The sequence below is a fragment of a genome, unplaced genomic scaffold (assembly GCF_019419815.1).
Source record: "Pyrus x bretschneideri cultivar Hongxiangsu unplaced genomic scaffold, Pyrus_bretschneideri_v1 Contig5, whole genome shotgun sequence".
Classification (NCBI taxonomy): Eukaryota; Viridiplantae; Streptophyta; class Magnoliopsida; order Rosales; family Rosaceae; genus Pyrus; species Pyrus x bretschneideri.
The window spans coordinates 46,224-118,312 of NW_025999787.1; the positions used below are offsets into that span (position 1 = coordinate 46,224).

At 38.0% G+C, this 72,089-nt stretch overlaps 2 protein-coding genes across 3 annotated transcripts; both read right to left on the bottom strand.

Annotated features, from left to right (window-relative positions):
- Positions 1-2,512: 2,512 nt before the first annotated feature.
- LOC103959307 (probable CCR4-associated factor 1 homolog 11) lies at positions 2,513-3,590 on the bottom strand. The gene has a single exon (XM_018650386.2). The coding sequence runs from the start codon at positions 3,497-3,499 to the stop codon at positions 2,648-2,650; it is 852 nt and encodes a 283-aa protein (XP_018505902.2). The 5' UTR covers positions 3,500-3,590; the 3' UTR covers positions 2,513-2,647.
- Positions 3,591-30,997: 27,407 nt separating this feature from the next.
- LOC125470476 (ubiquitin-conjugating enzyme E2 variant 1D-like) lies at positions 30,998-36,237 on the bottom strand. 2 transcript variants are annotated; one of them, XM_048569594.1, is made up of 4 exons: positions 35,952-36,237; positions 34,821-34,960; positions 32,086-32,211; positions 30,998-31,411 (listed from the first exon to the last, which is right to left on the bottom strand). In XM_048569594.1, exons 1-4 carry the CDS (start codon positions 36,220-36,222, stop codon positions 31,271-31,273), a joined length of 678 nt encoding a protein of 225 aa, XP_048425551.1. In that variant the 5' UTR covers positions 36,223-36,237; the 3' UTR covers positions 30,998-31,270. The 2 variants fall into 2 exon arrangements, with proteins under 2 accessions (XP_048425551.1, XP_048425552.1); XM_048569595.1 differs by lacking the exon at positions 32,086-32,211.
- Between the last annotated feature and the right edge of the window lie 35,852 nt (positions 36,238-72,089).

A 72,089-nucleotide genomic window follows, 5' to 3' on the forward strand; every position in this document is an offset into this window, starting at 1 on the left:
AAACTGATACTACACAAATAGACATATGCATACATTTTTTAATATAAAACTAATTATGTTTAAACCTATTTTGCATAAATGTTAGTAATGTTGAAATTCTTAACTGTTTCTTGAGGGGAGGTTCCCCACCAACCCCTACACAACAATATCACATACTAATTATGTATAAAAATTGATTCTTTACAAACTCATTTTACACAAATGTTAATAATGTTGAAATTCTTAATGTTTCTTAGGGATTGACCCCTCCCCCCCCCCCCCCCCCCCTCTCTCAAAAAAAAAAACACTATCACCCACCCTACAATATCACAAACTGATTATGCCTAAAATTTGATTATGAAAAAAGTAATAAACTGATTCTACATAAAGTATAGATCGATTCTAATTAAACTAATAATGTACATAAATAAAATTTTGTGGAAAAAACTAATTCCTTATCTATTATCCTTTTAATAAACTAATATGATTCTGCATGATATACATGTTCTCTATACTTCAATATCAAAACTGAATGCAAACAAATATGAAGAAAGAAAAATCACCTTTGCCAAAAACTCAATTAAAAAACTGAACCGCAAAAACAAAAATCATCAAAACAAAGTGCCTGCAAAAATAAAGTCGCAAAACAAAAACTCAGATCAGAAAAAAAACTAAATGCAAACAATCAAAACGTGAAGATCACAAACTCGTTCAAAATCTAAATCAAAACAAATTCAAAATCGCACAACACATATGAAATCAGAACAAAACGCTTATCTTCAAATAATAAAACTCAAGCTGAAATCTAAACATAAACCATCAATAGAGGGAACACAAAAGGAAATTGAACGATTTTGAATAAGAACGATTGAATCTGAAGCTAGTACTCTCTGTCAGCCATGCTTTTAGACGGAAGGATAATTTCGTAACTTTCATTCTAACAAAAAAAAAGGCCCATGATGTCATCCTCTGTGTTTAAAATTTTATCTCTCCTTGAAATGTTTAAAAACTGTTGTGTCAATACATAATTAAGTATTAAAAGTATATTCTAGAAATAGTTTTCCCAATATTTACTACATTATGCATCTTCCATTGAAAATAAGGAAAACTAATAAAAAGGGTTTCAAAACTTTGAGTTTTAATCAAAAATCACCCACTAACTTTATTTAATGATAAGGATAAGAGAAAGAGAAAAATTAAAAAAATACCTAACAAAAGTGCGTGCAAGCCCTGCACCTCTGTCAATACGTGATCCACCACTTATAGAGAAGAACAATATGAGGAAGGAATTTTTCAAACCATTAGTCTATAGTCTTTTTTCCAATCAAAGGTCAATCCCTCTTCAAATCTCTTAGAATTCAACTCTGTTTCAATCTCTAATTTCCGAACATCCAAATAGACCTCAAAGTCCTATTGATTCAAGCAAATGAAGTTGAAGATCAACAAAGCCTGCGATTTCCATACACTTGTGTCAATATGTAGTCCACCACCGTACAACAATGATGATGATCTTCCTGCTCATCAGACTGATTTGGGATGGACCCCATCATTCGCATCCCCATGTTGTAGTTAGACATTATCTCCACCATTCGCATCCTTTTATTGTCGTTAGACATTATCATATGGTGTTGGTGGGGGTACTGGGGTAGTGCTAGTAAACTCTTGTGATGTCCTCTTTCTCCTCCATGATTTAATAAGAATTTCCTTCTCCCAACTCCAACCGCCCTGTTGATGGTATGATGGAAATTATGATCCCAAGAGGAAAGCTACTGTTGTTGCTCACCTTATGTGGAAGTTTTTGTGGCAGTTGCAGGCAGAGCAGTTGAGGCCCTTGAGGGCTTCTATGGTGCCCTTTTCTCCATTAGGCATGAATTAGCCACAGTCATCTGTAGCAGTCTTTCCTATGGCTGCTGCATGGTTCTTGAGACACTCCTTATACCTCACACCATAGTGCCCAACTTTTTCATTATTAATAGTGTTGTGTTTGCAGGGCACAACATTTGCATTTGGTGGAGGAGAAGAGGAAGCCGTAGATGGGTGAACAATAGAAGAAAATTAAGTAATTGGTTTAGAAGAAGAAAATGTGTTTGCAAGGTGAGAATGTGACAAGAAAATTCAAGAAGAGGAGAGAGAAGAATGTAGTACCGTTAAGTTTCATAAACGGTGTAATACTGTTAAGTTTCATAAACAATGTAGTAAGTTTCATAAACAGTGTCGTAAGTGTGATAAATAATGTAGTAAGTTTCATAAATAGTGTAGTACCGTTAAGTTTCATAAACAGTGTAGAAAATTTCATAAACAGTTTGTGAGATGACGCATAGGTCTGCATGTGAAAGTTTTTTTAAAAAAAAATTTAATATTAAAATTATGTATTTTTCATTAAAATTTAAATTCTTTTGTCATTTTTATTAAAATTTAAATCTTTTTAATTAAATAAAGTTATAGCATGATTATTTATTAAAATAAACTTAAGTCAAGACCCTATCATAAAAGTTGCCTTAAAAATACTAGGATCATTAGCAAGTTTCCTGAATTAAAAAGAATTTTTCATCTTATTAAACAAATTGCCCCAATTAGGACCGCAATAGATAGAATTTACAGACACAACTATGTTTTCTTTCCCCTTTCACATTAATTAAAATACTTGTATTTTTTGTCAAAATTTTAATTAACATACTTCCAGTCCATATAATACACCAGCGTGTTGCTCAGGTCCGCTATGCAAAAAGTACACGTCCCTCATCTTTTGAAACGCATGCCATGTAAGCAAGCTATCTGAACCGGCCTGGTGGCACTTCCCGACCGCCCGGTCCACCTCTAAGGTTCTAGCAACCCGGTCCAACCCGCCGTACAAGCTCTTACAGAACCGCATCATGTGCTTGACATCATAAACCCTATTTCCGAAAAAGACCCTCAGAATTCTCAGAAATTCGTTCAAGCCACTGGGCAAGTCCCGGCGCGTGAGAATCTTCACCAGGTACCCGAAGTCGTAGGCGCTGTGGAAGGTGACCCAACTCACCGAGTCGTTGCAGACGAGTCCCGACGACATCATCAGCTCCGCGAAGCGCGAGGAGTCGACGCCGTGGGAGCGGTTGCGGTCGAAGTCGATGCCCTGGCGGCGGAGGAGTTCGATGGAGTCGGCAGCGTGGGGGTCACGCGCGACGTCGAAGTCGTTGAAGTTGAACTCCCAGATAAAGCGCGTGGGGGAGCCGAGGTCGGGGAGGTTACCGCGGGAGTCGGAGAGGGTGAGTCCGACCTGGATGAGGCTGAGGGCGTCGACGTTGGATTTGAGAATCCTGTAGTGATCGGAGGGCCGGAGGGTCTGGCGGGAGTAGGGAGTGGTAGGGTCGACGGGGGGCCGGAAGACGACGCCGGGAAACTCGGTGTCCATGGAGATGAAGGGGTAGGCGTCGATGACGTTTTGGATGAGCTCGAATTCGGATTCCAGATTGTGGGCCCAGACTTCACGGATCACGATGGGCTTTTGGATCGGAGTCGTCGGATCTTGGTCGCCGTACATGTCGGAGAAAAATAACTGAAGAGAAAATGGTTTTTATTTTTATAATTTTATTTTGTTGGTGGGAGCGGAGAGTGTAGAGGTGGGTTTTATAAAGGGGAGGGCGGGAGAGAGAGAGAGAGGGTGAGAGGGCGGGGGGATGGTTCTGGGAAATTGGATAAAAGAGGGGAGAGGGCGTGTAAGTACGGACTAATAAATAATAATATTAAATAACTGGGTGAATGAGGTCAAGTGTTGAATGAATCGTTTTCTTTTGTGTTGACTGAAAAGGTGGCGATGAGAAATGGTCCAGGTTGGCTTCTACCTTCCAATTCTGTACCTCTCATTGCGTGTGTTACGGATAGGACTGGAAAAATAAAATTATAATTTGAAAAATTAATTATGTCCCTCAAAATTCATTTTGTCCTTTTTATGTAGCCCTGTGATATCATTTTAATGTACAAAAATATTATAATTTGAAAAATTAATTATGTTTATCATTATCTAAATAATATTTATAGAATATTCATTTAATTTGGAGGCCTTTAGCCTCCAAATTTTTTATGATACAATCAATATGTTAGGCGAATGAGAGAATATCTCGATCGGGAATGAAAAAGGGGATTCTTAGATATGATATTTTAATGATGATAAAGAGAATAAATGGTTTGATTATAACGTTTATACAATAAAATATTATCACGTCGTCATGAACGAGGAACAAAGATAATAACTGTATAATAAGCTTTTAACTATTTTGATTTTTTATTATAATTTTCAACATTTTAACAAAAATATAGTTTAAATTAGTGACCACAATATAATGAACTTTAGCAACAAAATCGTTTAAATTCATAAAGTTCGATATAAACCCAAATGTTTTAGGAACTCAAAAATGCGATGATATTGCTAACAAAGATTTTGGGCACTAAATAATTTGGCAGATGCCACATCATCGTTTTTGGTTAGTGCTAACACATTTTTTTTTGTTTGAAAACTTCTTTGATCAAGTGGAGGAAGTCTGTAGTCTTATTTCTCTCGTCCAGATTCCTGGTTGACTCCTTATTTACTTGTGAACAAGTCTGTTGTGTTTTGCACTAACAATTTCTGCTCTTCAAAACAAAAACAAAAATTAATTAAGTAGTAAGGACATGGACTGCGCCTCTTCAGTAAATTAAAAGCGTGACTGTAGCCACAAGCAGGATGAAATTTCTTATAGTCTTTTTGAGCCCAGAATAAATGAATAATCGTTGTTTGCTACCACTTATTATTTTTTTCTTTTAAAAAAAATATAGAAAAAATTAATTCATAAGACGAAAAGAAGTCTCAACTAACACCTTTGGTTGGTCAACAATATCAACTAACTTGACTTTGAGTCTTTGTTGGGGAGTGCATTATTATTCACTTATGCCGGACATATATTGTACACAAATTTATTTGAAAATTAAAATAAAAGTTTATATTTCATGCTGTTCATATTTGAGATGATTTTTCAAATGAGTCATTGTTGTAAAATCGACGATGTGTGTATAATGGAATAAATAAAACAAGACACAAAATTTACGAGGTTCCTCTATAGTCAGTGTGACTGGAGTATGTCCTCGGGCAGCAGTGATGCTTTGATTATAATTTGAATAAGAGTACAAAGATAACTCTGTTTATTCCCTCCTCTCCTCTTTCTCTCTTTCTCTTCCTTCATCTCTTTCTCTCTGTGCTCTATCTTTTTTTATAGTAGTCGGAGTGCTCTATTTATAGAGCAACTCCGTATTATTACATTTTGAATAATTACACCACACCTTTGACAAATGATCTCCACATATCAATATTCTGCCAAGGTTTTCAATAATGTGGCAATGTTTTCAATGCTATGGCCAGGTCTTCAATACTGTGGGCATTCATTACCCACTAGACTTTTCAACACTCCCCCTTGGATGCCCACATGTCAACATGAGTTGCCTCGTTAAAATCTTGATCTATTTTTGGATGCTCCCCCTTGATGAGTATCTCCCCCTGATTTCAAATTCTTTAGGCTGATCATTGATCCTGCTGCTTTAGTCTCTTAGCGGAGATAGTTGCTGAATGAGGTGTTTTACTTGTTGTTAACTTTCCACAGGCTTGTTCTTGAACTGGGTTGGAGGGTCTTCTGCTAGACTTCCTCTAAAGGTCTGAATTTACCTATTTTATCTGGAGCTGAATTTGATTCAAGGGTGGTGGACTCTTGATCTTGAATCAGACTTGTGATTTCTTCAAAGGCCATCTAGACTTGATCTTGAATGAAATTGGATCATGAGGAGCTTCATGTGACAAGTGATCTTAGGCTTTGTCGGGGATGAACTGACATGTATTTGTTGTGGTTGTCTCCACATGCTTCAATGTATCATTTTCACTTGCCTTACTTGCTCCCCTTGCAGAAGTGGTATTTTCCTTAGTTTTTCCCCATGCATATGTGGCATCTTCTCTTGTAGTAGTTGCTCACTGATGCACGAGTTAAATGCAAACCTTGCATTTGAATGGACCATCACTTCTTGGTGGCAGCGAAAGTTTGAGTGGAGGTTCCGACATATTGATTTCTCTATCCTTGTCTTGGCAGGTAAAAACAAGGACAAAGGAAAGGACAGGGAGATTGCATGATATGAGATACTCTTGCTCTCGTCCCTGATGATATGAAATACTCTTACTCTGGTGTGACTTGTTTGTAGAGGTATTCTCAGAGAGGAAGAACACTAAGTATTTCGAGATACTTTGTGAAAGATGCATTCTCGGAGATGAGGAAGAGTTAGATATTTTTCAGTTCTGCCTTGCCATGGAGGACAGAGGTTGACATATATATATATGGATTTCCCAATAGCAGGTAGTAGTGCTGTGCCTTTACTCTTGTCAGTAACTGTGGTGTAATTAGAACAGTAAGATTCACGCGTTTTCAACTTTATCAGAGATCTTTGACAAAGTTGCACGTGATATCCAAGAATTGAGATTGCGTCTGAGAAATGTTGACAGATGTCATGCAGGGAAATCCAGCTTTTGAAATTCGAAAATCGGTGTCTCTTCGATTTTTGAATAAGTGGTCATGTTGCCCCTCCTTTTATAGAGATATCAATTTTGTTCAGAAACACTCAGAAATTATTGCCTCCAGAAATTTCCCTTTCTTGCACTTCTGAGATTTTATCTGACTTCCTTCATCATTTCTGAAAATGGCTTGCCCATCTAACATTTGCTTAGATTTGAGTCTCAGGATTGATACAGACGAGCAGCGTCAGGATAACATATGGCGCCCGTCCTTCTCATCTTCTAATGGTCCTCTTACGGTTGGGGATTCTGTGATGAAGAATAACATAACCGCTACAGTGGTAACCAGGAATCTTCTCACTCCAAAGGACAACAGAATCCTTTCAAACCGGTCTGATGAGGCGGCCGTTCAAGACTCATTGGCTCTCAGTGTTCAATGTGCGGGCTCTATATCCAATATGGGCCAGTGCCTACTTGCTCGAACTCACCAAGTTGAATCATTAATGGCTGAGGTTGCAAGTCTTAAACAAGAGATTAGAGGGCTCAAGCATGAAAATAGAGTGTTACACATGCTTGCAAATAATTACTCTACGAGCATGAAAAGAAAGCTCGACCAGCTACTAGAATCCGAAGGTCGGACTCAAAATGACAATCGGGGCTTCGAGTCTTTATTCCAAAGACATCCATTGTCTTAGCTGTCTGGAGTTCCACCAAGTATTGAGACTCCAAATAATCAACTTCTGGTGTCTTCCCCTTCTGGAGTACTTCCGAGTACTAAGGCTTCACATGAGTAACCCTTGTGAAGGTTCCCTTCTGTTTGTTTGTTTTAACTCATGTGTATGTAATTTCTCGGAGATATTAATATATAAGCTTTATTTCATTCAGTGTAAAGCATATATTTCACTAAGATGTGGTACTTCTGGACCAAATATCAATTTATCTTTACCCTCGTGAAGATAAATGATCATTCTTAGTGTCTAAATCATTTGAGTATTCAACTCATAATCTTCAATCCATATGATTCTTTAATGTCATAAACATCATGGATAAGATTCGTGTTGGCATATTGTTCGATTCTGCAGTTCGAGACAATATTTCTCTCAACACTTTATAATCTTTCTTGACTCTTCAGGAGTCCCAATTTAATATCATCAACTCTTGTAAGAGATTTTAGTATGTTGCAACAATACCATAATGAAAGTACTCACTAAGGCAATTTATATCATCCATTGGTATTGAGTACATATTTTATGCTTTACCCTTCCGGGGCTTTCTTCAAGCAATTTGAATCCTTCAGGGATTTTCTACATTTCATGACACATTTTCCTTTAGAATTTATACAGAGCAATTCGCTTCCATGTATATTTAAGGGATTTACTTATGGAGATATGATGTGGGCGACTCATAACCCTTCGTATATAATTCTCCATTCATATGAACTCCTTTACAACCTTGTGTTATATCATGTGAGTGTATTTCACAATATTACAAATGCCCATATGTAACCTTCTAGGTTCAACATCTTTTGGCTATTTGTATTGTATCCAAGTATATAGGTCTATTTTTCCACGTTCTTACAAAATTGTAATGGAATTGCCTTTCTCCATTTTGGCCCATAATTTTGTTGATGGAAAAAGAACGAGACTCAATATTACCACAGCTCATTGATGAATTTAGTAGCTACTTGTAAAAACCAAAATTACCATTGGTTATCATCAATCTGTGATCCCACATTCTCATGTGCATGCGCATGCATAAAAACTTTTCATTTCTTTTGGATATCCATTGCCTCTTCAAGGGCATTACACTATCTCTTCCAGGATAGTTATAATTTAGAGAATGCGGATCATAACCTCCTTTTGAGCGTTATAGAGCTTGGATTTTAATCTCCACTTCGGGAGTTGAGTCATTGGAACCTATACGTCTATCATGCTTCATGCATGAGACATCAATATTCCCGTGTCCGTGGATTGACCTTTTCGGGACAAGTATCCTTGCGGCAACTGTCATGCGTCTGGCATGCGACAATTATGCTTCGAGAATGCAATAGTTCAGTAGTGCCATATTCTTCTTTTTTCGAAGGACTGAACCTTTTGAGTTTAAGGGTCTGCCACGCTTCAGGCATGCAACAGATAAATCATTTGCTGCCATATTATTTTGTCCAACAGGGACATTAATTCTTGTAGGCACATTTGCAGCAAGGATATATGATTTTATCACTTTCGTTGCATCATTAAATGCATCTGGCATTTGATTTGCATATCTTTGCATCATTCAATTATTCTCACTTCGTTTGTATATTGATTGTTTCATGAATCAAAATAAAACAAATTCTATTCGTTCTTCTGGAACGGTCTTTTCTCAACATTCTTCTGGAATGATATTTGCTCATCGTTCTTCTGAAACAAAGTTATTTTCTCCCCCTAACGGCGGGAAAATTGTCTTATCAAAATGACAGTCCGCAAACCATGCAGTAAATATATCCCCAGTCAAGGGTTTTAAATATTGAATGATAGATGATGTTCAATATCAATGCCTAATCCGCAATGATGCTTCATTTCAGTATGTTGTGGCAGTGCAATAGGCACATAGATAACACAACCAAAAACTCGTAAATGTATAATGTTTGGCTAGTTCCCAAACATGAGTTGTACTGAGAAGTATTGATGGTTGTCAACAGGTCTCAACCAAATCAATAATGCATCATGTAAAATGACATGTCCTTATGTAGAAAATTGGCAATTTCATTTTCATCAGCAGAACGCGGGTAATCAATTTCATCCGCTTAATAAATGCTTCTGCTAAACCATTTTTGAGTATGGACATAAGGAACTTCTGGTCCTTATTTAATAGTCTGCAGACTGAGACTCTTATAGCTTTTATTGCAATTAAGTTGAGGCATTGCGACACTTCAAACTTAAGGTACTTATCAAGGAACTTCATGTCCTGATCTTGAGGATAAAGGGACTTCATGCCCGATCTTTTTGTTTGATGGAACTTCAGGTCCAATCATTTTTATTTGATGAGGATCAAGAAACTGCAGGTTCTGATCTGATCAAGGAACTTCGGGTCCAGTATGTACTCATCGTAACAAAAAAAGTACAATAAATAAATTAAAGCAATAGGCGGTAATTCCAGCCATAATGAATAAATTGCATTTAAGTAAATAAAGCTTGTGACAAGGGCTTTAATTCAGCACCATTCACATAAATCAAAACTTAAAGCAGTAGGCGGTAAAACCGTCCATGATAAATAAATTGCTTTAAAGTAAATAGAACTTGTGAAAGGGTTTTAAACCAACACCAATTCACATAAATAACAAGAAGTATCATACCTCCTTTTATTTATTATTTTTCTTTCTTTTGTCAGCACTTATTCAAACCTTATTATTGTTACTTTTCTTATTTCTGTAGCATGGTGCCATGCACCAACAGAAACCATTTATATTATTTTGACCAAATGGTGTCATGCACAAATCCTTTTTATATATATATTTTTCTTAGGTTGCAGTCAACATCCCTTTTTTTTTCTTCACATGTGCCCTGTCATTCCATCAATCCCCATTTTCTATTATTTTTCTTCCTTCTCTGTCTCTGCCAGTCTCAAAACGCAGGGCCAACTGGGTAGTTATGGAGGTTGCCCAAATTCAATTCAATCCAAAAGGCTACTAGAGACTGGCGTTGTTCTTGCATGGCCCAGGGAACATGTCATCGTTAAGCAAGAACCTCTCTACAGAGACATAGATGACAGTGGGGTTGACGAAGGCACAAGAGAGGGAGGCCTGTGTGGATTCATTCTTGCCATCACCATCTCAAACAACCAAGTATTGATGGGAGTTCTCAAGATCCGTCAAAAACAAAGTGATTTGGGTTTCCAAGTCTGATGAGATTCTTCTGGATATCTGGAAACCAATTGTTAGGTACGAGTTTTCTCATCTCGTGACGACTTTAGGTCGTGAATTTCAATTCTCACCGGAATTCGGTGGGGCGCTTTTGGCGCAGTGGGAGAGACGAAAAATGGACATACCTTTTATTCTGTGAGATTTTAGATGACGGAGGTGAAAGGTGGATAGTGCTTCACCGGATTTATGGCGTTGTGCTTTCCACTGACATGAGAGCTTCTCGTGCTGATAGCGTGTTGTAAAATCGACGATGTGTGTATAGTGGAATAAATAAAACAAGACACAAAATTTACGAGGTTCCTCTACAGTCAGTGTGACTGGAGTACGTCCTCGGGCAGCAATGATGCTTTGATTAGAATTTGAATAAGAGTACAAAGATAACTCTGTTTATTCCCTCCTCTCCTCTTTCTCTCTTTCTCTTCCCTCATCTCTTTCTCTCTGTGCTCTATCTTTTTTGATAGTAGTCGGAGTGCTCTATTTATAGAGCAACTCCGTATTATTACATTTTGAATAATTACACCACACCTTTGACAAATGATCTCCACATATCAATATTCTGCCAAGGTTTTCAATAATGTGGCAATGTTTTCAATGCTATGGCAAGGTCTTCAATACTGTGGGCATTCATTACCCACTAGACTTTTCAACAGTCATAAAATTTTAATTTTTTTCATATTACACATTAAGATATTAAAATTATATCTTTTTGTATCTAACTCATTGTTTCATTATATCTTTTTGTGTCTTGGGACTCTTACTTGAGCTAATAATGTGTAATCCACATAAAAAATAAAAAAAATTAAAAAAAAATTATCAATTTAAAAATCACTTTAAACCTGAAAAGTAAAAGACCATCTTCAATGGAAATATTAAATTATTAGAATCAAATTTCAATTGATGATTGATGTGACAATTTGAAGTCTTATTTCAAATTTTGTGTTTCTCCAATTGAGTTGTCAAATATTTTTTTTTTATTAATGTAAAGCTTTAAATGGTTATATTTATTAAAAAAAAATTGTTGAAACAATATTTTATTGGTTGAAATGCTAATAGAATAAGAGACCTACCATTAAAATAAATTACAAATAAATTTGACACAAATTAGACTCCAAATCACCAACCCTTCAAATCCAGTCAGCAAATAATACTTTGGTTAGAGAGACTTTTGGTATCAAATGTCCATAGTGGCATTCCATCTAGGATTTTGACATCTCCTTTAGAGATGCTCTAAACACAAGCTTCAAATCCAGTTAACAAATAACACTTCGGTTAGAAGGATTTTTGATGTCAAATATGCACAGTCATATCTCCACCTAGGATTTAGCATCTCATTTTGTTATAAATGTTAATTTGATGGCTGACATGGCAATATCAGATTTTCTCTTTTTTCAACCGATATGTTTTTTCTATTATAAGTGATATTTTTAGAACCCATTTTAAAAAGAAATCGATTATAATAAATTTTCAAGATCTATAATTAGTGCATTAATGGGACCTACATAATAAAATAATTAAAAATGATTTGACATCACATTTTCTCATATGTCAATCTATAGGATGGATATATCGGTTGAAGTTTGCTTTTGCCTTCAAAATTAATTACATGACATTCCACATAGGATTTGACATCTCATTTGGAGATGGTCTAAAATGTAGGTTAACAATTTTGTAATATTATTAATATTTTAAATTAGGCACAGAACCGAACGTAATGACATTCTAAGATTCATACAGCCGACCCCACTTAACGTGAGTTAAAAACTAAATAAATAAAAGAAAATTAAAACGGGTTAGAAAACAAATTTCTTTTATAAAAATAACTAATGATTCTTGAACAAATCAAGAATTCTTTACATGAATAAACTTTATATTCTCACATTTAATCCGATCTCATCATGTCTACTCTTTTGAATGTCTAGTTCGTATACCTGCATAACAATAAAGGAATGAGCTTCAACAACTCAGTAGGGACATAATGTGACATCCCACATCGCCCAAGGGAGTAATCCTTATATGTATATTCCCATTCCTACCTAGCACGAGGCCTTTTGGGAGCTCACTGGCTTCGGGTTCATTTGGAACTCCGAAGTTAAGCGAGTAGCGCGTGAAAGCACTCCCAAGATGGGTGACCCATCGGGAAGTTCTCGTGTGAGTTCCCAAAAACAAAACCGTGAGGGCGTGGTTGGGGTCCAAAGCGGACAATATTGTGCTACGGTGGAGTCGGGCCCGGGAAGTGGTCCCGCCCCGCGTCGGGATGTGACAATTTGGTATCAGAGCCTAACCCTGGCCGCGTGTGTGCCGACGAGGACGTCAGGCCCTTAAGGGGGATTGATTGTGACATCCCACATCGCTCAGGGGAGTGATCCTTATTTGTACATTCTCATCCCTACCTAGCACGAGGCCTTTGTGGGAGCTCACTGGCTTCGGGTTCCGTTGGAACTCTGAAGTTAAGCGAGTAGCACTCCCAAGATGGGTGACCCATCGGGAAGTTCTCGTGTGAGTTTCCAAAAATAAAACCGTGAGGGCGTGGTTGGGGTCCAAAACGAACAATATCATGCTACAGTGAAGTCGGGCCCGGGAAGTGGTCCCGCTCGGGGCGGGATGTGACACATAACCTTACCACAGTAAATTTACAATATTAAATTAAATGTCATGGAATCACATAGCCAAATATCAAATCATTTTTTTAGGGGTGTGCTATCCACACACCTCATTTCACTTCTCACACACCTTTTGTTAATTTCTGTCCGTTGATCTTTTTCAATTCATTTGATCCGACGACCGAAAATTAGAAGGGTGTGTGAGAAGTAAAAAAGGGTGTGTGAATATCATATCCCTTTTTTTATATACAATGCATGAATGCAATGCAACCTCTTCAGCTACCCCCGTTAATTTATATAATAAAACACGTGGACCTGCACGTCTCATACCGTGCATTTGACCACTGCAGTGGTGGTTCGAATATTCTATTATACAAACTAACCCCCATACGATATCCCAAGTTCATAAACCCCATTTGCTAGTCATCTTATCTAATTCATTGATCTCCAGCCTAAATCACCCACATTGACAATTTATCCCGTCGATATCCTATGCTAATGTGCGCATTGGGCTCCCCTGGAATTGGTTTCACAATGAATAGACTCAACTACACAAATGATACCTTTGACCTACCCTCATTTTCCAAGTTCCAATCTCAACATTGAAGTTCCAACCATATCTCACAACATGAGTGATGCACAAATAACAAGTATTTTTGCAATAATTCCATAACCAATAACAAGTAAACAACTGAAGCAATTAGCCAATTAATATCCAACCACATGAATCAACGAAAAAGATAAAGAATATTATAATACTTCACAAAATTTAATAAAATCAATTTCCGTAAAGGTCTGCCATATTTCTCCTACCTAGATTCCAAATCTAAAACAAAGATCCACGTAACAACCAAAATAGCTAAGCTCCATGTACTTATTCACGTCACTATCGAAATAGTTAAGTTCCATGTACTTATTCACGTCACTACCAAAATAGCTAAGTTCCACGTACTTGAACAAGCTCCTTCGTCACTCCTAATGCCATGTATTTCTTCCACTCTATTTTCTTTTTTAATCTCTTTCTCTAGCACACACACACACACACATATACACACACACACATGCACACACACACATATATATACACACACACATACACACACACACACACACACATAGGTATACACGAACCATGCATGCATGCCAACCAACATATGTTTCCTAAAGTGGTGAATGAAAGAATGCAATGCAACCCTCTATTTATAGTAGAAATAGGCGGTGTCAAACTTGCTTCCAACTGGATGGTTTTGCGGTCAAAGATGACTAAAGCATTGTATGTATAAGGTGTCAAATGCATAGCTAATATGCATGACACGTCCAACTAATAGCTTCAATTAGTATGCATAATAAAGTGCTTTGTCAGCATTTCTCATACAAACTAGGCACGTTGCAATCTAGTCATCAATTCTAGAGCCAAGAAGAAGGTAACTGAGAATAGTAGAAATGTATGTATTTGAATGGGCTGAGAACAATGGTATATCAGATTTGTACATAAAATTGGGTTTCAATTGAACTCTTTAAAATAAAATAGAATTATATGCACATAATAATAATAATAATAATAATAATAATAATAATAATAATAATAAACATATATTTCTAAAATACAAGGTCTCACAACTTTGTTGTATTAATATTTTAAATTAGCTAGTTGGTTGGATTAACTGCATTGCAAGCTTTGTGTTAAATAGTTAAGGGGTGTTTGAATTTTAATCCTTCAACAAGATTAAAATTTAAAAAATTCTGGTGTTAGATTGATTATTGATTTTAGACCCTTAATGTGTACTTAATTCAAATTCATATTATATTTTTGTTTTTATATTTAATAGAATTTTTTTTTGTCAAAGTTTTTCTATTTAATAGATGACTTATTTAATGTTATTACATTAAATTTTAAATTTATTATTATACAATTTTATATAACTTTCTCCAATTAGTGTACCTAAACATCCATATCATAATATATTTTACTAAATTAGTGTACCGAAATTGTGACATCTCACATCGCCCAGGGGAGTGATCCTTAAATGTATATTCCCATCCCTACCTAGCACGAGGCATTTTGGGAGCTCACTGGCTTCGGGTTCCATTGAAACTCCGAAGTTAAGCGAGTAGCGCGCGAGAGCATTCCCATAAAGGGTGATCCATCGGGAAGTTCTCGTGTGAGTTCCCAGAAACAAAACCATAAGGGCGTGGTCGGGGCCCAAAGCGGACAATATCGTGCTACGGTGGTGGAGCAGGCTCGGGAAGTGGTCCCCCTGGGCTGGGATGTGACAGAAATGCTTGTACCTAAATATATTATAGTGAATTAGTGACAGATAAGAAAATATGTAAAAACATAAGTGTACCAAAATTCCGTACCTAACTATATGATACTAAACTAGTGTACCAAAATGTCGGTACCTAAATATATTATACTAAACTAGTGTACCGAAATGTCTGTACCTAAACATATTATATTAACCCATTGTACCGAAATGTTCGTACCTAAATATATTTTTATGAATTAGTGGCAGATAAGAAAATATCCAAAAACATAAATGTACCGAAAAATCTCTACGAAAATATTTTCTTATATAAGATGCCTACCATGATGAGAATTAAAATTTATAATATTTTCATAAAATTTAAATTCATAAAATTATAAATAAAAAAAGAAACATTGAATACATATGTTGGCATTAAATAAAGTCTAGGAACTAAAATTAATTTTTAATCTTGTATAAGATATTTTTCTAAATTTTATCTTATTTAGGAATTAAAATTTAATTTTCTAAATAGTTAATTAAGAAGAGGTCGACTGCAAGCAAGTTGCGTGAAAACCAATGATTGACCACGTTTAAAAGCGTGTCAACTTCAAAAGGAAAGACTTTGGAAGCTCTGCATCAACTTCCCGCCGGCTTCTTGCTTCACGGTCAAATAAACGTGCGCGCGTTTTGAATATATAAGTACAGTATTTGTCCATGTGCTAAAGCTAAATCATATTTTTGGGTAAACGAATTTTGTTGCGGATGACGTCTTCCTTCTTTGTGAAAGAAACTTCCATGCATATGTATCCAAAACTCATTTGTGATCGTTGAACAATGCCGGAACTAGAATTTCATGTAACAAGAGGCATTTCACAAAGGGAAAAAAGGTGGCGGATATCAATTATAAAACTACTTACCAAAACATCATAATAACATATTAATTGATAATGGTGTGTTTAAAAATGCTTTGAAAATGACTGCAAGTGCTTTTAATAAAAGTATTTTTAGAACCAATCATTAATTAAAATAGAAGTGAATCATGAAAAAAAAGAATTTGAAGTGCTTCTTGAAAAGAGTACATAATTAGTGATTCTTCCAAAATTCACTTACAATGTTTTTGGAACCCAAAAACACTTTCACTAAAAGTTCTTTCATTCATTGTAAAAGTACTTTCTAAGCATGTATAATATTAATCGTTGCATGACAACCTTGTCATCTATACTATTAAATTTAATAGGAAGAATCAATAAAAAATTCTAAACACTAACACTTAAGTAAGAGGTAAGATAGAGAATAAACAATAAAAAGTTATAGAGAATAAGATAGATTTTACAATTGAATAGAATAATAGCTTTGGAGACATGGAGTCCTACTTGTGGTTGCACTGTGAAAGAGAAAGATCAAAGTGTTATAAACTTCTTATTTAAGTGTGATTGTGTAAATCCTATATTAGATTTTATTCTAGTTATTCTTCTCTATTAGGAATTGTATTCTTTGGAGGCTCCCTTATTACTATAAATAAAAGCACTGCGTAGAGAGAATAACACATCCTATATACAACCCTACAAACACATCTCTCTTTCTCTCTATATATATAGTTTCTCTGTGCCACCGGCCCCCTTCTCCATGTCAGTTAAATATAGGCCAAAACACGTTATCAGCACGCTCATGCTACTGCACTTAGGAATCTGATGTGGAAGTTTTCTGCATCAAACCAGTTCATCAATATCATCACGCAATCAGGTTCTTTCAAAACAACAGTTTTTAGCTCGATATTTTTGCAGCTTTGATAGCATGAACATTCACCATAATGCATAACTCAACTTTACGTTTTTCGAATTTTAGATTCTGCATAAATTGTATATGCATTATATCCATAATTGTTGAATTATGTGAATTAATATTGCCATGAATTGCATCATATATTTGTCCATGCATTAAATTATATGTTGAATATGCATCAAATTTCATTAATTTTATAATCTAGAATTGAATTAAAAAAAAAATTTGGGTTTTGCCATGTCACACGGGCCATCCCCTTCTCGAGCAAAGAAACCCAATTCTAGAGCCACGGCTTCAGGCGCGAACCCTAAACTCGATGCCCAGACGGTGTCGCCTCTCTTGCACCATTGAGTAGCATGGCCTACAGCCATGCCTAGCCACCACAGCTGCCCTCATAGACAACCTGAAGTTGTCATCGACGATTCTTGAATGAGATTCGTTTGAATCTCATCGGTTTTTCTTTCGAAATCCTGATTTAATTTTTAGGGTTCCAAAAAACAACGTTGAGAGTTTTTACTTTCTGTACAAATTTTTGGATTGCTGTTAAACCCACAACATTCACCATGATTTTTTGCACCACGACATGACCGTCTGAAACGGTGGCCCTGGTTTTCTTTTCCGGCGAGCTCACCCAGCTCACTTGGGTTTGGCCTGTCTCTCGGCAAGTAGTGCGGTGTCTAGATCAAAAACCCAAGCCTACTTGGGATTGGCCTATATTTCCGCAAACATCAGCCCTTGGGATTTGGCACACTCAATCGCGCCTCTGGGGAACACATACGTTGTGAAGCAGCGGATCCGTGCCTATTTGTATTACTAAGGCGACTGATGTGCCTGAAGCACATTGTTGCATAAACCAATGCCCAAAACACTAACATAAGCGTGGTAGGGGCGGCCAGAAGCCACCCCGTTAAGGTCAACAGAGCCAAGGCCCACTAAGGGAAGAAACCGAGCCCATAAGCACCCTAACATTGCTCCCAAGGCTACAAACTTCAAGAATAAGGGCAAAGCACCTGAAACCATATATGCGGACATGTGTTATCGCTATGGTTCAAAGGACTATTGGTCCCATGTTTGCCGAGCTCCCCATAAGGTTGTAGCTGAATAACATTCTTGTAGTAAGAAGTTTGAATCAAACTTTGTGCAAGTGGAAAAACCAGAGAGTACCAAGATGAAGGTTTCTGACTTTTAGGAGGATACCAACCCTATGGAAGATTAGAGTCTTAGACTTGAACTATGTTTTAGTTGAATTTAGAACTCTAGGGACTGAATTCCACCTAGTTTCTGAACCCTCCCTTGTTTTTTGTTTAATTTTGAACAATCTCCTTTATGTTTGGATTATTTGTTGGTGATTTGTTTTTTTTTTTTAATATTAAGTTTTTATTAATTGCCATCCTTGAATACTTAAATTATTTTGAATGGATATTTGTTTTTAGAATTTTTATGCATGTGACCGATTCAAATTAATTTTTATTTCTAGGTATGACTAGTGCGAAAGTTAGTGGTCTGGCAGATAGTGCAATCACACACACCGTTTTGCATGAACGCATCTATATCACTAACTTCATACCTAAGAATGCACCTTTCACAACCCTCTCAGGCCTATCGAACCTGATCGAAAGATACAATAAGACACATATAATGTTGTCCAATGGTACAATCTTGACCATTGATGAGGCACTTTATTCTCCGCGTTCCGAAAGAACGTTGTTGAGTTTCAAGGATATTAGAGATAATAATTACCACGCTGAAACCTATGTAGAAAACAGAGTTGAATCTTCCTATGAATACGGCCAGAAGCGTATTCTAGAGAAGATAGAGTGTACCTCTGGGACTGTGCACGAAATTACACTTTGGCATGATCGTTTGGGACACCCTGGACGAACAGCGATGCACCATATCCTCAAATCATCACACGGACATCCAAGCAATCACATGTCAAACCTGCTCCATGGAAAAGCTTATTATTAAGCCTTCTTATAACAAGATTCATTCAAATCCTCCTATTTTTTTACAAATGATTCGGGGGACATTTGTGGACCGATTCACCCTCCATGCGGAACATTTAGATATTTTATGGTTTTGTTTGATGTTTCCACACATTGGTCACAGTGTGCTTGTTGTCCATAAGGAACACTACATTCTCTAAACTGTTGGCTTAAGTTATCAAGCTTAGGGCTCACCACCTTGATTATTCAATCAAATCTATTCAATTGGAAAATGCTGGAGAATTCACATCTAAAACATTTGATGACTATTGCATGTCGGTTAGGGTTGAAGTTAAACATCCAGTACCCCATGTTAACACCCAGAACAGCCTAGCAGAGGCATTCATTAAGCACTTACAAATGATTGCTCGATCGTTGGTCATAAGTACCAAGTTTTCGATCGCTGCTTGAGGCCATGTAATATTGCACGTAACCATGTTGGTCTACCTGAGGCCTGTTGCGACCTAACCATATAGTGCCCTTCAGTTAATTACCAAATATGAACCCGACATATCGCATCTGTGCATTTTTGGTTGTGCAGTCTATGTGCCGATTACGTACAAAAATGGAGCCTTAACGAAAAATAGGAATCTATGTCGGATATGATTCTCATTCAATCATTCGTTACTTAGAACCTTTGATAGGTGATATGTTTACCGCTCATTTCGTGGATTGTCACTTCTATGATACAGTCTTCCCGTCATTAAGGGGAGATAAGAACGTCAACGTTCCTAAAAAGCGACGTGAATTATCATGGACGACTCTCACTTTGTCTCATTTGGATGCCCGCATCGCTCAGTCTAAGACTAAAATGCAGCATTTATTAGACCTTCAAAGTGTAGCTCAGAGCATGCCAAATGTTTTCATCGATCTAGCGTGAGTGACAGGACTTCCTTCCTGGAGGACTAGGACGCCACTTTGGCCAATCAACATACATTAGTGGCTAGCCAATTATTTGCCCCTACACGCAAACGTGGCATACCACTTGGTTCAAAGGATTCACATCCCCGAAAGAGGAAACCCACGGCACAGGCCCCTGAAGAGTCTACCATGAATCCATTGTCGCCTACTCATTCTATCCAACTCATGAGGAAATTCTAAATTACGAAAGCGTCCTTGAAGAGACAAATCCACCTCTCGAGAATCGTGAGATTTCAGTCTATTATGCTATCTTGGATGATGTTTGGTGTAGAAATGAGATGATCGTCAACGATGCATTAGCATATGCAGTAGCTACTGAGATCATGTTGAGCGATGACATTAAACCCCGTTTTGTTGATGAATGTCGACGTAGAACTAATTGGTTAAACTAGAAACAAGCAATCCAAGTCGAACTCGATTTGCTTGCGAAACTTAAGGTGTTTGAACCTGTAGCTCCTACTCCTCCACGTGTGGAGCCCGTTGGCTAAAAGTGGGTTTTCGTTTAGAAGCGTAATGAGAATAATGAAATTGTGTGTTACAAAGCTTGTCTTGTTACGCAAGGCTTCTCACAACGCCTTGGGATTAACTATGACAAAACTTATTCACCCGTTATGGATGTAATTGCTTTTCGCTACCTTATTAGTTTGGTAGTTTCTGAAAAACTGAGTATGCAGCTGATGGACATAGTAACTGCATATCTCTATGGGGATCTTAATATAAAAATTTATATGAAAGTTCCCGAAAGACTTACATTAACTGGATCAAATATTTCCAAACCTTGGAACACACTCTCAATTCGGCTAAGGCATTCACTTTACGGTTTGAAGCAATCCGAAAGAATGTGGTATAACTGTCTGAGTGCGTATTTGACTAGTCAGGGATATGTGAACAACGAACTATGCCCTTGTGTGTTCATTAAGAAGTCACATTCCAGTTTTGTGATTATTGCAGTATATGTTGATGGCATGAATCCCATCGGAACTCCTGAAGAACTTGCGATAACTACCGTGCATCTGAAGTCGGAATTTGAGATGAAAGATTTATGAAAGACTTGATATTGTCTCGATCTCGAGATAGAGCACCGTTTGGATGGAATCTTAGTACATCAATTAAACTACACCCAGAAGGTGTTGCACCACTTTAACAAGGATAAAGCAAAGCCTTCGAGTACTCATATGGTCGTTCGATCGCTCGATGCGAAATGAGATCCCTTCCTTCCGAAAGAGGATGATGAACAGATTTTGGAGCTTGAAGTTCCTTATCTAAGTGCGATGGCGTTTTATTGTACGTAGCTCAATGCACTAGACCCGACATCTCCTTCGATGTTAGTCTTTTGGAAAGATACAGTAATGCACCAACATGCAGACACTGGACTGGTGTTAAAAGACATGTTCCGCTACCTTAAGGGTACCACGAATTTGGGCTTATTTTATCCCTATGAATCCTCGAGTGATGCCGCACCCCCTTATCTCGAGTCAATTCTCGCCTTGTTGGTTATGCCAATGCAGGATACTTATATATTCCGCACAAGGCACGTTCTCAAATAGGTTATGTCTTTACCAATTGAGGCATCGCAATCTCTTGGAGGTTAACTAAACAGACCTTAGTTGCCATTTCTTCTAACCATGCTGAAATTCTCGCCCTACACGAAGCAACTTAGGAATGCTTCTGGCTAAGAGCAGTTGTGAGCCATATTCGAAGCTCCTGTGATCTTTACCCCATCATTGATGTCCCGACGATGATCTATGAAGACAACACAACATGCATCGAACAACTTGAGAAAGGTTACATCAAAGGAGACAACACCAAGCACATTGTGCTGAAGTTCTTCTTCTCATATCAACAACAAGAGCATCAGAAGATTGAAGTCACGTAAATCCGTTCACAAGAAAATTTAGCCGACCTCTTCACTAAATCACTACTGAAGGCGACATTTCAGAAGCTTGTTCAAGGAATTGGTATGGGTAAACTTTCTAAGTTGTAACATTGTTAGTTCTCTTTGGAATTGTGTCAAATTCAGGGAGAGTATCCGGAAGTATACTTGCTTGATCTTAATATAGTCTTTTTCCCTACCATTAGAAGCATTTTTCCCACTGGGTTTTTGCTACCTAACGAGGTTTTGACGAGGCACCCACCTTGGGTTAATCATATCCCTGATGACGTCCCATAGACATTTCATTTGACTTTGAATTACTCACGCATTTTTCCTTAGACTATGGATTTTGTCCCTACTTAGGTTTTTACCATAGCCTTACAGTTCTTTGTGAGACTTAGTTCCTTATGCAAGTTCCTACCTTATTGAGACTAGTGTGTTCCCAGAATCAGTGTCGACGAATTGACTTCCTCAACTACTACATGATGCCAAATCTACTTGAGTATTTACACACTCAATGGGGAATGTTATAAACTTCTTATTTAAGTGTGATTGTGTAAATCTTATATTAGATTTTATTCTAGTTATTCTTCCTTATTAGGACTTGTATTCCTTGGAGGAGAATGATTTCTTCTCTCCCTTATTACTATAAATAAAGGCATTGCGTAAGGGGAATAACACATCTTCTACACAACCCTACAAATACATCTCTCTCTATATATTTTCTATATGCCGCCAACCCCCTCTCCCTGTTAGTTAAATATAGGCCACAACACAAAGTAGTTTTTTTCTTTATTTTAAAAGTGAAGGTTTAATGCCACTTAGTACCACGGTCTAATGATATTGTTCTTCACTTGTAAGTGAGAGATGTTTGGTTTGATTCTCACTAAAAGCGTATTTGAATCACATTATTGCTAGCCTATTGTGAGGCTTACCCCACTTCTCTACTCTCTTAGTGTAAATGAAATCGTTTGTTCTAAAAAAAAAAGTGAAGGTTTAATGTTAAGGTTTTGTTTTAATCAAATGTTAAAGGTCATTGATTTTATGTCATATAAATATAATAAAATATTAGAGTTAGTGGTGTTTTGTAATGAGACTTGGAAGTTAGAAGTTGGAATAGAAAAGAATGTTTGAGTTCGTTGTACTCTTGACCAATGCTTGTTGGCAATTTAATATTATTATTATTATAATATTAAATTTATTGAATGAAAATTAAAAGTGGTGTCTTTTGATCGAAATATGTATTTCTCTAAACAATGAAGAGTTGCAACTTTTCATAATTCATGAATAGTTACATGCTTTCGAAAAAAAGGCATCTTTATTTCTTTATCTCATCCACCTGGCCTTTAGGAGTGGCGTTATATCCGGATCTACCTCCAAATTCACAGCATTGCTATCGCTCCCTCAGTTACGGTGTTCAGTACTCAAAGTTGCACTCCATAATAGACAAGTAAGCTAAGCATAAAGCTACACGTTCACTAGGTTGCCAATCGCCATTTCTTGTGTGACCTTTCTTTGCCATTTGAGCCATTTGATGCAAGGTTTTTCCAATAATGTGAGTTGTAACAAAACCTTGTCATTTATATATTGAGAAAACTTGATGGACTTATAATATTAATGGACTTACAATATGTGTTTTAGTCATGATAAAACACCTAACGCACAAAATCAAGAGGATGAGTTGGTTGCAAACTCTTCTCATCGTGACATAACTGCTACCACGATGGGTGGAGCAGTTATGACTTTATGCGATTAAAACTGCTGCATGGTCTCTCTTCTGGGACACCAGTTCAATATATACATCCCCCATCGTTTGTCATTCGTATTCGAGTCCCACAGAAGAGAACAACACAACCTTCATTCCCCATAAGTTTCTGCAGTAAACTCTCCACTGCAAACCCTAGTTTTATCAACATTATCGTTGCTTACTTTCTTATCATTATGGCAAACTCTGCACGTAAGTGTTGTGTGCTCTTATTAGTTTATACTAGTGTGATTATACTAATTCATCGTATTAGCATGTAGTCCAAATATTCAGTTGATTAAATTTCAGTTCCACATATAAAGGTTTACATGTGGTATTAGTGCCAGTCAACTTAATTTTTGGACTCATTTATGATCAAATGTATACTTCTGCAATTCTTTTCCGCTGCATAATTTGATGATATCATCTGGCTTAAGTTATGTTTGTGATATAAACACATTTCCATCATGTTGCGTTCAATTTTTTTTTTTTTTTTAAAATTTATTTTGGGACTTTCATGACTATCAAATATATAATCATACTTGCTGCGCGTTTTTATTCCAACAAATTGTCATATTATTAAGAGATACAATGGTATTGTTCAATGATTTCATGAAATATTTAGTAGAGATCACCAAAGTGGTTAGACTACTATTTTGATTTCATGAGTTCCAATAAAGACGAACAGTAAGCAATTTGTACGCACTAACAAGTAAAGTATTTTCGAAAGAAACTATTTACTGGGATTAGCAATAAGTTGATGTATAGTGAGTTATGAAACCAGAGACATAATATGCTTATTCTTGTCCAATGACGTTACTTTACATGTACTTTGGTGGTTATACTTGGCTTGCAAATATGTAAGATTCATACTTTTGATTATATGGACAATCTCTTGCTCAAAAGTGTGGTTGGATCCATAGTTTTTGAGTGACATTGAACTTATTTTTTCATTCATTAGTCACAACTTAATGAATCTTTACATACCTTAATGGCAGGTTTTAACATGCTCAATCTTATGAACATTGAGAAGTTAAATGGCAACAACTTTAAGACTTGGAAGCAACAGACCGCAACTTTTGAATTATGGACATGTAGAAGACCAAGTCTTGCACACTTGCACAGCTGGGGATGCAAATATGAAGCACGATTGTATAATCCAATGGAGAAAAAGTTATATCTCAGAACTACAAGTTGTTATTTTGTAGGCTATCCTGAGAAATCCAAGGGTTTTAGGTTTTATTGCCCACACTCTCACACAAGATTGGTTAAAACCAATAATGCCAAGGTTTTGGAAGATTCTGGTTTATAAAATTCTCGCTAGGCTCTTCTAATCTTACAGAAATTATACCTTCCACCACTTAATTGAGAAAATCACAGAGAATAAGAAAACCTGCATTATCTAGTGATTATGTGACTTATCTCAATGAAGTGGAGTATGATATAGGTGATGATGATGACCCTACAACTTTTATTGAAGCTATGCACAGTTCACAGGCTACATTATGGTATGCTGTAATGGAAGAAGAATTGAACTCGATGGCACAAAATGGTGTTTGGAGTTTGATTGAGGGAACTAGTGACATGAAACCAGTTAGGAATAAGTGGGTGTTCAAGACTAAGAAAGACTCCAAGGCAACAATGAACGTCACAAGGCTCGATTAGTAGCTAAGGGGTTTACATAGAAAGAAGGGTTGGATTGCACAAAGACTTTTTCTCCGGTTTCAACCAAGGATTCCTTTAGGATCATCATTACCCTCACAGCTTATTTCAATCTTGAGCTGCATCAAATGGATGTGAAGACTGCTTTCTTAAATGGCAGTCTTGATGAAATAATTTACATGAAACAGCCTCAAGGATTCATTGAAAGGGGGAATGAAGGTTTTGTATTTAAGCTTAATAAGTCTATATATGGACTTAAACAAACGTCTAGGTAATGGTACAAGAAGTTTGATCAGGTGGTAACTTCATTTGGTTTCAGTGAGAACAAAATTGATAGCCGCATATATTTGAAGACAACAAGATCAGGGTTCATCTTCATGGTATTGTATGTTGATGACATACTCTTAACAAGTTCCAGTGTTCAACTCCTTACTGAAATGAAGAGCATGCTTTCAACCAGCTTTGACATGAAGGATTTAGGTGAGGCACACTTTGTTTTAGGGATTGAAATTGTGAGAAATCGATCCAAAGGCACCATAGGTCTTTCACAGAAAAACTACATTGACAAAGTACTTAAGAGGTTCAACATGTCCAATTGTAGTAGTGGAGATGTCCCTATAGCTAAAGGTGATAAACTTTCTTTGGCTCAGTGTTTAGTGACATACTTGAAGTGGAAGACATGAAGAATAAACCTTATGCCTCACTTGTAAGCAGTGTAATGTATGCAAAGGTATGCACTAGGCCAGATTTGGCTTTTGCATTAAGTGTACTTGGAAGGATTCAATCAAATCCTGGTGTGGCTCATTGGAATGCAGGTAAGAAAGTTCTGAGATATTTGAAGAAAACTCGAGAGTATGTGCTAGGGTTTCATCATGTAGAGAATTTGGAAAAGGTGTGTTAAACTGAAGCTGATTTGGGAGGTTGTGTGGATGACAGAATGTCAACCAGTGGTTATGTATTTATCATGTGTGAAGGTGCAATCTCATGGAGAAGTAAGAAGCAAACTACACGAGCTGTCTCAACAATGGAATCATAATACAATGGTTGTTTTGAAGCAATGAAACAAAGTAACTAGTTGAGAAACTTAATTCATGAGCTGTCTCAACAATGGAATCATAATACAATGGCTGTGACAATGCAGTAGCAGCCTTTTTGGCCAAGAATAACAGGAGATCAAAGGCTTCAAGGTTAGTGGATATCAAGTATTTGAAGGTACAAGATAAAGTAAGGGAGAAAGTGATCAAGATAGAGCATCTTGGCACTTACAGCATGATTGTAGACCCTTTAACAAAGGCTCTACATGTTACAGCTTTTTAAAGACATGTCACGAGCATGGGTTTACAAGCATGTCTTGATTATGTTTAAATGTGGGAGTAAGGTATGGTATTTTACTCATAACGGTGAATTCATAATTATGAAGTAATTGTGTTTGGTATAGCTGCAAACATCTCTTACAATATGCATATTTTGTTGTTTGATGATACTTATGAAATATTTGGTAATGCATAACTACTAAGGGATACAAAAATGTATTAAAGGAGACCAATCATATGTGGGAGGATAGCTAGTACCATTGGATGTAAAAGTCGTTATGAAATTTGTATATATAAGTCAGCGATCACCATGTTTTCTGAACATAATTTGCATATGGTTTTAATTACACTCATGTGGGAAAATGTAAGGTTTTTCCGATAATGTCAATTGTAACAAAACCATGTTATTTATATATTGAGAAAACTTAATGGACTTATATTATTAATGGACTTACAATATGTATTTTAGTCATGATAAAACACCTAAAGGGAAATCACTAACGCACAAAATCAACAGGATGAGTTGGTTGCAAACACTCCTCATCGTGACATAACTGCTACCACGGTGGAGCAATTATGACTTTATGCAATTAAAACTGTTGCATGGTCTCTCTAATCGGACACCAGTTCAATATATACATCCCCCATCGTTTGTAGAATGTATTCGAGTCCCACAGAAGAGAAGAACACATCCTTCATTCCCCATAAGTTTCTGCTGTAAACTCACCACTGCAAACCCTAGTTTTATCAGCATTATCATTGCTTGCTTTCTGATCATTATGGCAAACTCTGCAAGTAAGTGTTGTGTGTTCTTATAAGTTTATATTGGTGTGATTATACTAATCCATCATATTAGCATGTAATCCAAATGATTCTGTTGATTAAATTTCAGTTCGACATATAAAAGTTTACATTTGAACCATTTGACAGGATAGAAGAAACTTTGGTGGTGAGAATGAAAAAAATGATTTTGTGTATTATCAACAAATGAATGAGTACGTACAAAGTTTGCGATGAGTTTTATGTTGGAGTTTCTTTGGATTAGTTTATATTATTATTTTTACCATTGGTTCAAATTTGAGCAGTTAAATCATTTTTTCGTCGAAATTGATTGAAATGAATGTCGGAGTATTAGACTACCGTTTAGAGGAAAAGAAAAGGGTTTCAATATCTGGATTATCCCCGTAATACGTTAATAACAATAGTGAAAATAGGTAATACGTCATCAATAACATGTATTGTCTTTCTTTTCTCGTAATTCCCGGCCTCCAAGTCCAACGGCGGTCGACCTTGACTCATCTGTAGGACATCAAGATCATGTTTGACAATCTTGACTATATTGAATTACTATTTATAACACAAGATTTTGTGGAAAATTCACACTACTACGTTGCATTCAATCGAACATAAAATTAATGAGTTGAAATTCAAAGAAACATATCTTGTACCTTCATCACCTTCATCTGACCAATTAATAGCCATTTACACTTTAAGTCTCAGAATATTGTAACGACATCTCAAGATTTTTTATTTTTTTTAAATGAAGCGTTGTATTGAATAACTAAACTCATTCAGAGTTACATAAGAGTAGGAGGCTCCTCAATCCAAACTAGATTATTGCTACTAGACAAAGCAAACTTAACAATCTGGTGGGCAACCCCGTTACATAAACGAAAGCATGAATAAATTTCACCCTCGGAAAGGTGGAAGCCAACTGTAACACATCCTCCACAATCATACCTAAAGCAGATGAATCTGCATAGGTCCCATTAAGAACTGCAATAACCTTCAACGAATCACTTCCGACCACGAGCTGCTGAAAGCCTTGCACTTGTGCCACCTGCAAACCATACCGCACTGCAAACATCTCCAGGAGCAGCACCGAAGTGATCCCTGGAAACTGTTGCTCCCCTGCCGCCAAAAATCCACCCCTCCAGTCTCGCAACACCACTCCAACACACCCCCAACCTTCACCGCGCCATCCGTATTAATCTTAACCCACCCTTGAGATTTGACAATTCTACAATGTGACTGTGACAATCTAATTTACTATAAATATAAAGGGTATAAATAGGCTTATCATACTATGTTAGGGTTCTAGTCACAAAGAAGAGAGGAAAGGAGAAAAGATAAGGGAAAGAGGAAATTAAAGACTAAGGGAATTGTATTCAATTAGGATTATGTGAGGTTTTAAAGGAGTTTAAAAATTCATGGGTATTCAATTAAGATTTTAAATGAATCAATCAAATGCATGTTGTATTCAATTTAGATTTATAAAGAGTCAATCAAAATCTGATGGTATTCAATTTAGATTTTTAGAATGACTTTCCAAATCTAAGAGTATTAAAAAAATCAAGGAATTTGTAGGATTCAATGAATTGTGCTGATTTTGATGCATTCTAGGGTGTGAGGTATAAATATCAAAGACCTTCACAAATCAGGCACTACTCTCCATATTTCAACGTGATTCCTCATTGTCAAAACATACTATAGAATACGAACAACTTCTTCAAAAGTCTCTTCTCTGGGTAATACACACACAATATACTATGTCTGCCATTGTAAATCTTTTGATTAGGGCTCTAATTATCGTGTTTATTTGTGAGTTTGCTTTTTTTTTTTACTTACGCCATGGATTATGTGGGTATTGGTTTATTTGAAGACGCATTGAAATCGGAAGAACTACTTAATCCGATGGGTATTTCCAGACTCCGATAATTTGATAAATGTATTTGGCATGGAACAACTTTTGGGAACAACTAGGTTGGATTGGGTGAAGACACTTATTCTAGAACATATCGAGTGGGAAAAAAAATACAAGTGCCGTAATCGAGGACTATGTTATTGATGGCAATACTGACACAAATGTGCAAAGTCAAGCTGTGAAAGATGACTACACTTCACTTTTCTTGGACACAAATTTGGAGCCTGCCATAACAAAACTCCCTCAAAGAACGAGAGCTATAATATTCTATGAAGCAAATAGCACCTCAGGTGAGACTGTCACTCTAGCAACTCTAATTGAAAAAAGTTTATATTGGTATGGATTCAATGGAGGCAATTGCTAATGAAGTTTGAGGAATGCAAAGCCTAGTAAACAAAGGAGAGAGAGGGAGATGTAAAGGAAAAACAATGACTATTAGAATCCGTAAAAAAAAAAAAAAAAAAAATTGTCCAATGACTATTAGACTTCATAAAAATACATTGAACTTCATAACAAATTCATACCAAATCTTTTAACAATTCACCGGATTTTATGTGAATCAATTAAAATCCATGAAATTCATGAGAGTTAATAATTACACTAAATTCTATTAAAATCCTAATTGAATACACCCTCCTAAATTCTGCTGAGTCATCACCTAACAACCATTTACTACTACACTGAAGGATGATAATGTTATGGAGGGCCTACACATACTATGCTATGCTATACAACTATCCAATTTACTTTTAATAGTTCAATCAGTCCTACATGTAAATGATAATTGATAACGAGAGTTGAACACAAGAACTCATGATGCAAGATATACGCTTTTTAACAATTAAGCTGCAAAGCTTAAGGCCTTGTTTGTACGTTAGATTGTAATTAATGTTTCAATCGGTTAAACAAAATCAGCGAGCGAGAATGACGGAATTTCACAATCATCGACTTGATAAAGGGTTCCGTCCGAAGAAGAATAATTCGCATGTTGCGCACGAGCAGATTCGCCATAGAGGCAACAGAGAAAGAGCAAGCCCGAATTTGTGAAACCGACTAAATTATACATACATTTTGGAATGGATAACTTAGCGGGTGTGAACCGTATAAAAATACATGAGGATAGATTAGTTTAACTGGTGACTATTTAATACATAAGGGAACCAAACACCAATTCGGTTCGGTTCCGTTCTTAGGCCAAAGTTGACTTTGTTAGTCAACTCGATTTTTACGTTTTTTTGTCGCAGTTCGGTTTCTTGGTTTCATAGTTTTTATGCCACCCTAGTTGACGGTCCTCATGAAGAAAAGGTATCCCTACTAATCTCCATAAAAATAGTAGAATTAAAAGAGAACTTTTTTTCATGAGTCATCTTTAACTTAAGGAAGTCGTCATTTGTTGCTTCCATCAAAATACCTTCAATATAGTGAATAGTCTTACCCATGCCAATATTCTCTAACAAACGAAGCCTTAAATGTTTATTCAAAGTGACAAATATTATAGCATCACATACTCCTGCGGCTAGCAAAAGACAATTGGAAGCCAAAAACAACAAAACAATGCATCTTCCTCTCTACAAATTTTGGTTTTGGTAGTAATTTGTAAACAATTACCTGAAATCCCACCCCAACATATAATTTCCCCGGTTGTCTAAGATGCTTAATCCACATGGATTACCTTCTAAATCAATATCCAAAACATCGTGTGACTAGAGGGTTGTTTAGATCTTCCAACTACCGTAAAATTAACCTCCGAAAAGGAACTTAACAAACGAAACAAGCAAAATCTGCAATCAAAGTATCTGAAACGATTAATCATTCACAAATGATTTCAGTATTTCAATCAAGACATGGAGAAAAATCTAATTCAAAAAGTTTACAAAAGAAATACCGAAAAGAGAAACGCTAGGTAGGGGGGAAAGTGATACTAAAGCTCCTTAAGGACCACTTCTTTTTTGTTAAACCTACCGTTAATCGAAATATTGTACATGTATACAAGCATTTCAGCCTATGCCAATTCGTTTTTCAACAAATGTGACAAACCTTCAAAGTTGCCTCCAGTTAGTAGTATGTACCTTCTGGTGGTTGGGCAAGCTTCCGGTTGTACGAGGCTGCCATTTCCTTCTTCAGCTGTATCAGTATGTTTTCCATGGTGAACTCCCGCTGCCAATTTGCCAGCATTCCAAACTTCTTTGCTTCAACCTGTTACCAATCACTCAACAAATTAAGCAACGGGAGTCAAACACAACTCCTGAACAGGAAATTAGGAAATGAGAACGAGAAATTTCTGAGAGATGTCTGATCAATCACTGCAACAAGATGGAACCTATGACAGATTCAAGGAAGCTAAGTCCAAATAATAATTTACATTTTAGTAATGAGACTGAAACTGAAAGTAGTTATTCAAGAGGGCATTCCCGACGGACTGCCTTCCTAATTCTTATGACGGACAACCATACAAACCCTAAAAGTCATGTTTAGTCTTTTGAAGGAATTGAGATTCCCAAGATATGAATTTCCTCACTTTGTTTCACTGTGTATATTTTGGATGGTATCAAGCACACATTTTTTAATTTCAATTCAAATGTTAAATACAGGGAAAATAAACTTGTCCAACCTAATAACGGAAGCCTAAACAAGGGTTATCATCGCTAAAAAAGAGTACTAATAACATTACAAGGGTTCCACAAATGCATTCCTTCTGATCGTTCCTTAACCAGGAGTGGATGGTAAGCCCGACATAATACTGGGAGCAAAGCCAAGCCCAGATAAGACACAAAACAAACAGTTCAAATACTTTACAAAATCAACAGATTTATTGGACAATTTGGAACATTTTAACCAAAAAAATAATTAAATAAAAATTATAACATTACCACGCCAGTTTCAAGGTTGACACAAGCCATTTTGATGCGTGTATGAAATCGTACAGTTGGTGGCTTCTCAGGATAATCTTTGTCACAGAAAAGCTTAAGTTGATATATGCGTCCGTCATGAACAGTCTGAGGTAAACAACGATCAGAAATCATTTCCGTTTGAACTTTAGCATAAACCAGTAAAATACTAAACATGCTTACAAATATCAACTTCTTACAACAATACAGAATTAAAATTTAGTAAAAATAATGTCAGAAAGAAAAATCAAAACAGTCGAACATAAAAACTGCTCACTTCTAACAAGCAGTGACAAACTCCACTACTAAATTAAATGGGTTGGACAAAGCAACTATCTTACCAGTTACCACAAAGTGACATAACCACTATTCAACCATAAATTGATGAAATCTTTGCCCAAGTGGAAATCAAGCAAGAGTTTAAAATCCATGAGCTTTCTTGTTATAACTCTGTGCAGCCCATTTGGTTATAGGGCATGACACCAGAAAAGTAAAAAGAGAAAAACTCCATTTTTGTCGGAGGACACGCATCTTTGGGACATTGAACAGTCTTGTAAACATTTTAGTAAGGATTCTAGCTTGGGATTTGGTCTTATAAGCTGCTTCAATCTCAGTTAAAGCTTTGAGCAGGGAACTAGACAAACCCATTATGGTCAAAAGTACATGCTGGTGGAACAAAGCATTGGCACCTTTTTTCTGTAAACTACCTGGTATTCAACAATGTGCTTATATCCGAAAAAAAATTGAACAACAATTTCTGCCAATCAGAGGTTAAAATGCACTGAACCAAGAAATTAACGATTTCGTGGTCTGCCAGAATCTCAATAGGTTAGTCCAGAACAAAGGACTCCATTATTAGCACTACAAAGACTACTGGATGGTTAGCCAAACAAGAAAATTGAAAGCCAACTGGAATGCCCCCTTCTCAAAACACAGCTCCTATAGCACCACCAAAAGTATCAATCCACCATTGAAGGATAGGAGAAATCTGGTAAATCAATAACTGGGGCAATAGTCAGAACTAACTTTCCAAGAGCATCCTTTTAACAACAGAATGCCCGAATTCTTCCCAAAAGTACTTTTAACTGCGAAGATCCTTAAGAAGAGGGCTCCTATTGATTAGTGTAGCCACCTAAGGAGCGTTACTGTCGATGAGTGCCACTACCAGAGAAGAGGGCGACCATTGATAAGTGAAATTACCTAAGAAAGAAAAAGGCTACCATTTCAAGACTGATGTTCCCACAGATATGATGCTAGCATGGATGAATGACGCTACATAACAGACCTATACCATTGATGAGTGGAGATATCTAAGGAGAGGGGTACCAAGGACATCGACTTTTTGAAGCAAGGTTCAATGTTATAATGTAATATCTCATGTTTAAGAAACTAGAACTTAGGCTAATAGATAACCTCTTGGACACCCATGAGTTCAATCATGCCACTAATGAGATAGAGAAACCTAGTCATGAATGCTTCTCATAAACAAAATACCTGAATATCAACTCTAGCAATCCATAGATTTAGAAATCTGAAATCCTAACTAGACTACTGGACTCACTAACTAAATAAGACCTGACGTCGATTACTACAACTTTATCAACAAAGAAAATAAAATTGATTCGTAAGGATCCTTATTCAGAGACAAAAACGCTTCAATATAGTTAACCCTGTAGCTTTACGTATAGAATTCTAACAAGAGAGATCTCTTCTCTAACAAGTGTTATTGTATCATATTAAGTCACCAAGACATGAATTATCAGAAAAATCCACACATAAAGCACAAACATGTCACACTCCAAAACACACAACTAAAAGGAAATTGGATAAAGGATAACACCTGCAAGAACTAATAGCAACTGCAAGCTCACTTATTTTCACCTCCAATTGTTCTTACACTTTAAATGACTAGATATTAATGTCCTGACGACTCAATATATCTAAATGCACTCACAAAGTGAAAAAGCAAAAGCAATAAGAAATGTATTGTCAACTAATAAGCTTGTCTTAAGCATCATATTGTACATGCATTATCTAAATGTGACTCAATAATGGTAGCTTGATTAGATGTCTCTTCATGAATATGGAAATGTTAAAAAATTTCTTGAGAAGGCCCATTTTCCATTTTCATGCCGGAGACCTGTCTACTAAAATACAACCTCTAGAGTGCATAGATCCAGATTGTAAATAATCCACATATCTAAATACACACGCAAAGTAAAAAAGCAAAAACAATGAGAAATGTTTTATCAATAGAATAAACTTGTCTTAATCATTGTACATATTTTCTAAATGTGACTCAATAATGGTAGCTTCATTATATGTCTCTTCATGAACAACTATTAAAGCATTGCTTGAGAAAGCCCATTGCAATTTTCATGCGGGAGACTCATCTACTAAAATAACCTCTAAAGTGCATAGATCTAGATCGTAAATAAATTTTGTCTATTCTGCGGGATTGCCTTTCTTACATTACTCATTTAATTATAAACCAAGTGAATGTGAAATTACTGATATGAGAAGATCTAGACAAAAGAATATAAAAAAAAAACTTCATCTTGAATGAGATTGAATCAGTTAAAAGAAAATAAATATGATGCAACACATCAAATTCACAAAAATAATACCATCAAACCATCAAATCAAATGGTTTACATAAGAACAATTCATAGGAGAAGAAACAGGGAGGCTGGGGGATTATTGAGGCACTTGCTTACATTAATTGGACCAATTATGGTACCCGTCCAAGAGCGCATGTAAATGTCATCTCCATCATCCATTCCATAGCTTACAGTACCATCTCCTATACCCTTCTCTCCACGCTCGAGTTCTTCCAGCAACCTAAAATTTCTCGGCACTGCACAACATCAAAAGATATGATTAAACATCCCAACCTTGCAACGTACACGTTACACATTGGATCAAATAAAGTCACTTCAACAAGGCATTAACAGACTTCAGATTAAATAGACTGTTCTAGTTGTATGGGTGTCCAACTGTCGACAGCACTCTTTCAAAAAAGAGAGTTATGGTGCTATACATCAAAACCAGTGAAACTTCCCCATAAACTTTGTTATGTCCCTTGTATGGTAGGGTATACAACACTAACTGAATCGTAACAAACACATATATCTTGTTCGGCTCTAATAGAAAGCTAAATAAATAAGTAAGTTACTTAAGGATATAATCATGGATCGTTCGATTAAAGACTAGGACTAAACACTCCTTCACCATGTACTGACATCCCCGAAAAAGGTACCTCCTTAAGTTGCCTTTGAATTTAGCTGCTTACAAGCCTCGGATTCTATGAATACATAAAATGTTCCTCAACTAATGTACTCAAATAAGGTTATCAATGAGTACCGTCTTTAATCGTTAGATCGACTGAAATGCATTGAAACCTATCTTACCCATTATGCCTTCCACATCGGATATACACCGTTAAACAATTTCCATATTTAAGGAATCATTACAGACCAAATATACATAATAACTAATCTTTATCATCTAGATAGCATATGATGCCGGAGTATTTCAATCTTCGATTCAACCATCGAAAAACAACTATCTGTTCTATCTACTTATGTCAACTACTTACTATAGATCCTTACAACCTCACAAGTCAACACAACACAATCTATTAATCCCTTCATGAAAAACCCATTTAACTTTGAACATCTAATTCAGTACAAATTAACCAAACAAGCAAACCAATCGGTGTTATCGAATTCAAATAACGATTCCAATTGCAATAAAAAGCAATCCACAATAACTTTCGATAAATTTTAAACGAAAAGCAAAATTAAAAGACGAACACAATAAATTAAAGAGAGGAACCATTGATATACCAACGATGCTGGATCCGGCTGAACCAATCGTCATGAAAGAGGAGGAGGAGTTTGGAAGCGGATTGATAGACGGGTAGGGGTTTTTGGGGTAGGGAATATTTGTTGAGAAAAAGCAGAGAGAATGATGGACGAGGGACGACGACTCGGGACCCGGCAGCAAAGGTGAAGTTAAAGTTAAAGCCCCACTTGTTGTAGTTTTTACTAGGTTAACTGCCTTGGTTGGTGGAGGGGAGACAAAAGTTACCGTGTTCTGCTGAACAGAGTTCGGCATGGCCGGCAGGCGGTTCGAACAGGTTGGTTCGCTCCCCTCCCTTTTCTCTCTCGTTTCACACGTTTTTTTGTCTTATTATCTTTATAAAAAAAATCAAAATAAAATGTCGACGTGGCTTAACCGTGATCGTTCAAATAAGAGTAGAAGTTCGGCTAAGTCATACAATAGGCAGTCTAATTCAGTTATTAAACATTAACTGAATCATAAAAAATTCAATATAACACTAATTGAATCGTAACAAACGCATATCTCTTTTTATTGAACATTAAAAAGACATTGCAATGGGCAAGGAGTATTTATTTACTCCTTGTGTTTCTCTTAATGTATAGAATGCAAAAATTGTTCAGTTTTGTCCTTCAGAAAAAAGAGAAAAAAACCCTATGCCAAAACACCATAGTGCCACCCATTCTATATTGATACAAGTGAGATATGTTGCTAACACAACTAAATGAATCTCTCCATCATCCATTGCTAGATTTATCTATGTGGGTTTCTTAGAGGCTCAACACTAGAGGAGTTTTGCGCGATCAATCATGAAGAGGAAGATTGCAAGCATAGGGATGATCCAATCTTGCGACATGCACATGGCTAGAGATTCAAGTAAGCTTTGTTTGTTTCTTTATCAATTATAACCAACCGGATATATATTGGAATAACATATTGTTTGTTTATTTATTATTTACCTCTACGTATTCAATTATTTGAATTAAATTAATCCAATAACATGCCCCGAAACCCAACAATTAGAAGTTCAAAATATTTAATTAGTGGAAGAAGAGATAACTAAGCAAGTATAAAAGTTACAAAATAAAATAGATAGATAATTAGTTTGATGATCAATTCTCGAACTAAGAGTAAATATATCCAAGCTTTACAAGAAGTTAGCAAACTAGATAAGGAACCAATTGCTTTAACATATTTTGCAACACCGGTAGCTAGTATCAATGTATCAATATTCCAAGACAAATTTCTCAATCGATCCTTAGAAATTTTATGGCCAAAAATACTTTTTCATCGATAGCAATAGCAACATAAAGAGTTAATGCTAATGTCACAAGCAAGCTAGTGGATATACCTTGTCCTTTTCCACTAAACCATTTTTTTTGCAAGACTGCATATCCAAAATGTAAGTCTCTAATCGAATCCTAATAGATGCTCATTTATAGATAATAAAACTGAGCAAGACGTAATCACTTTTGGATATCAGAAGAAGGAGTCAAATGGACATAAATATGGCAAACAAAGAAGTAACTTGGTGTTGGTCTCATTAAAATGATCATTTAGTTCTAGAAGTTGCCAACCAAAGCAACATAAATATCCCAGCACAATAATGATACAGATTTGTGACTGCTTGAGCTTTTCTATCACGCTCAGACTCGAGATAATATATATTTTTTTCTAGCTAAGGCGTGAACCACATCTCAATTATAGAATTAGGAACTTCTATAATCAAGATGAGTTAAAAATAATCAAATAAAATAAAAATGAAACCAGAGCATTCCTTGAACATTAAAATTTTGAAGTGGAAGTCTAGAGATACTACTACTGTACATAAGGATTTACAGCTCATAAACTACAGCAAAGGTTCCTTATTCTCTTGTCTAGATCCTGACTATTACATATAAAAAGTCTAACGATAACTTCTAGTTTAAAGATGTTGTCCAAAGACCTTAGGTTTTTGGTTCAATACCTGCAAGATCTATAAATGGGTGAGCAAAACCACAGCTTAGCAGAGACATAAACCTCATCATGAATAACTGATCAAACTAAACAAAGTGGAACATAATCATTGATTTCAATGATTAGAAATTACGAACAATGATTCCATGATGAATGCATGCATGTTCCCACACTCCCACCTCTATTCTCGTTAATCTACACTCCAAAACACATAAGGCCTCACACGTCCCATACCATGCTTTGGACTCGATTGTCTCGTTATATGAACTGTCACCCATGATACATATTCATTCACTTTCCATTTTTCTTTCAAATCACAATGTCCTTCTCTTGGTTGCCAAGTTGTCCCTCACATAAAGATCGTCTTTTCCGCCCATCAATTAGGCTTACCAGAAACCTTGGTCCATATGAGAGTTGGATCCATCTTTCCAATACATAGTACTTCCAAAGCTCACAGCACAAGCCCATGTAACTCCCACGACTCATGCCTCTCATCATTGACATGCATGATATGGATTCCATCACGTATATGCATGCCATATTTACTTGAAGAATAATATCAACAATAGTTCTATAACATTCCCAGCAGTTTATATCCAAGAATAGTAAGTGGTCAAACCAATCATTCTAATTACCAAACAAACATAAGCACATCAATTCTCACAAATTAACAAGAACAAGTTACAGTTCACAAAGCTTAATAAGGCCAAACATTCAATCATTATAGAGGCCCCCAAGAACCCCTACCTTGATTCCAGTTATAGAATGGTTCCACATTACTTTCATGCTAGTCAAAACATCAATCCAGCTCGTGCATCCCCATTAATGTATAAAGCGTCACTATAGCATTCAAGTATCATTGTCCCAAAATGAAGACCCTGAAGAAGCCATTTGTATATACAAGTCATAATCAAAACCAGATAACAACACAGGAAACTTGATAGTTGATACAGATTTGCATAGATTTAAGAAATTGGAAATATGCAAAGAAACACTATGCAACAAAGGGTTTAAAACCAACAGTTAATAATAATGAAAACCATAGTCATACTTTTACAAAATACTAATGACTCGGATTAAACTTGGGCAAATTGTTTCCTATTAATCAAACTGAAGGTGTAGACAAACTATCAATTGAACTGGCAAGTCTACTTGATTATGGCCACGGGCAGAGTGAAATTTCTCACAGCCTCTCCAAGCCTGTAAAGGGTGGATAACCGTGATTTTCCACCAGTTGTCCCCCTTTAAAAAAAAATTAAAAGAAGAAATAACAAGAACTTGTTAAATAAACCGAAATCCTTGTATACATAAGGGAGCTAGGGGTGAGCCATTGGGTGCGTATAACTGGGGTTTACGGTACGACTTATAGGGAGGAGAAAGCATTGTTTTGGGATTGGATGAAGACTCATTTTAGCCCTTCTACTGTTCTATGGCTGTGTGGTGGAGACTTTAATGAGTTTATTTGGGATCATGAAAAATCTGGTGGAGCAGTTGTCCTATACAACCAGCCCCAGTATCTGGCAAATTTTCTGCACTCGGGGGAGTTGTTGGATCTTGATTTCAATGAGCCATCTTTCACTTGGAGAGGTAATAGACATGGGGAATGGGTGGAGGAGAGGCTAAATAGGGGGCTGATAAATCAATTCTGGTATGAATCTTGGCCGAATACGACGGTTACCCACAACACTGTTTTGGGTTCAGACCACTGCCCGATTATTATCCAGTGTAATCCCAGGAGACTTGCAGGCCAAAAGCTATTCCGCTTTGAAACTTTTTGGGCTAAGGAAGAGGAATGCAAAAGATTGGTGCAAACTTGCTGGGAACGCCCTTGCCATGGCCATGCTTTGGATAGATGGCAGAAAAGGATCAATGATTGTTGGTCTTGGCTAATCAACTGGAGTCGAAGAAAATTCAAAAAGAAAGGCATGGAAATTGAGGAGCTCCTATCTCAGCTTGGGGAGCTTTAAAAAAATTGGGGAGCGAATGTTGATGAGATAAAGGAGAAGTCAAAGTTGATTGATAGGCTATGGGAACAAGAGGAAACTTTCTGGAAACAACGGTCTAGGGTCAATTGGCTTCGAGAAGGTGATGCTAATACTAATTTTTCCACCAATCAACCATGCAAAGGCGGAGAAGAAATCAGGTGCTAGAAATTAAACTGGAAGATGGCAGTTGGGAGGACCACCTAAGTACGGTGAGGAAAACCATATATGATTATTTCATAAACCTATTCACATCCTCGGGAACAAGGGAGCGGGGACCAATATTGGAGTGTGTTCCCTTGTCTGTTACTGAAAGTATGAATGAGTCCTTGGTGTTACCGATGTCTGATGAGGAAATTAAAGAAGCTACAATGGAAATGGGAGGTCTTAAGGCACCGAGGCTAGATGGCTTTCAAGGAGTGTTTTATCATTCCTTCTGGGAGAGTATTCGGGATGAGGTTAATGAATTGATCTGGGTGCTAAGGAATGGGGAGGTTGGCCCATGTAGGCTTAACGATACTCATCTTGTATTAATCCCAAAAATGCCGAACCCGGAATCGGTATCGTAGTTTCGCCTGATCAGTCTATGCAACTATTCTTATAGATCCTTGATAAGGTGTTGGCGAATAGACTTAAACCATTGCTTCCATATTTGATTTCTCCCATGCAGATTGCATTTGTAGGGGGAAGACAAATTCAAGAAAATGTGGGGATTGCTCATGAACTTCTCCATTTCCTCAAGCTCCGGAAAGCACGAACCAAGTTTAAGCTTGGCATTAAGCTTAACATGCATAAAGCATACGATCGAGTGGAATTGGATTTTCTAGATACGGTTATGGAAAAGATGGGCCTTACTTCTAGATGGCATCAACTTATCATGGGGTGTGTGAGCTCCGTGAATTTTGCTGTCATTCTTAATAGGCAACCGAGGAACAAATTCACTCCATCAAGAGGTCTCAGACAAGGTGATCCTTTATCTCCATATTTGTTTTTACTAGTCAGTGATGTTTTCTCCAAGATGATACAAATGGCGGTGGAACGAAAGTTTTTGGAGGGATTAACGATGAACCAGTATGGTCCGGTTATATTTCCTATTTTCTTTGTTGATTACACACTTATTTTTTTGAAGGCTAATGGACTGAATTGTTGCAATCTGGTTAAAATAATTAACGAATACTGTACGGCATCGGGCCAAGCAGTTAATCTTCAAAAATCATGTGTTTTCTTTGGAGCCAATACTCCGATAGACGTGTTCGAAGAGTTGGGAAGAGTTCTTAATATGCATGTGGTTTCCGATCCAAGGACTTATCTTGGTGTTCCAGCTATATGGGGTCGTTCAAAGAGGCATGGTTTAGCTTATGTTAAGGGTAGGATTTTGAGAAAACTACAAGGGTGGAAGCAAAGCACTCTTTCTCAAGCGGGCAAAAAGTTTTTAATAAAAGTTGTTGCCCAAGCTATTCCAGCATATCTAATGAATTTATTAAAGTTTCCTGTGGCAGTATGTAATGAATTGGAGTCTACTCTATGTCATCCGGGTTTTGGTGGGGACAAGCTGGTGGAGAGCGAAAAATTCATTGGGTGTCCAAAGCCATTTTGGGTCTACCAAAGCAAGATGGAGGTATGGGCCTCAGGAATTTTAATGATTTTAACGATGCTTTACTTGCCAAACAATGTTAGCGGATAATTCATAACCCAAACTCCTTGTGGGCTTTAATCCTAAAAGCCAGATACTTTCCACACTGCTCTTTCTTTGAGGCGCAACGGGGGAACAGGGCCTCTTGGGCTTAGACTAGTCTTTTGGTGGGCAAAGATTTGTTAATGCTAGGGCCCCATTGGCAAATTATGGATGGGTGTACTGTGCAATTGTGGGTGGATAGGTGGCTGCCTTCCTTGCCGTTGGGTTATCCCTCGCCAGGTGGAATGGTGTCGGTTACTAAGGACACTCGGATGGCCTCTTTCATTAACCTTTCTTCCCGATAGTGGGACATCAATTCTCTTCAACCATTCTTTTCGATGGAGGAGCAGAATGTTATTTTGGAGACGCATCTTGGGGATCCCAAGAGGAATGATAGACTTGTCTAGCCATCTACAAAGAATGGTTTGTATTCGGTTAAAATCGGGTACCACTAGGCTAGGTCACGACACTGCTTCCCGAAGGGTCAGCGTCCCTTATCTTCCAGTTCTTCCCCAGGCCATATTTGGAAGATTGTTTGGAAGTTGAACACCCCGCTAAAGCTTCGTAACTTTATGTGGAGAACATTGCATGGATCTATGGCAACGATGGAGAATTTATTTAAAAGAAAATCTGCTCCCTCCCTGATGTGTCCCATATGCAATTGCCATGATGAGTCTGTTGAACACCTATTGTTATTATGCCCATGGGTGGAAACTACATGGTTTGGTGGGGTGCTCAATTATAAAGTGGGCAGGAATGGGGTTACTTCTTGGGCGGATTGGCTTCATTCCATTGCATCGCGTCAGTTTGGGTCTAAGCAAGATCAAAGGTGTTTACTTTGTTATCTTGCTTTTAGTTGTTGGAATATATGGAAGGCAAGATGCAGCTTTCTGTTCAATCAAAAAGCAATCAATCCTACCTAGGTTCTCCTTGCTATAACAAATTATGCTGCTGTTTTCTTTGAAGCCAATCGGGCTTATCCTCCATTGGTGATTGCTTCCAGCACGGCTGCTCCAAAGGCGCATTGGTCCCGCCCGTCTTATCCATATTTGAAAGTGAACATAGATGCTAGTTGGAAGGAGTCGACAAATGATGGTTTTGTGGGGATTGTGATGCGTGATGTGGAGGGCCAATTTGTGGTTACGGCTCGGTATGCAATCAAGGCTCCTCATGTGGCAACGGCAGAGGCTATAGCTATTATGCGGGGATGTGAGCTGGCTATTGCTTTAGGTGATGGTTGAATTTGACTCTAAGGAGTCAATTTCTTCCTCATCAACTTCGTTGGAAACTGGCTGATGGGAAGCCTTTCCTACCTTGGCGAAAGTTCTGAGGTTAGGGGACTCTTTCCAGGGCTGTCGCTGGTCTTGGGTCCCAAGATTAGCCAATTTGGCGGCGAACAAGTTAGCGTCGCGTAGCAATCCAGAGATGTGTAATGTAACATGGGTCAATCGACCTCCATCTTCATTGGTTTTGTTTTAGTGTGCCTTGTCCCCCTTAATCTTTTATGGCAGTGGGGCAATGCTTGAACTCGGTTCTAGCATCTTCACTCCTTACCCCTATTTGCTGCTTGGTTTTTTTGTTGGACAGTTGTTGCCTGCCTCGGTGTAGGCTTCCTTGTACTGTTTTGGCATCTTTGCCCTAGTAATTTTATTCCCAGTTTCCAAAGAAATAAAAAAAAAAAATTTCCCCAAATCAATGAGCTAGAAATCATGCATACAGAAACAAAAGCTGTCAATTTGCCCAAACCATGCCCAATTAATATTCTTCCTTTCAAAACATCAGTAAGGAAATAAAGACCCAACAGCTTTACATGTAAGAACCTTGAATTGACAGCACATTAGAATCCATTTAATCATGCTAAAACGAAATCAGAAAAACAGATGATAAGTGACGAACAGTCTACGTTCATACCTGATTTTCTAAAGTTGTGCTAATCAGATTGACTTGAAATTTGTATATGTTCTAGTACTCGAACAGGGGAACAACTTTTGAGAAGAACACTTTTCAATTTGAGCTACAGAAGATAGAGTTTAGTGCACTGAACAGGTCTGACGAGTTTTTGGCACTTTTCAATTTGGATGTCTTCTTTGCCACAGCCACATGAGTAATCGTAACCTAAACATGCTCAATTTATGATTAGAAAGTACCTCATCAATGTTTTCTTTAAGTGAGAGCAACAACACTAGTAACATGCTCAATGCTAATAAAACGCTAAACCACATGCTTATTCTTCTCCACATAACGCAATACAATAGCCATTTGTCCTTTGTTGATGCGTCTCGAGATTCATCAATCAAAATAAAGAACAATGAAGTACCAATGTCTTTAGTAATAGCTTTGATGGTCTCAGTTGCACAAGCATTTAAAGTGTCCTTTTTAATATGGGCTGATGAATGTTACGACGAATTTGATTGGGAAGTACAGTGGCAAAAAAAAAAAGGAGATTCACTGGCTCGTTATCTAGTCCGAATTGGTGAAATGATGGAATCCGTAAAAATTATTCAACAAGCCCTGGAAGGAATTCCAAGGGAACCCTATGAATTTAGAAATACGATACTTTGATATAGAAAGAAATCCGGAATGGAATGATTTTGAATATCGATTTATTAGTAAAAAGCCATCTGTTGCATTTGAAATGCCGAAACAAGAACTTTATGTGAGAGTTGAAGCCCCAAAGGGAGAAGTGGGAATTTTTCTCATAGGGGATCATAGTAGTTTTCCTTGGAGATGGAAAATCCGCCCGCTAGGTTTTATCACTTTGCAAATTCTTCTGTGGTTAGTTAAAAGAATGAAATTGGCTAATATTATGACGAGTAATACAGATATCATTATGGAAGAAGTTGATCGTTGAAATGATAATTGATACACCGGAAGCACAAGATATCAATTCTTTTTCTAGATTAGGATTTTTAAAAGAGGTTTATGGAATTATATGGGTTTGAGTTTCCATGCTTGCTTAAATGTTCATACGAAATGCTAGCCCTTGTCTTAGAAGAAAATCGACAACAATCGAGTGATGAATTCAACCTACAACATGAGTTACAACTGTTTTTTTCTTCTTCCAGTTAGAAAATCCTTCACCAACAAAGACAAAAGGTAGCATTTTTTCTACCTTATATTCCAACCAAGTAGGAAATTCATCAAACCAAGCAGAGTTGAATCGTATCGTATTGATGTCTCTCCATATTTCTTGTAAGAGAAATTATGGATTTTAGGTTGTTGAGGACTCTTCATATTTAATCTCGAATATTAAGATTGTAATCCAAAACTCAAATTCGCTTACCAGGAAAAGATGACGATGTAGATACTTTTTTTCTTTTTCTTTTTTTTTTTTTTTTTTTCTTTTGAAAAACATCTCCAATAAATGTTGACGTACAAGTTTATACCAATTAACATGGAGGGTTCACATGTAATTTGGAGAATTCGCTCTTTGCAAATAAAAATTAACATAGCTAAGCAGCACAAGCAATTAATACTAGCAATAAACAAAAATCTGATAACATAAAAGAGGCTTTTAAGTAATAAGAATTACCAGGATCAATAATAAACATGGTCTACTGAAATAATACAAATCAACTTGAATACAACTGATTATCCAAATTAAAAAGCTAAATTCTAAATTATAATACGAAAACAAATTAATGAAGTAACCTCATATAAAATACCTTGCGGGATAAAGATTGCGTCAAAAATTGATACTTAATCAGTTGACCTGAAGACTCTGAAACCCCCAATTTTAAGTAATTGAGTTTAAGGTTGAAAGGGGATGAGAAGCAGACTATAAAGGACAAGAGGTTGCTTTGTGGTGGGATGAGTTTTGTGGGAATTAGATTTTTTTTTTTTTTTTGGTCAATGGTAGTGAACATCCATTGTACAAAGTTCATACGGACATATTACAAACTACAAAACCTTAAAACCGACATACATAAAGGAAATGTTACTTATGCAAACAAAACATGAGTAAAAGTTTCTCACTGTTGCAATTACAAAATAGTGCATAAAGGATAAAACATAAAAGGGTTTCAACCCCCAAAAAAAAAAAAAAAGGAATTTTAACGAAAAGCTCCCGGTACTGTTCACTTTAATAAAAAACTATATATTTACACTAAAAAATCAATCATGATACTATTCACTTTACCCTTTATTTTGTCCTTATTTTTAAAATTCAAAATTTTCAAAACAATTTTCATTAATTTTTCTAAAAAAAAAAAAACCTCTACAAAGGCCTAAAGATAGCTAGTAGAGAAAACCCTAAAAACCTAAGTGAGAGATGACCTGTCGTAGCTGCCCAAAAACCAGAAGTGGCCGACAACCCACACCACCATGGGATTGTATTTTTTTAATTGTCATGTTTATCACGTGAATTTTCTTTATATACAATGTGTACATGTTTTTCCAGAGTGGGGCGGATGCAGCCCCCCAGCCCCATCCCCTCTAATTTCCAATGAACTAACAAAGCAACCAACCAGAGAGTAATTAAAGAAAGAGGAAAAGAGGGCGTGGAAATTCAAATGATGGAACCGACAACATATCCAAGGTAATGGAAGAACTATTGTTGAAGGATAATGCTAGAGAGACCAAAATTTTAAATCAAATTTACAAATTAAATGATGTGTCATCAATAAGAAATAATCACGTTAATCATCGTTTAAGTAATAACTCAATAATCAATAGTCACATCATTTAGTTTAAAAAATTTGGTCTCCCTAATATTATCCTTTGTTGAAAGTAGAAAAATGCAATTGATAGGAGATGCTATTCCACTTAGGGTCAGTATCGAAGCCAGGAATTGTGAGGAGGACAGGCGAATTTTAAAAGGTTTAAGGTCCTGAAAAAATGTGGATATTGATTCGAGGCCTAAGTCTAGGGTTTGCATGAAGATTATGTGAACTACCTAGAATATTTGTAGGAGAATTTGCACTAACCGAAATATTCGAAGTAGGAATTGAACATGGCTTGACCTAGGCAGACTATGTGACGACCCGTCCCAAATTATTATATATATTGTCTCCCCGAATGTGTAAAATGACGAATAAGCCCTCGTTGGCTAAGTGACGTGGACGTACATATGCAGTTCTAAATTATTATTTATGTCGTCATAATTAAATCGTACCCGATGTCATGGGTGCGATGACACGAGTTAGACTTGAATGGGAAGCATAATGGAAAAAACAACACGGATCGAACTGGAAATCACCACCATCACTATCCTTTCAACTTCATGAACCCAGTGGTACCATTAGTTTCCGAGTTGGTGAGTTGTAACCCGTTAACTTGTGAGATCCGAGGAGGAGCAAAGTTTCTCCGACATGATCCCGATAAGATTAAGAGGTTTTAGGACTTGGAAAGGTTCCCACGCAACTTACCTGGAACTCTAGAGTAGGTTTGAGATTGCGTTGATGTCGGATCACACGGTTTCGAGGAACTCTAGTTTTGGTCGGAGTTGTCGAGGGATTTTCCGACCATTTTCCGTTGGATTTTGGACTTCTAATAGGTACGAACGTGTTCTACTCTTTAAGACCTTCAAATCCATATAAATTTCATGGATTTTGGTTAAGAAATGAAGTAGATATAACCATTTGAAAATTTTCCAAAAACCAACAAGTGCAGACGGCGGAGATCGGCAAGTGACCAGAGAAGAAGAAGGTATATTTCGTTAACTTTAACGTAATATTCTAACGGCGTTAGGTAACGCCGTTTAACGGAATATTCCGCTTATTTTGACGGAATATTCCTAACACCGTTAGGGTTTCCGTCCCGTGTGCTAGGCATGTGCCTGCGCATGGCCGGCACATAAGGGCCCGTCCGACATCCAAAATTTTTTCTAAAAATATGGGGGTGTTCGTGTGGTCGAGTAGATCACGTTGGTATATTCAAACATCCCATTTGGGCAACGTATGAGGATTTAATCCTAGGCTTTATTTATGTGCTATCAAATTAACATTAAAATAGTTGTCTCGCATATAGGTGAGACGTACCCCAAGGACGAGCGTGGACAAGCGAGGCTAGGGGGCTACGATCCTGCTACTTATCAGTGAATGAGCATTTGTTTTCTATATATATATATATATATAGATATATAGATATATATAGATATATAGATATATAGATATATATAGATATATAGATATATATATCTATATAGATCTATATATACATATATCTATATACATCTATATAGATCTATATATACATATATATATATATATATATACATCTATATATATATATATATGCTTTATGATTTTCAAAAAACATTTTTAAATGAATTTATGCCTTGTATGCCACGTCTATTCCGCTTATTACTATATTGTTGCATTAGTATGAATTGTGAATTATACTATTTGATGTTGCGGAGGCTCAGGTAAGCTTCAAGTGAGTTAGCATGTGATTGGTCTTTTTGCATTGCATATTGCTATGCATTTATGCGTTTAGAACTTATTATGATGCAACCCGGTGTTAGTGCTCCCGCCTGAGGCCAGGGCACAGCTTTCACATGATTGTTCACCTCCCGCACCACACGTTCACCGTGGATCCAAGTTTTGGTGCTAGCCTGTCGTACAGACCATAATAGGTGGTTCCGACTCGTAGGTGACCCGCGATCTATCGCACAGCTTTCACGTGATCGTAGCACTTAAGCGTACTTATTCACACCCAGACTGTCGTACAGGTCACATTAGGTGACTCCGACTCGTGTGCAGACATATGTTGATGAGCTATAGGTCCAGTCGTATAGGTCACATTAGGTGACTCTAGCTGGCATGCTAATTTATATTGACTTTTCACCTGGCTTACATATTTTAGTGCTGAACGTTATGACATGGCATAATTTTGTTTTCACTGCTCTTGAACATTGTTTTTATATACGTGCATATTACTATTTCTTGGAAATTATACGGGTTTTATGGAGAAGGTTTATTATGTTCATAAAGATAAATGTGTTTTTCTAAAGCTTTGTTTTTGCCCACTCACCCTTTTGTTTTGCGCCCCTCCAGGCTCTAGGTAGCTGGTCATCTTTGCTGGCTCACGAGGACTACACGACATTTCTAACGTTTCCATAAATAAAAGTAGGGATCTTCTCCCTGTTTGTATAATTAGTACTTAGTTAGTTCGACTGCACTTTCGTTTTACCTATGCTTTGATATGCGTGTATCTTATATTTGATCACTTTCACACACTGACATAGTATCTGTAGTTAAATAAGTTTAGTTTTGGTTTTTAATTATTAGTATCACTTCTGTTATGCACGTAACGGCCAGCACGTCTAGACTCCGGTTGGGGTGTGTCAGACTAGGCGAATTTAAATAAATTTATTATATATTGTACAAATAAGTTTCTATTTATTGTATAGCATATAATATCTAAAAACATTGACTATAAAACATATAATATATAAAAATATTGACAAATTTTCTTTATTACTTTGTTGTATTTGACAATAGAAGATAAAAATTCAAATGACTACAAGTTCGTAACACTTTACAACATATTTTTTAAAGTTTGTATGAATTTATAGTAAATTTGAAGATAAATAATAGTGTCAAAAAAGTGGCTAAAAAAATATTGACAAAGTGGGCAAATTAATCAAACAAAAATTAAAAAACAAAACAAATCTCAATATAATCAGCACATTAAATAGCTAGTTATGTGGCCCAAACTGATTGGGTACAATAGGTGAAAAAACAAATCAAAGTGGGTAACTTTGAAACAACATATGGGGTGGGATGGGCGAGAGAGAGTCTCTCTTCTTCCTCTATCTCTCCTTCTTCGTTACTTTTCAAAAGCTGCAAAATGCAGAGCCTAGGTATTTTGAAAAGAGAGAGAGAGAGAGAGAGAGAGAGAGAGAGTCTGCGTGTAAGAAAACCTAGAAAACCAGATGGGACAAGAGGGGTGGAACCATTGGTCCTGGGCTTGATTTCCGGCGTGGGAATGGGCGGTAGGGAGTCCAAATTTTGAAACCGATTGATGTGGTTATAGATGATTGAATTATTAATTAAGTATCGATTAACGTTAGGGATAGGCAAAATACCCACGGTTATGAGTTACCGCAGTTACCTGTCCATTTAAAACTCACAGTTATTGTTATGGGTAACCATTTAAACAAATAAACGGTTACGAATATAACTGTTTACTCGTGACCGTCAAATAGCCTTTGGCCAACACACCTTCCACCGCCGCCCCCCCCCCTCCCGGGGCCGGCCTTAGGCTTGCTTACGATTGTTTGCTATTTTACAGCTTATTTGGATTTGTGCCTCTACTACTCATAGTTGTGCACGAATTTGATTCCAACAATGGGTGTTTTCATTGAAAGTTAACTCATTTTCCTCGACCAAATCCCTCTACCCCTATGGAGATTTCCCCCAACCAATCGTACTGCGACTGTGATGCCCCGCATAGCGTCGACCCTGATAATCGATGGAGTTTCCCCCATATATCAGATCTGGGAAGATCTGATGAAAGTGTGTTTGTCTTTGGCCGCCTAGATCCCAACAGTAATGGTTGATCTGGGTTCAGATGCATCGCCCTGACGGCCTGCTCCCGAAACACAACGTTTGAAGTCTAAAAGGCTCCAGAGTCTTTATCTAGTCCATTGCCTCGGGGAAGAAGCACTCCATATAGTCAACTACATATACAGCAAACAAGAATGTATGGGAAAGACTTGATAGCAAAGAAAAACGACCTGCAAGAAGCTGCGAATGGTGGCCTCGATCAACGAACCATTGACAATTGATTCTAACATCTTAATGTTCTGATCGAGACATGAAAGATGTTCACTTTCCCCATGGCGACGCCCTTGTCATCAAGATACAAATTTCTCACACCTTGGTTAGTCAAGTCTAGGTAGACAATGGATCAGGAGTAAAAGTTATCTTCAAAGATGTCACCAAAAAAATGGGCATTCTTGATAGCATCAATAATGGAAAAAGCCACCCTCCACACCTTCAATGGGGCCCCCGTTAAATCCCTGGGAATGGTGAAGCTGGCGGTTCAGGCAGATTTTTACCATCTGGTGACATTCCACGTTATGGATGTCCCGACTCCCCATAACGCCATTCTTGGCCAGAACTGGCTGCACAAGATGAGAGTCGTGCCATCGACCTACCATCTGCTACCCTCTACCCCGCTCCAGATGGGATAAAGGAAATAAATGGTCACCAAGTGATGGCACGCTGTTGTGCTGTCGAAAGTATGAACATGATCCGAAAGGGAGAACAGAGCTTCATTTCTCCCATGGCCAAGTTAGCATAGCAACCACAGCCCAAGAGTCAACAGACAAGTTACAAAGAGTTTAACCTAGATCTTGACCCTTAAGAAGATATCACTCCAGAGTCAAAGCCAGACGAGGACGCCTTGTACATCAGCCTTGATCTCGACAATCGGAAATGCAAGGCTATGATCGGATCAAAACTAACCGATCCCGAGAAATAACTATTCAACAACTTCATACGGCCAACAAAAATGTGTTAGTCTGGTCCGCAAAATATGCCAGGGATTGATCCCCCTGTGATGTGAGAACCTGTATTTTAAAATATATATGTATGTTTTACGTTTATATTTGAAATATTCTTATTAAATTTTATCCATATATCTAAAATATATGCTATGTCGTTTTTAATTGCATGACATGTTGCTTTCGTTTCTTGCTTGTGATAAGTTGTAGATATCATGCCATACTATACCGTCTAGATACCTCTTGTGTTTTCTATGTGTCTTATTTAACAGGAGGTGGCATGGTTAAGGGCACCTGCACCTAAAATTTGATGACTCTTAACTAAGTAACCCATATTCATGACACCTCCACCTTAATTGGAACACATCTTGGGATGACAACGGTTCGATTTGAGAACATAAATGCTATATTCATTCCCATTACCACCTAAATTAATCATATCCATAACCTTAAATTAGTCATTAGTCATTAGTTATTATCTATAGTCATATCCACTAGAAAATAGAGTCACATCGGCTAATGGTTATATCCATCCTCGTTAATACAAAAAATATACTCGTTCGGTTGACGCATTATAATTTAGTAAATATTAATTTCGTCATTAAATATTTGATGTATAAAATGATTCAATGAAGGAATCTTGTGGAGTATAAAAATTAAAGCTAAACACTGATGATATTGGCTGATCTTTGATATCTCCCATAAGTACTCATAAATTCTCATTAATTTTGATTTAAAACTTTTGAACTTTCCCACAAAATGCAACTCACACAATACAACTTTTGTAATCTCAAGATAATGGGTTTGGAGAATAATGAATACACACACATACATATAACATAACATTATTATATTATATTATATTATATATAAAATATAATATGATTATTTTATATATTATATATTATTCGGTTTGGATTTTGAGACAATAAGTATTGGGGACCCTATAACCATATCCAAAACTAATAATCGAATGGTATTTACGGTTTTGCCCCATATCCAAAATAAACCCGAATATTCATACCCAAATCAAATCTGTCAGACTGTTATCCATGGTTATTAACGAAGAGAATTGCCATCCGTAAACATGTCTTGCATGTAGCTGTCAATATCCTAGATGATTTCTCACCACTTCATTGAAAGGCTTGTAAGACATATATGCAACAGCATGGTCCATAGATCACAGATATACCATTGAATCACAAAACTCAAGAACAATATGACAACACAAGAACAAAGAGAAAACATACCTGCAGAACTTGATGCAAAAGATGAAGCCATTGCAACTTTGAAACTATTAGCCTTCTCCTCTTTAGCAAAACACAATTGCTCTCCAAATAATAGGTCTTTGGAACGAAATAAGCAGAGAGATCGCAAGAGCAGCGGCTAATGCTCATATGTATACTGAATGTTTCCTAACTATTCTCCTATTAGAATTAGAATAGGAATCAATCATTCAATCCATATTCGACACTATAAAGAACTTACAGTACTGATACAAGTCAAGCCCCAAAACATGAGCCAACTTTCAATACCCTTAATCCTAAGAAGAAAAGGATTACTTCAAGCTTATTAACAAAACTTTTCCATATCGAACTCATATACTATAACTGGTTCAATATGTCAAAAGCACAGTCACACTCTAACAAGGCTTAGTTTTGCTTTTAATATCTATCTGCATGCACGTATTATGTGAATATATTTATTAGAGTAATGTTAGGGAGTTCAAATTTTTTAAACTAAATGATGTTTCACCAATAAGAAACCAGCACATTAATCGACACTTAATTAATAATCCAATCATCTACAACCACATCATTTAGTTTGCAAATTTGGTTTAAAAAATTTGGTCTCCCTAGCATCACTCTATTTATTAATTAGTGGTTAACTTTACTTGGGAATTAAGTTGTAGCCGACTCCAATCCCCTATAAATAAGGTCTCACCCCTCCATTTGTTTTCAATTATTAGTTTACTACTTGATTAGTTGAAAGGTTGCATGGGAATAGAGTGAGGCATCGTCAAGTGATGGCAGCATGCAGTATATGCATCACTGCAGCGTGTAGTTCACGTAGAGAGAAAGAAGAGAGAAGAGAGAGTTCGAGGTGTGGTGATCAGTAGATGGGCTTGTTTTGTCGAGTTTCCAGCAATCGATCGAGTGGTTTATGTAATGTCCTAAAAATATCTTATTTTTTTATAACTGAAAACCATGAGTTATCGTGGGATTTTACTCTATTTCCAAATATCTATCTATTTCAAGTCAAGCACGTTTGATTTCGGGAAATGATTTGATGAGATATATATACAATTTATGTGGAATTACTTGAGATTGTTCATGGAGCATGAGAACCTCAGTGTTGAGTTATCCGAAGGATAAATGTGTGGCACACAGGGACATTAGGGAAGAATGGCCAATCTAAGGATCACGTGGGGATTTACATATTAGGAAGGATAACTAACATGTGAAGGAACGATGTGATATGGCATGATACGTGATGAAGGCATTGATATAGTTATAGTATGTTATAATGTGGGTAAAATAGCACGCTTGACTGCATATTACATATTCTACTCACTGGGCTATGGTGGTTGTTGCTCATCCCTCACCCTTTTATTTTACAGATGATTTATTTGGTAAGACGAGCTGGGGTTGTGTTAGACGAGAGATTTAAGGGTTTTTATTTTATTTTTGTACATTGTACGTTTTTTGGACTTATTTTTATATGAAAAGTTTCTTTTCATTTTTATTTTTACTTTTATTCGCACACCGAGCACATAGTTAATTTTTTCGCCGACCCCAAGTTTGGGGCGTGACATATGATCTGTCATCGTGTCCACCTAGACACAACTGCCAAACCAATTATCCAATGTAAGTGGACTTATGGAACCAGACAAAGATCATAGAAGTTGAGATCGACAAGCTCAAGGACACCAACTTCATCGTCAAAGTACACCATCTAGACTGGCTGACCAAAGTTGTGCTAGTACAGAAGAAAATAGAAAACGAAGGGTGTGGGTGGACTTCACATGTTACGTCCTGATCTCGAGATACGTCCAAGATCGACACGTGACGTCACCAGTTATCTATTCATTTGTCATCTCTCGCCTCTGAGACATGAACAGAACATAAATCAAGGTCCAACAGCATAGTAACTTTTCCTTTATTTTATGTTTGCATCTAACCTTCTTGTTAGATTGCCTACACACCGAAAGACTTGATTAAGCCATTTGTGGTTCACCATTCCTCTAGCATAAAAACATAGGGTTCCAAAATTACTCAATGGAACTCAACGAGCATGATCCACTCAATTTTATAATATCTAAGTCAACCCATTAACCATCAGAGTTTTTCCTTTCCTCTATTACGTATATCACACTGTTTTCCAACAACAATCCCACAAACACAACCAACAATTGAATCAATAATTCAAAAAAAAAATGCATGCTATTAATGTTTAACTAGGTTAATCAACCAATAAAATTTTATATCACTTCATTAAGTTTATTAAAGCTGACCTATGTAAGGTTCGTTGCATTTCCTTACCTAAAATTCAAATCAATAGCATTGAAACTCTAAGTTTCCAACACAAGTATATGCTTGAGCAGCTTCTATGTTCCTACATTCTAGACCGACTCAGAGGAATCTCAAATAGAATAAGATTCCGAACCACTCAACGGAATCGAGGGGAAGCAAGGTATCTAGATCACTCAACGAAATCCCGAATAGAATATGATTTCGAACCACTCAACGGAATCGAGGCGAAGTAGGGTATCTGGATCACTCAACGGAATCTCAAATAGAATACAATTCAGGACCACTCAACGGAATTGAGGTGAAGTAGTGTATTCGAACCACTATTCTAAAAAGGCAGCGCTAGGCGGCTGGCACCGCTGCGATTAGTCCGAAGCATTTGAAAATTAAGAAAGTGCGCCTAAACCCACTTAGGCGTTCACCTAGCCTGCCTAGGTGCCAATCTACCCCGCTTAAACCGTCCTAGGTCTCAACTCTCACTTAGACAGAAAATCGATAACTTTCATTTTGCATTTTAATTTTTCAATAAAATGGAAGAGACTTATTGAATATTTCAATGATCGCTCATTATATGCTTCTTCCCCATGTTTTGAATATGTTCTAATACTTTATAATTTATATGTCATTTTATTTTGCAATTTATGTATGAGTTAGGCGCTTTAACCATTCAACCATGGATGCTTAGCAGGGATCCTCTTACATGGTGAATAACCAAATTTCAATTGAAATGAAATCTTTAGGATAAATCAATGCAATTTAGGAGGATTCAATGACAGGACATCAATTGAAATCCTGGATTTTTGAATTGAGAGAGATCTAGAATTCTCACTATTTTATTCACATTTTTTTTTATCGAGAACGTTTTATAAACTTTTGGACTCCCGAATAGAATACAATTCTGGACCACTCAATGGAATTGAGGCAAAGCGAAGTAGCTAGACCACTCAATAGAATCCCAAATATAATACGTATGATTTCCCAATGCGGATTAACTAAGCGGAACCATAAGTATCCATCTGATAGCATGGTTGTGAACACGAATAATTCCTGAAGCAAGCGACAAGAATACGTGTACAAAATATATATTTTGTATTAATGATTTTGGGGTTACAATCTCTTTGTAATTTGGTCCTCTGATTCTATCTTCGAAGGGTGTACGTTTGTGGATGAATTGTTGATCCAAAGGGCCGTCGGGGCTTGATCTTAGGATGAACAGTTGATGAATGATGAACACTTTCTTCAAGGGGCCGTCGGGGCTTGATCTTGAGTTGGTGGGAGTTCTTCAAGGGCCGTTGGGGCTTGATCTTGAATTGGTGGAAGTTCTTCAAAGGCCGTTGGGCTTGATCTTGAAGGTTGGTGGATGAGCGGATCTTCAAGGGCTTTTGGGCTTGATCTTGAAGGTTGGTTGGATGTGAGGATTTGTTGAGGTTGTTGATCCAAAGTGGCCGTTGGGGCTTGATCTTAGGATGAACGGATGATGAACGATGAACGGATGTGTGGATTTGTTGATCCAAAGGGGCCGTTGGGGCTTGATCTTAGGATGAACGGATCTTCAAGGGCTTTTGGGCTTAATCTTGAAGGATGAACGGATGTGTGGATGATGAACACTTTCCTCAAGGGCCGTCGGGGCTTGATCTTGAGTTGGTGGAAGTTCTTCAAGGGCCGTCGGGGCTTGATCTTGAAGGTGGATTTGACGAAGAACGAAGATTGCTTTCTTGATCCTTCGGGATTTGCTTGAGAGCTTTAGAGTTTCAAGGCTTCTTTCTTTCTTCCTTCCTTCTTTTCTTCTTTTCCTTTCTCCTTCTCCTTCCTTCTTTTCCTTTCTCCTTCTCCTTCCTTCTTTTCTTCTTTTCTTCTTTTCCTTCTTCCTTCCTTCTTTCTCCCCCCAAAATGAATGCCTTGGCTTCCTATTTATAGAATTCCAAAACTTGATTTTTGGATTTAAATAATCAGATGAAATAAATCATTTCCGCCAGGTATTGACACGTGTCATATTTGATGACTTTTCCAATTTATTTCGATTTTTCGTTGAGGCCCACGCTACATGTAAAATTTATGTGATACGTGAGCGTTGAAATTTTAATTATTGGTCAACATTCATTTCACCGAAATTTTGATGTCTACAAATGCCCCCACTTCAAGGCGCGTCGTAAACATGTGCTTGTCACGTGTAGAAGATGCGTTTTGAAGTCCCTTAATGTAGATGTCAACCCAAGGGCCGTCGAGGCTTGATCTTGAATTGGGCTGGAAATTTCCTCAAGGGCCATCGAGGCTTGATCTTGAGTTCGACTGGAAGATTTTCTGGTTTCTTCCAATCGTTGACTTTCCACAGGCTTAATCTTGAACTGGGCTGGAGGATTCTTTTGGTCTCCTCCGAAGGTCTGAACTTACTCCTTTTATCTGGAGTTGAATTTGATTCAAGGGTGGTGAACACTTGATTTTGAATCAGACTTGTGATTTCTTCAAGGGCCATCGAGGCTTGATCTTGAACTGGGCTGGAGGATTCTTTTGGTTTCCTCCGAAGGTCTGAACTTACTCCTTTTATCTGGAGTTGAATTTGATTCAAGGGTGGTGAACACTTGATTTTGAATCAGACTTGTGATTTCTTCAAGGGCCATCGAGGCTTGATCTTGAACTGGGCTGGAGGATTCTTTTGGTTTCCTCCGAAGGTCTGAACTTACTCCTTTTATCTGGAGTTGAATTTGATTCAAGGGTGGTGAACACTTGATTTTGAATCGGACTTGTGATTTCTTCAAGGGCCATCGAGGCTTGATCTTGAACTGGGCTGGAGGATTCTTTTGGTCTCCCCCTACCGTTGATTTTCCTTTGTGCTACTCTTGAACTGGGTAGCAGGATTCAGACACATGGCAGGCAAGCAGGAGGTGGAAGTGATGACCTGTTTCTTTGTTCAATCTTTCCCCAATTCGTATTGAAGAGGGTAGATCGGAAGACTGACTCCAAGTGCCGTCTGATTGCTCTTTTCACTTTGCCACGCAAGTAATAACAAGGACAAAGGAAAGGATATGGAGAAAGCATGATATAAGATACCTTTGCTTTTGAGGAAGCAGCGAATGAATCAACACATATATTTGTTGTGTTTGTCTCCACATGCTTTGATGTATCATTTTCACTTGTCTTACTTGCTCCCTTTGCAGAAGTGGTATTTCCTTATGCAGGTTTGGCATCTTCTCGTGTAGTATTTGTCCTCTGATGCAGGAGTGGAATGCAACCTTTGCATTTAAATGGTGCTTCAAAACATTACTTCTCCGCGACGATGAGTACTCGAGAGCAATGCAAGGTAAGCAACCAGGCAAAGGTTCCAGGCAATCAGTTCCAGGTCGGAAGTTTGATTTCAGGTTCCGACTGATAACTCTATTTCCCCTTCTCCTGCATGTAAGAGCAAGGACAAAGAAAAGGACAGGGAAAAAGCATGATATGAGATACCTTTGCTTTCGCCCTTGATGATATGAGATACTTTTGCTTTTGAAGAAGCGGTGAATGAATCAGCACATGCTTCCATCTACCGTTTCCTCCTGGGTCATCTGTACTCCAGGCATCTGGTATCATCTTCGGGGAAGAGGAAAAAATTGAGTATTTTGAGATGTTTTGCTGGGAGTGTACTCTCGGAGGTGAGGAAGAGTTGGGCATTTTTTTTTTCGCAGGTCTGCCTTGCCATAAAAGATGAAGGTCGACATATATAGGGATTTCCCAATAGCAAGTGGTGGTACTGTTCTTTTACCCTTGTCGACAAACGTTTTGATCCCGCAAATTCGGCTTTTTGAAATAGTGATGACTCTTCGATCTTTGAATACGCCTCTTTGATTTCTGAACGACGCCTCTTCGATTTCTGAACGAGTGCCTCTTTTGACAAAGCTGCACGCGTTTTCTGAAAAGCAGAGAAAGCGTCGCCGAACTTTGCGCTTGTCAGCTAAAGATGTGTAGCTGCGATGATGACCTCCACGTGATCTTTTGACAAAGTGGCACCCGTGCTCTGAAAAGCCGCGAAAGCGTCGCCAGCCTCCACGTGTTTTCAACTTTGTCGGAGATCTTTTGACAAAGTTGAACGCGTTTTCTGGAAAGCCGAGAAAGCGTCGCCTAACTTACGCCGGAAAATCCAGCTTTTGAGATTTGCAGAGCGATGTCTCTTCACTTTTGAACAAGCGGCCCTTCGATTTCTGAGCAAGCGCCTCTTCGTTTTTATAGAGGTATTGATCACCTCTAACATGCACACTTCGAAGGTTGCTCATTCCTGAAAATCATCTCCGGCCTTTTGAGTTTTAACTCCATCCACCCATCTCTTTTAACACCTTTGAAAAAAAATGGCTAACCCATCGAACCTTAGCTTAGAATTGAGTCTCAGCAGTGATCCGGTTGCGCCGCTTCAAGGTAATGTATGGTGCCCTTCTTTCTTATCTTCTAACGGTCCTCTTACAGGTGAAGACTCCGTGATGCAGGACGCCACAACAGCTACAATAGTAGCTAGGAACCTCCTCACTCCAAAAGATAGTAGGCTGCTGTCGGGACGGTCCGATGAGTTGGCCGTTCAAGAGTCCCTCGCTCTTAGTGTTCAGTGTGCGGGCTCTGTGTCTAACATGAGCCAACGCCTGCTTGCTCGGTCTCGTCAAGTGGAATCATTAATGGCAGAGGTGGAAGATCTTAAGCAGGAGATTAAACAGCTTAAGTACGAGAATAGAAGTTTGCATGTGCTGGCAAATAACTATTCGGCAGGCATGAAGAGGAAGCTTGATGAGATGCAAGAATCTCAAGGTCGCATTCAAAGTGACCGTCAAAGACTTGCGTCTTTCTTCCAGAGGCACATTTTTCCGGCGTCATCAAGTGTTCCACCAAGTATTGGGGCCTCGAATGATCTATCTTCGTTGCTTCCCGCTCCTGGAGTTTGGCCAAGTAGTGGGGCTTCACGTGAACAACCTTTGTGAAAGCTCCATTTTTCTCTTTCTTTGTTAGAAACATTTTTTTTTTTTTTTTTTTTTTTGGTACTTGTAATTTCTGGAAAATCAATGAACATGCTTCGTTTTATTTAGTGTATTGTGCTAAATACAGATAAAACATATACATCACAGTCCATCACCATTTTTTTTATTCTTTTCTTTGCTTTCGGTGGCGCTGATCCACCATTCATTTATATATATATATATTTCAAATGGTGCCAGAAGCACCACCATCGTTTTTTTTCTTTCTTTTTATTATATATATATATTTTTTTTCTTCTTTTTTTTTTTTTTTTTTTTCACATGATTCCAGAAACATCATCATTGCTATTTTTTTTTTTATTATTCTTTTGAAAGATGCTTCCCAGCATCATCATTGCTACTTTTTTTTTTTTTTTTTTTTTTTTTATTTTTTATTATTCTTTTGAAAGATGCTTCCCCGCATCATCATTTTTTTTTTCTTTATATAGCCATCTGCAAGGTTGAGTTCGTGGGTGAAAACCCAGGCGAGTCCGAGAGAAGACGGAGGAGATCTTTGGGTGTGAGTTGACAAACTTTGATTTTGTCAATCACATTCAAAGGCAGCAGCAGAGGCAAGCAGACGGATGAGATCTCTGGGTGTGAGTTGACAAACTTTGATTTTGTTGATCACATTCAGAGGCAGCAGCAAAGGCCAGCAGACGGATGAGATCTCTGGATGTGAGTTGACAAACTTTGATTTTGTTGATCACATTCAGAGGCAGCAGCCATGGCGGAGGTGCAGAAGCAGCCAGAGCTTGAAGTAGTGCAAAGTGTCGAGTTTGAAGACCGGCTAGTCGTTTGACAGCGGTCAATGAAGCTCTTCATTAATTTTGATCACGGTGGCCAGGGTGACGAGCTCGAGGTTTGTTGGCAGCGTGAGGAGGTCAATGATCGAAGAGAGAAGGCCACGCTGCTCATCCTTAAAGAGAGACAAACGGCCCATACTGCAACATGAAGATCTTACTGGGCTAGATGGGCAGAATGGAGAGCATGGACGAAGAGCTCAACGAAGACGGAGACGGTTCGGGGCTTGGTGGATTTGTCGCTGTGTTTTGGTGAGATCTCCGTTGTGTTTTTTTTTTTTTTTTTTTTTTTTTTTTTTTTTGTAGTGCTGCAAATGTCTCCATTGGTGGAGATGAAGAAGACGAGCATGGACAGAGAGCTTCCTGGATCCGCAGTTGTAGACGCACCTCATTCGATTCTTCCAGTCTATACAACAGCAACAGACGCCGACGACGGGACGAAGAGGTCTTGCAGGGGAGCTGCGGAGAAGGTTGGTGAATCACAGCAATCTGCGGCAAGTCCAGTTGCTGGAGCTGGGTTTGCAGCTTTTCTGGCGTGGAGATGGTGACTGGTGGTGGAGGAATTGCAGCGGCTATGGAGTTTGCCTTTGCTCGCACCAAAAGTGCCTTTTGTGCAGCGTCCACGTTCACTGGATGTCCTTGCCATGCCTTAAGGACAGAGTTCTGCAGGGCACGTGCGTACGAGAAGGATACGTGCCATGGGTTGGGGCTTTGGTTCATTGCATTCAGGTTGAGGGTTGCTTCTGCTTCGGATTGTCCTGTACCCTAACAACCTCCTCGAATGCAACCGCAGCATCCCTCGGCACACCATACCACGTCTTCCCTGCTCCCATATGCAGATAATTCAAGCTGTGCAAGTCATGGTCCTCCACATGCCAAGCAAACCAGCTGAACAACATAGCTATATCCACCATCGGCGAAGTAACCCCCGGAATCTCCTCCCTCACAAACTTGTACAAGGGATAAGATCTGCATTCCGCAATCCTGTTTGGGACTGCAGCATTTCTGCTCTCAATTGCACTCCTTGCACTCTCAACCTCTTTAGGCAAAAGCGCTTTCAGCTCTTCCTCGAAAGCTCCTATCTTTTGGAAGATCGAAGTGCTTGCATTCTTCTCACTTTCGCTAGCACCTGTTGCACCACTGGCACTTCCAACCGAAGGAGGTGTCATCAAAGCAAAGTTTGGCGGATGCATTGGCATTGCAAAATTCTGACCATAAATACTCATGTTTGCACGAGAGACACGACTATCGGCAGTTGACGGGCTGTCTTCGCCACCCATTTCAGGCTCAAGTTGGCGCGAAACATGCAGGTTCTGCTGCTGCTGCAGCTGTATTGCTTGCGAAGGATGGTTTTTTGAGAAGGATAGAAAGACCCGTTAAAATAAGGCATCGCCTGAGCATGGGGCCCTCTGTATGCCGGCTGTGCACCTACATGAGGTGGCATTGGAAATGGATATGCATTGTTCTGCCAAATCGCCAAATACTGGGGTTCATTTCCAGCCATATTTGGGTAGTTGAAACTCAATGCTGGTGCTGCAGCAGCGGTTGCAGCTGACGCACTCAATGAAGCAGAGTTAGATGCACTGGATGAAGCTGCACCACCAGCATTAGAAGACTTCACAGAACCAGGTCGGACAGAAGGAGCGGGAGCGGCCTGTTGCTGGCTCAATGGGAAAATGAAAGCAGGACCATGCAATATATTAGTAGGTGGCCCGGGAGGCAGAGCTTGCTGGAGCACGATTTGCTTTCTCTGCGCATCCACAAGGTTTGCTGCTTGTGAAGTTTTTTCCTTCGCAGATTGAGCAGGAAACATAGCAATCCCCTGCCCCTTTACTAGTACTACTACTTTTCCTCGCACTCACTGGCACAAAAGCTGAACCGGGCATGTCATTCGCATACTCCACCGAAAAGGGTTTATCCACAGTCGCCTTCCAGTAAAGGGTTTCAATTTCCAGCGGCGAAAGCCCTCCCTTCTTGCTACTTTTTCTCAAGTAACTCTTCTCAAAGCTCTTAGCCTTCGCTTCAAATTCCTGGAAAGTGTAGTGCTCGCCACTCTGCCATATGGGTCGGTGCACGGGCCGTGGCCTCCGAGGGCAGAACCCGATCTGCTGCTGTCGGCTGATGGGGTTGCGGCGGTTTGGAGTTGACGGATGGTGGAGATGACTACAGGTTTCTGGTCGTCTCTCGTGAGGGATAGCAGAGTAAGAGAGAGAGAGAGAGAGAGAGAGAGAAGAAGAAGGAGGAGTGAGAAGGATGAGAACGGGAAGAAAATGGAGGACACGGAACACGATTGAAGTGTTAAAAGTAAAGTGGGTGTTTGCTTTTGTATATAATTGTGTCGGGGGACCGTGACGGAATTTATATTTATTTATTTATTTATTTTATTTTATTTTTTTTAACACATAACAACATATGTACTTTTTTTTTTTTTTTTTTTTTTTTTTTTTTTTTTTTTTTTTTTTTTTGAATAGAGAATATATATATATATATATATATATTTTTTTTTTAATACATAGTGATATATGTATTTTTTTTTTTCTTTTCTTTTGTAATAAAATTGACTTTCTTTAATGAAACATTTATTTATTTATTTCGATGTGACTGTACTTGAAGTTTTGAAGTTTCAAGTTGCCTACGTACTCTTCCAACGAAGAGATCAAGTCATAACGTAGTTCAAATGAGTGATGGTTTTGATGATGATTTTGATGATGATTTTGCCCTACACAGTTTATGCTCTTGCGGGCCAGGAGCATCTTGGTGCCGTTTGCATTTTCAGCTCATGCAGGCAAGGAGCGTTTGTTGTCGCCTTTTATGCTCGTGCGGACAAGGAGCTTTGGTTATCGCCTTTTAGGCTCGTGCGAACGAGGAGCTTTTTTTTGAATTTGTCAAACGATCTTAGAGAAGCATTCCTTGCAATCTTTATAGCAAGGAGTCTTGACTGAGTGCTTGAAGAAGTCTTTGGGGAAGAAATCGCGCATTGTGATGGCAACGGACGATCTTTGTGTCATAACTTCATCATCCTCAACACTTTCATGTAGCTTTGAAGGTTGACGGTAGCTGCCTTGCCCCCTTTTCGATTGGCGAACTTGTGGAAGAGACCTATGTTTCTTGTGCATTTTCTTTGGAGTGACATAAGTCCATCCTTCAACTTCACTTGACTTGACTGACATGGTTTTGGAGCATGCCCCCAGCGGTTGAGGTGAAGATTTTGAGTTCAAAGAGCCAGAAGTGACGGTGGTATAGTTTGACTTCACCACATCATTAAGATCTAGCTCGATGATCCCTTTCTGAGCCAACTTCATGATGAGATCTTTTAGCACAAAGCACTTTTCCGTCGGATGACTAATGAAGCGGTGGAATTTGCAGTACCTTGGACTGTCAGTACGGTTCATATCTTCTGGCCGTTTGCACTCAGGGAGGTCGATCACCTTTTTGTCAAGCAAGTCTTTCAACATGGCAACCACGTCAGAGTCGGGGAATGGATAAGTCTTCTCCTCAAGCTCCTTCAAAGTGCGTCTATGTATCTCCTGATCACGAAAAGCTTCGGTTTGAATCGCCTTGCTTCGTGTAGGGATTTTGACTGGAGTTGTGTTGACCGTCATTGCTTCCTTGGTGGGTTTCCACGTAGCCTTATCCACCTTTGGCCCCAAAACTTTGTCATTCTTGTAGTCGGTGATCTGTTCTTTCTTCCCATGACGGTTGATGCTTAACTCCATATCATGGGCGTGGGTGGCTAACTCCTCAAATGTTCGTGGTTTGATGCCTTGAAGGATGTAGTGTAGTCCCCACTGCATGCCTTGAACGCACATCTCAATGGCAGAGGTTTCAGAAAGCCGATCTTTGCAATCCAGACTTAAGGAGCGCCATCTATTTATGTAGTCGACGACAGGTTCATCTTTCCACTGTTTCGTGCTAGTCAGCTCTAGCATGCTTACAGTACGACGAGTGCTGTAGAAACGGTTGAGGAATTCCCTTTCTAGCTGGTCCCAACTGTTGATAGACTCAGGTTCGAGGTCAGTGTACCAGTCAAAAGCGTTACTTTTCAGCGAACGCACGAACTGTTTGACGAGGTAGTCTCCCTCTGTCCCAGCATTGTTGCAAGTTTCAATGAAATGGGCGACATGTTGCTTCGGGTTGCCTTTTCCATCAAACTGCATGAATTTTGGGGGCTGATAACCCCTTGGCATCTTCAAAGCATCAATCTTCTTGGAGTAAGGCTTTGAGTATAGTACGGAGTCATGCGAGCTTCCTTCGTACTGTGTCTTGATAGTGCTTGCAATCATCTCCTGTAGTTGCTGGATAGAGAGATCCCATGGACGCCGTTGCTTGGTCTAGTTTCAGCTTCTCTTCGACTTTCTCTGCTGGAGGCTCCTCTTCTTCGTCGCCTTCTTTCTTTAATAGGCCAACAATTGGGTCGACTTTCACGTCGGGCAGCGCATCTAGTTGGTTGACAAGTGCGGCAATCTGCAAGTCCTTCTCTTCCACAGTTCGTGTGAGCTTTGCGATTGCTTCATTCATCTGAGCTAGCTGCTCCTCAATTGAAGTTGCTCCAGTGGTCATGACTTGCATGGTTGTACTGCCGCTCGAATCAGCGTCGGAGAGTAGGGACTCTGAGTATTTCCTCGGGCTTTCCCCCCTTGATGCCCTTAGCGAGGCTAGGGTGATCACAGGCTCGTACCTCAGGTGCTCTTGTTCCTTTGACAGAGTTAATGCAGGGGCGGAAGCCGCGGCAAAAAGATCTCTTGCCTTACTTCGGGTTATGATGCCCGAAATATCACCACTTGCGGCGATGATGTTCTTGTTCTTTGCTTTGATTGCAGGAACAGCTTGATCCTTTCTTGATGCCATTTGCGTTTTTCGATGATTTGAGGATAGAGATGAGAGGTAGAGATTGTCCCACCGGGCGTGCCAAATTTGTGAACACGAATAATTCCTGAAGCAAGCGACAAGAATACGTGTACAAAATATATATTTTGTATTAATGATTTTGGGGTTACAATCTCTTTGTAATTTGGTCATCTGATTCTATCTTCGAAGGGTGTACGTTTGTGGATGAATTGTTGATCCAAAGGGCCGTCGGGGCTTGATCTTAGGATGAACAGTTGATGAATGATGAACACTTTCTTCAAGGGGCCGTCGGGGCTTGATCTTGAGTTGGTGGGAGTTCTTCAAGGGCCGTTGGGGCTTGATCTTGAATTGGTGGAAGTTCTTCAAAGGCCGTTGGGCTTGATCTTGAAGGTTGGTGGATGAGCGGATCTTCAAGGGCTTTTGGGCTTGATCTTGAAGGTTGGTTGGATGTGAGGATTTGTTGAGGTTGTTGATCCAAAGTGGTCGTTGGGGCTTGATCTTAGGATGAACGGATGATGAACGATGAACGGATGTGTGGATTTGTTGATCCAAAGGGGCCGTTGGGGCTTGATCTTAGGATGAACGGATCTTCAAGGGCTTTTGGGCTTAATCTTGAAGGATGAACGGATGTGTGGATGATGAACACTTTCCTCAAGGGCCGTCGGGGCTTGATCTTGAGTTGGTGGAAGTTCTTCAAGGGCCGTCGGGGCTTGATCTTGAAGGTGGATTTGACGAAGAACGAAGATTGCTTTCTTGATCCTTCGGGATTTGCTTGAGAGCTTTAGAGTTTCAAGGCTTCTTTCTTTCTTCCTTCCTTCTTTTCTTCTTTTCCTTTCTCCTTCTCCTTCCTTCTTTTCCTTTCTCCTTCTCCTTCCTTCTTTTCTTCTTTTCTTCTTTTCCTTCTTCCTTCCTTCTTTCTCCCCCCAAAATGAATGCCTTGGCTTCCTATTTATAGAATTCCAAAACTTGATTTTTGGATTTAAATAATCAGATGAAATAAATCATTTCCGCCAGGTATTGACACGTGTCATATTTGATGACTTTTCCAATTTATTTCGATTTTTCGTTGAGGCCCACGCTACATGTAAAATTTATGTGATACGTGAGCGTTGAAATTTTAATTATTGGTCAACATTCATTTCACCGAAATTTTGATGTCTACAATGGTCTCCAAATACAAAGTAACTAGGCAAGACGACCTATGGATCTAAAGTGACTAAGTAGGCAGTGAACCCCTTATGTGGTTTAAGGGGGTAGTGTGGTCCCCCAATGTCATTGTTCATGTAGAGGATCATCACGTTATGATAGTGCTACAGTTGCCTCTCCGAATTTTCGTCTCCCTTGAAAAGGTCAAATGTGGCAAGCTGAATTTGTGGCTCCACTGCTCGATCTCATTCGTGAACGGTGACTTGTTCATGTTAGCCATGTCTCTCTGAAGTGTAAATCGTGTAGTCACTCATATAAGAACCTTTCTACTTCATCTGGATCTACTTATGCTGTGACTTCGATGCACATGGTTCGTCTCTAGCTATCGAGCAAGCTGCTCGTGGTTGCGTTTGGTGTAGGTTACCAGTTAAACTTAAGCCAAACCATACTTGTGCTTCCCTCCGTCCCTCGTGCTGCTACTTTGATGCATGGTATGAGGAACTTCTTGTGGGCCAAGCCAAGAACGGACGCTTTGCCTAGAATGTCCAAAATGCTCGTCGGAGTGTGCTATCAACCGTGAGTGTACATTGGCTCGCAGTCTGAATTGAGAGTGAATGCTCCTTTGGGCATTAAGGCGGGAGAAGACATTTTTCCGAGGGTAAAAAAAGAGTACACACTGCCAAACGCTCTGTTCGTGGCTAGTTGAGTGGTTTCTTGCCTAACGCGCTTAGAAAAAAATCACGATCATCTATCCTTGTCCTGCTTCAGAATACTTCGTCAAGGGCGCGCTACATCTTAATGTGCTTCAAGAGCTAGTTCGCCCAAGCTTATTCATCAAGGATGTTTTATGATGCGGCACACATCACACTACTCATTCTCTAGTACTCACTTGTGATTTAAGTCCATTCCCAGAGATATGTAGGCCGTTCATTAAGGATTCATTAACACCCCCAATCAATCTCATTCACCCCTCACCGGTGTTCATTGGGGATTCCGATCAATTGACTCTGTGCATCCGTTCATATGCGCAAGGCCAAGATGGCTTTGACGAGAGTTGAGCTTTCGCCTTTCTAGGCCGTGATCGACCTCAACTAAAAATCAGGCAAACTAATGAGGTTATAAAGAGTGAAATTTGAATCCATAAAATTGAAGAATAAAAATTGCAAGGTAGTGTCCGATATGAGCTTTAAGGATACTGGAATTCAGTTTTAAGTTTCAGTCAGATTATTAAGGGCAGAAGCGTCATGTTTAATCATTTATAACGACTTGATACTCATATGGAATTCCATATTGACCTAGACCTAAATAATAAATAAAGCCCTTTAACCTAACTCAAAAACCAAAATTAATTCCTAATCAATATATTCTTAATTAATAAGTATTTGATCTTAACCTAAGTTCTTTAATTTAGAAACCCTATCGGCCCATTGTGATCGGGTCCATAACCACCATTTTCAAAAAACTTTAAAGAGACTTCCATTAAGATAGCTCTAATATGTTTAACCCTTTGCAACTAACTTGAACTCTTGATGACCAGCTGTTCATTACCCAAAAAACATTTAGAAGGAAAAGTAGGTGTGAAGGTTGTGTATGTACGTACTCTGTCGTTATTTCCTTCAGTTCTTTATGATACAATTATGTCTGCAACTTTGTAAGATCTTTTTAATGGTTGAGAGACAAGCAAATAAAGCTCACGGACTCTCAGTTGTCAGTTCTTCTGGTTTACCTTAAATTTGGCAAAAGTAAAGAAAATTATCTGTCCTTTCCATTTATGGGTTATAGCTAGCGGTAGCTGGTATAAAATTTTCATTCAATCATAGCTAGTTGTAGTTGCTACAAAGTTTTGTATGTATGTGTTATTGTAGACATGTAAATTTCGTTGCATACAAAAGGTGCATCACAAAGCTCCATGTGGCATATGACTCATCACAAACGGACAAGTCATCAATGACGTGGCACAAATCAAGCAAGGGAAGTGTAAAACATTCCCAAAATTCGGCAAAAGGGAGGAAATCCCCCTTAAAATCAGCAAGGGGCCCAAAATCTCTCAAAACTGGAAAGAAAGCCTAAGCATCTTCACAAAATAAGCAAGAATTGAAGATTGCTCACAAATAGGCAACAAGGCCTATAAATTTAGGCCAATATGAGAAAGGTGGCTGAAATTGAGACCCAAAACATGCCTAAATTCTCCCATGGACGAATCAAGAACAAATCAAAGTCAAATCCATCCAAGGGCATGGCTTTGGAAGTCTATAAATACAAGGATCCAAGACACACAAAGGGGTCAAAATTGCACATTGAGAAGAACCTCTACACAAATCTTTGAAGACTAATACGCTGCCAAAGCTCTCTTTGAAGAACGTACAACCAAAGTCGAAGCTTTCTTTCGACCAAAGCCAAAACACTCCCCTTGAAGAATCAACAAGCACTCGTGCCGACTTCTTCAAGACTTTGTTGCAAGCTCAAAACTTGTAATGACGTTCGTTTCAAGATCAAGTCACCAAGACCTTTGAATCAACAAAATCTTGCATCAACATCACCCCTTGCCCCAGCTTTGAGGTGAAGATCATCCAAGCATCGTTTCAAGCTCAAAACTTGAAGCAATCGTTCAATAATTCTTCCGAGATCAAGTCATCACAACCCTTGGATCAACAACCTATGCACCTACGTCAAATTTGAAGACTGAATCAGAGGAAAATTGTAAACAGAGATTGTAACCTACAAATTCAAATCAATACAAATCTACTTTGTGCACATGTTCTCGTTTTATTCGTTACAGAATTTTCATGTTTACAGTTATAGCTAGTGGTAGTTGTTGTATAATTTTCCATTTCTGGGTTATAGCTAATGGTAGTTGCTTTCGTTTCCAAGTTGTATTTAGGTGTTTCTGGGAGGATTCCCATCCCTTCCTTTTACCCTGCCCTCCGTCCCTTCCTCTCACAGTTTTTTTTCTTTTTCTTTTTCTTTTTTCTCTCTCTACTTATTTTTTTTCTTTTTCTCTCTCCAAAGATGAAATCTTGAGCATTCAAACAAGAGGAAAGAAAATCCTTGTCCTTCTGGAAGTGCTTTACACAATGAGCTTCAATCGAGGATTCTTCAAATCAATAGCGCTCACTTCACATTATTAGACATCAAATTTTTTGCACTCATTTTGTGTGTTGCCTGTATCTAGACCTGACAATTTCTTACATGACCTGTTAACACAACACGAAAATAATGGGTTTCGGGTCAACACGATAACTAATCGGATCGTTATCGGGGCACACGATAAGAATCTGTTAATAACGGGTCCTTAACATGATTACACGAAAGTGACACGCAAGTAACCTGTTTCGACACGATAAGAAAAAAGTTATTTTGATGATTTTAATTTTTTAAACTACTAAAAAAGCTTACTATAAAATAAATAGATATAATGGATATGTATATATTGTTTATTCATTATTATTGTATTATTATTCTATATAAATTTTTAAATTTAAGTATTATTTATTTATTTTTATAATATACTATATGACACACCCCTACCGAAGTCGAGACATGTTGGCCGTCACGTGAGGGTGACGTAGCCAAACGCTCAACAGAAGTGACGATAGTAATAGATAAATGCGAATGAATAAAAACCAACCTAAGCTATTTTAACTAGTGATAATAAATAAGTGCGTGAAAGTGATCAAGTACCAAATACAAGTATTCAGAGCATCGGCAATCCAACAGTGCAGTCAAACCAAGTGCTAATTATACAAAACATGGAGAGAATCCCTACACTTATTTATGGAGATGTCAGAACCACCGTGAAGTCCTCGTGAGCCACCAAGGATGATCAGCTACCTAGAACCTAGAGGGGGCACAAAACAAAAAATGTGAGTGGGCAAAAACAAAGCTTTTGAAAACACAGTTGTCCTTATGAACATACTAACCCCTCATTGTAAAACCCGTATAATTTCCCAGAAAATAATAACATGTAAGTATATAAAAACAATGCTTAGAAGCAGTGAAAACAGAGGTATGCCATGTCAAGATGTTTAACAATAAAATGTGCAAGTCAGGTGATACAAATCAATGTAGAATAGTATGCCAGCCGGAGTCACCTAATGTGACCTGTACAGTTGAATCTATAGCTCATCAGGTATGCATGTACACGAGTCGAAACCACCTATTGTGGTCTGTGCGACAGGGCTAGGTGTAAATAAGTACGCTCGAATTCTACGATCACATGAAGGTTGTGCGAATAATCGCGGGTCACCTACTAGTCGGAACCACCTATTGTGGTTTGTATGACAGGGTTATGCACCAAATTTAGATCCAAGGTGAGCGTGCGGTGTGGGAGGTGAACATCACATGAAGGACTGTGCCCTGGCCACGGGCAGGAGTACTAACACCGAGGTGCAGGATAATGAGCTCAAAATGCATCAGCGTATAACCATACACAATACAACTAATACCATCATGATGTACTCACATGAAGCTTACATGGGCCTCCGTGGCCTCATCCGAGACTATGCATAACTATACTAATGCAATACTAACACGTAATGCACACATGACATGGCATTTAAAACATACGTTCATTTAAAACAGTTTCTGGGAATCGTAAGCATATATACATATATAGAAAACAAAAGTCCACTCACTGGTAATTAGCAAGATCGTAGCCCCCAAGTCTCGCCTGACCACGCTCGTCCTCAGGGTACGTTTCACCTATATATATGCAAAATAACTAATTTAACGTTAATTCGATAGCACATAAACAAAACTTAGGTATAATTCCTCAAAATCTCATGAACAGTGTTTTTCATTTGAGTGCAAAATTAATAATAATTATTGTAGAAGTGTGAAAAATGTAAAAATATATAATCACTCATAATGATAAGCTTTACAACTTTCATTAAGGGGTCAACTCCAAAATTTAGTATGAATATACTAATTAGTTATTATGTTTTACATTTTTTTGGGGTCAAATTATGTTTTTCATTTTCATTATTTATTGATTTAAAATATATTTTTCTTAACGGGTAACAGGTCAGGTCATATTACGCGATAATATTAACAGGTCGATTTCGGGTCGGGTCATATTACCCATTTACTTTAACGGGTATTACACGGCACAACCCATTAAGCTATCGAGTATGACACGAAAACGAGAAACATGACACGAATGCCAAGTCTGCATGTATCATTGATTGAAAGTTAAAGAAGGTTAAATTTATTAACACGTGTCGATGATGATAGAGGTCACAGATAGGCCATACACAAAATGAGTGCAGAAGATTTGAACTCATTATTTTATTTTTTCAAAAGTCATCTTTGAAAAAAAAAATCACTCAAATTCATAACTATTTAACCACTCTATTAAGTATTTCACATTTTATTTTTCTTCACTACAAGTGAATACCTTAATAAGGGTCTAAGCTTCTGTAAATATGATTTTGAACTACGATTTAAAAAGATAGACGACTTAGATTTTTGAAATAAAATTCAGAACATGTTCCAAAAAGTTATTTGAGAGAAACCCTCCTTAAAAGGGAAAGGGGACCGTTTTCAGCTGAGATTGTATTATAAAAAAAAAAATATTGTATTAAAGAACTAGCTAGAATTTTTGACAAATTTCAATGTATTGAGTAAATTAACGACATTAATTTAAATAATTTAAATAGTTGCTCTGGAATTTAAAAAATACAAATTTTAAGTTGACGTTAGCTGAAGTTATGTTCTGGAAGTAGAAATTATATTAGGAAAGTTTGCCCAACTACCACTGCAACGGTTGTGCGTTGACATTGAT

What these genes read in the sequence shown, in the direction of transcription:
- LOC103959307 (XM_018650386.2), bottom strand. Translation starts at nt 3,499, where the DNA reads ATGTACGGCGACCAAGATCCGACGACTCCGATCCAAAAGCCCATCGTG.
- LOC125470476 (XM_048569594.1), bottom strand. Translation starts at nt 36,222, where the DNA reads ATGCCGAACTCTGTTCAGCAGAACACGGTAACTTTTGTCTCCCCTCCA. An exon ending in CCATAATTGGTCCAATTAAT is followed by an intron (nt 32,212 to 34,820) that starts GTAAGCAAGTGC and finishes TGTTTACCTCAG; the next exon opens with ACTGTTCATGACGGACGCAT. An exon ending in TCAACCTTGAAACTGGCGTG is followed by an intron (nt 31,412 to 32,085) that starts GTAATGTTATAA and finishes GATTGGTAACAG; the next exon opens with GTTGAAGCAAAGAAGTTTGG.